The following is a 72,089-nucleotide window of genomic DNA, read 5'->3' on the forward strand; positions in this document are numbered from 1 at the left end:
GCGGGGGGGAGGGGGCAATATGTGGGAGGAGGGGGAGGGAAATGGGAAACGGGGAGAAGTTGGAAATTAATTAAAAAAGAATAAAAATAAATAAAAAAAAAAGCTCTTTGCCTTTGCATATGAACTCAGACTCCTGGTGGTCTCTGTGGGACTCATGATGTGGGCATAACAGGTGTAGCACTGAGAGAGGACATTCACTGTGCAGACAAGCACAGATGGATGTTAGAGAATGTGTGTCGGGGGGAGAAGCAGATGAAGGGGTAGACTCTGAAATCAAATTTGGAGAGCGGAGAAAGCAAGCAGACACATGTTGGGAGTTCCAGCAGCCTGTGGTACTCCATCACCATGCCAACTATGCAGATTCGGCTGTTGTCTTTGGGCATTTCTAGAAAGCAAGCATGGGCCAACAGGAACAACGCAAAAAAGCTGATGTTGGAATGGAGATGGTAGGGGGTTCTGTTGTGCCCTGGTTACAGAGACCCCAAGAAGACCACCAGAGACACAGACTCACCGAAAAGCAAAAGCAAGGTTTAATCACGCAGCACAAACCGCGGTAGGGACCTCGTCTCACATACCGATGCTGTGGGGGCCAGAGGAGGTACCCCACCATTTTAGGCAGGGTTTATAAAGGCAAAACCCCACAAATCTACAGTTATGGGCATAAGGGGTATGGGTGACTCTCTGATTGGCTGCAGTCTAGGGAACTTCCTGCTCTGCTGATATCCACCTTGGGGCCTAGCACAGAATGGAGTTGGCTTTGTCCCTTCATTTCCTCCTGTGAATCCCATGTCAGCTGTGGTCCCAGAGCCAGTGTCTTTGTGGATGGCTTTTGGAGAGCCAGGTTAAGTACTGTTAAGGAGGATTAAAGTGATGGGCTTGGTCGCTGCCTCAGCCTATCTAGGACTTGCAGTCCAGCACATGAAGACCCAAGGTTGATCTCTGAAACCCGAGTGAAAGCTGCCTGTTCTCTTCCCCATTCCTTCCATATGTGAGCAATGCTCACATACGTGCTAACTGTATGCTCTCCTCTGCTCCCATGCCTTCCCCCTGCATCCCATCAAACCAGGAACTACGATGAACCTTCCGATGCCTAAGCCACATTTTGACAGGCAGCAGAGCGACTAATTCACTGAGGGACCCTGAGGACTGGGCCCGCTGCTTCTGTGCCCCTAGGTTCACTCTTCTTCCCACTTCCCCCTGGTGTGGATGTCAGATCTATGGGAACTGCCTTATTTGGCCTGCGTGCAGGGTCCCAGGAGGACCATGACACTGGAAAAAAGTCTCCACTCTGTAGCATGAGGGCTAGCTTGTTGGGGTTTCTGTCCCACTTGGTACCCCACAGTCGGCAAGGTCCCAAAGAAAATCACATAGAGGTCTCCATAAGATTATGAACTGATTGGCCCATTAGCTCAGGCTTCATATTAGCTCTTATATCTTATATTAACCCATTGTTCTTATCTATGTTAGCCACATGGCTCTGTACCTTTTTCAGTTGGGCAGATCACATCCTGCTTCTTCGGTGGTCTGTGCAGGACTCTGGAAAGAGCTTCCTTCTTCCCAGAATACTCCTGTTCTCATCGCCCCGCCTCTACTTCCTGTCTGGTTGACCCACCTATACTTCCTGCCTGGCCAATCAGAGTTTATTTAAAACATGATTGACAGAAGACAGACAATTCTCCCGCAATACCACTCCTCTCTCACAGAGCCTGAAACTCTGAAATGTGAGTTTCAGTCTGGCATGAAAATGTAACACCTGTGTTTGAGTGACTGCGTGTGTGTTGTATGGATGTGGTGTGTATGGTGGATGTGGTGTGGGTGGATGTGTGAATGTTGTGTGTGTGTGTACATTGTGTGTGTATGTTGTATGGATGTGTGTGTAGTTGTGTCAATGTGGTATGTTGTATGTCTGTATGTTGCATGTATGCGGTATGTGCGTGTGGTGTATGTATGGTGCATGTGATGTGTCTGTGTTGTGTGGATGTGGTGTATATGTGTATGGTATGTCTGTGTATGGTGTGTGTAGATGTTGTGTGGATATGGTGTGTGTGTGGTGTGTGTATGGTGTGTGTGTTCCCTGATCCTTACCCTTTCAAGCCTACAATAGCAGCAATTACCTGGTAATGGCCCTAAGAAACTGTATCAAGCCTTATTCTCTCCTCCCGTGTCAATAACCCCAACTTGTATCACTCAGAGCCTCTTACCGAGCTACTCAGGAGAGGTGAAAGCCCTTTGCTGTGCTCCTGGCCCCTCCCAGGTCACAGTGAGGCCCAGCATTTTAGGTGGCAGCACCCTGAGGGCTCTGTGGGCAGACACAGGAAGGCTGGCCTTGGCAGCAGGTCTCTCATGATCCCACTGCCTGCCGTCATCTGCTCGCATAAAGAGAAACCCAGTATTTGGAGAAACAACAGCAACTTTATTATTCCACATGTATGGCCAATATGTGGGTGTCCACTGGCACAGGGTGAGATCAGTGGCTCCCATATATCAGTATCAGTGATGAGAGGTGAGGGATCGGGACAGCATGGGCAGAAGGTTCCAAGTGTAAGGTCTTAGGTTATGATGTCAGAGGAGGGCTGGGTATGGGTGGCCAACAGGGATTAAGGATTGCAGGGAAATGGGTTCAGCAGAGAGGACAAAGCCCTACAAACAAAGGGCTAAGAAGAGCCCCAGCCCTAACACCCAAGCCAGGGAAGAGGCCGAGACACCTCCATCCAGAGGCTTTTGATCATTTTCATCCTCAGAGAGTTCTTTTGTGGAGAAGATCCCGATTGTTTTAGAGCCACCCAGTAAGGTTTTGGCAGGTGAGGACATGCATCCCTGAAGGCTCAGTGTGGAAGACACTCCACCTGGAGGGTGAGGATCAGTCAGGGGTGCCACAGTCCAGCAATGCTGGGAAACTCTGACCCAGGAATCCCAGACCCATCCTTCTCCCCCAAACCTTGAATCTAACACCTGCCTCCCTTCCCCCACCCAGGGCTCCAGGTCCCAGTTCCAGTTCCACTCCCTGACAGGGCTAAAGGGCCAACCTTTAGCATAGTGAGTCCAGGCCTGTAGTAGGAGCTGCGGGCCTGCTTTTCGTCCTGCCTGGCTCCCACACGGATAGCTTTACACCAGAAATAATTACACAAAAACTGTATTCTTTTAAACACTGCTTGGCCCATTAGCTCTAGCCCTTACTGGCTAATTCTCATATCCTGATCAACCCATCTCTAATAATCTGTGTAGCATCAGTCTGACCAAAAAAGATTTAGCATGTCTGACCTGGCGGCTTGCTTCATCGCTTCTGGCTCTGAGAGGAGCTGCCCTACATCTGAGCTCACTTCCTCTTCCTCCCAGTATTCTGTTCCGTTTACTCCGCCTATCTAAATTCTGCCCTATCAGATGGGCCAAGGCAGTTTCTTTATTAGCCAATGACCTTTCTCCATCACAGGCCCAGCTCTTCTCCCTCAGACCCAGGGGTCCAGGCCCAGCCTCCTTCCATCTGAGGTAGCCTCATCTTGATACAACCCTCCATCCTCAAACCCTGGAGCCCTGGCTCTTTCCTTCCCACACTCACCTCCCTGGAGCACAAGGTCCCCTTTATAACAGCGAGTGGTCCCCTGAGGGCAGGTGACAAAGTTGGTGTTCTGAAAGCAGGATCCAGACAACTCTACACACACCGGACACTGCAGGTCTCCAGGGGGAGGGACATCTGAGGACAGAGAGAAAGGTTGGGGCACACTGCATGCTCTCAACGCCAGCCACCAGCTTAACCCCCAAATGTCTGGGTCCCATACTTGGACGAGGGAGGGAGCTCAGTAGGACACTGCTGCTGCTGGCTTCATTGCACAGGTTGGAGGAACAGAAGCGTGTGTAGGAAGCTACCAGCATTCCAGGGGGGCTGGAGTATATGGAGATACCACTGTTGTCCTCTGCCCCACGCCCAGAGCAACCTTTGCTCCCTAGTAGGAGTGTCCTTGGTCCTGTGAGTATAAGAGAGTGAAAGCTGGGCTGGGAAGAGGAGGGTGACAAGGTCTGGGAGCCCAGTTCTTGGGTCCCTTGAAGCTCCCAGTCACAGGAAGGACACAATTCAGCATGTTCTGTGTCAGTCAAAGCCTGAAGCTCAAGCCTGGATCCTTCTGCACCGCCCTCTTGCAGACCTTGCTGCACACTGTCTCCACAGTCTCCCTGAGCCCCTCCCACAGGCTGCAGCCTCACTGTGCTCACCATCTCTTCTACCCCCTTCCTTCCCCCTCTCTCCCCCTCCCTTCCTCTCTCAGTTTCTCTAGCTCTTTGCTTCACTCTCTCTCTTGCTCTCTCTTGGAGAGTCTCAGCCCACCCTGGTCTTGAATTCACTATATAGGTGTGGATGGCACTAAATCTCAATTTCACTGACTCCTCTTTCCCAGCACTGGGATTACAGGTGTGCCCAGTTTACCTAGTGCTATGGATCAAACTCAGGGCTTTTGGCATGGTAAACAGACATTGAACCAACTGAGCCACACCCAGCCCGAGAATGCTTCAAATGATGGAGGTCATCAGGGCCCCTTCTGTTGTTCCAACACTGCTCTCATCTCTGGCCTTGGGGCTACCGTACACCACCACCCAGCAAGGCAAGCCCAGAAAGAGGAGGAAGTGGGCAGGAACTGCAGGACACAGAACCCAGGGTAGGGCTGTGCTGGCCTGGTGCAGGAGTGTGGTCCTCGTCTCATCCCACATACCTACGTCTATGAGGAGGAGCGTCTCCTGACATAACTCCTTAGGTTCACACACTTTGGTCGACAGAGCAGACCACTCGACAGCTTCCTTAGCAAAGCCAGTGCCAAGCTTCAACATGACCCCCTTGTAACATGTCAGAGCACCTGTGGAGAGGAAAACCGTCAGGATTAGTGAGAGTCAGGGAGTCACCACGTCTGCCCCTCAGCTTCCGGGCTAAGAGCGGCCATCATGCTCCAAGTCATACTTCCCATGCCCTGGCTGTGACATCCCCGTCTGGATTAAGGGACTCAGAAGTCACAGTCCCCAAGCCTGTATCTCTGTTCACCCTGTTCCTCCCTGAGCACCTGCTCCTCTCAAAGCCTCCTGAGGAAGACTTGCTCCTCCATTCTATACTCCCCATGGGGTTTCATGGAAGGTGGTCTCAAGCTACCTTTACCTTTTGTGTGTGTTTGTGTGTGCACACATGTGTGTATTCCTGTTCATGTGTGTATGCGTGCATGTGGAAGCCAGAGGAAACCCCAGCTGCCATCTTGAGTGAGTTACACATCTTGCTTCCTGCAGCATGTACTTTCAGTCACTGATTTCATCTCTCCAGTCAAGCTTCTCCTTTCTTATTTATATATTTTTATTACATATGTGCGCGCGTGCGTGTGTGTGTGTGCACGTACGTGTGTGTGTGTGTGTGTGTTTGCGTGTGTGCATATGTGGGTTTCTGTATGTGCCACAACTTCGGGAGTTAGTTCTCTCCCTCCACCACATGGGACCAGGCAGTGAATTCAGGTGCTTTAACCTAATGAGCCACCTCAGCTACCCTTGACTTGTTTTTCCAGACAGGGTGGCTCAGTGGTCTGAAGCTCTTGAAGTAAAGCCAAGTAGGCTAGCAGGACTGGGCAGCAAGTTGTGGGGTCTGCCCATCGCTGCTTTGCCAGGGCTGGGATTACAAGCATGTTCCACCATAGCTCTCTTTGTCTGTCTGTCTGTCTGTTTGTCTGTCTGTCTGTCTGTCTCCGTGTGTGTGTGTGTGTGTGTGTGTGTGTCTTTCTCCAAGGGTGCTAGGAATTGGACTTAGGTTTTTATGTTTGCATAGCAAGCACCTATTTCCTGAGCCACCTCACCAGCTAATAGATCTCTTTGGACTGAGAAGCCCTAGATTCCAGAGAGATCACTAGGTTGACCTCTAGTGAGCACTGGGCCTGCTCGGTGCCTGGATACAGAAATGACTGCACAGATGAGCCCACTGCATCCACTGTGTGTGTGTGCATGTGCCTGTGCCTGTGCGTGTGTGTGTGTGTGTGTCTGAGACAGGCTCTAGCTGCGTGGTCCAGGCTGGCCTCCCTCTGTCAGTCCTCCAGCCTCTACCTCTGGGGCACTGGGACTGCAGAGCCAGCTCCTGTCTTCACTGTTGACAGGACTGCCTCACTTCCTCACCACAGCTCCACAGCAGGTGGCAGCATTCTCAAGGGAGGGAAGCAGAGGCAGGAAGTGTTGGGGGTTTGTCCAGTGTCATCCAGGCAGGAGGTAGCAGAGCTGGCCTCGGAATTTTGTTCAGTTTCTTTAGGGTCAGGGTTGAACACAGCAGTCCAGTTAGAGGACCTTGAGCTTGACCTTCCCTGACTACCTCACATGATCATCACATGACCTCATGTGCCCCAGGATGCAGAAATTCTGGGATCTGGGACTGGGTGTTCACAAGCGCATCCTCTTGATGGCCCCCAGTGCGGCGCTGGCCATCTCCTCATTTCCCAGGGGAGAATGTGCAGCTCAGCTGCCCCGCTCCTGCAACCAGATCTGCACTCTCTGCTCCATCCCACCACATCCTCCCCATCCTGCTCAAAGGTGGCTCCTTCCCCTGGGGCACAAGAGGCAGAGCTGCCCAAATTCTCATCCATGTTTTCCCTCCAGCCCCTGCTGCTTTCTCCAGGAAACCCTGTGGCTTCTGCTGCACAGCAACTGCAGCACCTGAGCACTGTGGCTGCCTCTAATGCTGCCCCCCAGCTGCAAGATGACAGGGCCTGCCTTTGCCTGCCTGTCCTGGTCTCTCTGATCCCCTCTTTACTTCTCCCCCACTTTCTTTACCACCCAGCTCTTACAGGGGTCCTCTTAAAGGATAAGGTAATCCTGTCAGGCCTGAGAAACTCTTGAGAAGCCCTGAGAAGACAGAAACTTCTGTTAGGTCCCCATCTTCTCCAGAATAAGATCTGACTTCTTAAAATGGCTGATGGGGCCCTTATTCCTGAACCTTTGCAAGAGCTTCTCCCCCCACCACACACATTCTGTGCTCTTAGCCTCTGCCAGTGGGTTTTGCTGAACCCCAATAAGCATTTGCTAAATGCCCAACTGAACCCAATCAGGGACAGCGATGCTCCTCCAAGGGTTGTGTTTCATGCAGCATGCATGGGTTTTCTATGTACGCTATGTGGAGATGTGAGGGGTGCACACGTGCTGTGTACAGATGTATGATGTGTGTGGTATAACCTAGTATGTGTGTTGGGCAGGTGGGTGTTCTGTATTATTTGTATTTAGTTTGGGTGTGGCCTGTAGCATGTGCTGTGAGTACCTTGAACTATGGGTTCTGTTGTAGGGAGGGCTCATGAGGTTTCTGGGGTTCCTCATGTAAATGAGGAACACAGGATCCAAAATGTGTGGGATGCGATATATGAAGCACAGTGTGACGATGCATGTTTGCATGTTTGTGGCTGTTGTGTGGCATGCACAGTATATGTGGAATGTGCTTTCTCTTTTTAAGGAACGATTACTCTTATGTGTACGAGATTCTGCCCATGTGTGCCTGTGCATCACATGTATGCAGTCCTTGCAGAGGCCAGAAGGGGGCATCAGATCCCTAGAACTGGAGTTACAAACATGTTGATTACCCTGTGGGTGCTGGGGGTTGAAGCTAGGTCCTCAAGAAGAGCAGTCAGTGCTCTTAACAGCTGAACCATCTCTCTAGCCCTTGGGATACATTTTAAAACCATACTGTAGACTGTCAGTGTTTCATAATCTTAGAAACAAAAAACAGACTTAATTAATGAGCACTAATCAAAAGGAAGAAGAACGGTCTGGCCTCTGCCTCCCCGACTATCTTTTGCAGCCTTCCATGGTTCCTCAGGGAGAAAGTTCATCCTCAGCTGGGTCTTGCAAGGGGTTCTGGCCACCAGGATTCTGCCTAGCTCTGCACCCCATCACATTAGGTGTCATCCTGCCTCCCTGGCTTTGGTGATTTCTCTGCTTGGAGTAGTTCTGCCTTCATCCTAGAATCATCTTGTCTTCTTGGAAAGTGAAATCACAGCTCAACACCACCAGCACTCCATCCTCTTGTTGAGTCTGTCTGTCTGTCTGTCTTATGTCAGGGCCTCTGCAGTCATAGTTTTCTGGTGACAAATCTTTTCTATTTTAATGTATGTATACATGCATGTGTCAAAGCCAGATGAGAATGACAAATGTGCTTTTCTATTGCTTTCCTCCTCAACCCTCCCTCGAGACAGTGTCCATCATTGGCCTGAAGACTGGCAATCAACAAGAGCCTCCTGTCTCTGCCTCCCACAGCACTGGGTTACAGTTTGCACCTGCCTTACGGGAGGTGGTCGCCTTGCATTTACAGACAGGCTGTCGCCAGGCTCAGGATATGCTAATTGTTGTTCTGCTCCTTCTTTGTAATTTGGAGGACACCTGGGATAGGGATGCTAATTCAGCCTACATGACAGAGCTGGCACACAGAGCAGGAAGATAGGAAGATGTGACAGAGAGGGCAGAGAAAGATGTAAAAGTGACTAAAGTCATTCACCTGGTTACCTGGGAAACAGAATGCTAATGAATTTACCCTCAGTTTACGTTTTGGTATAAAGGCTGTTTAGAGAATAAACGCTAGGAATTTTCAGGTTGTGAATTCAGGATTTCATGAGGGATCCCTGAGAATCTCCCTCCAGATAAAGCCATGTGAGTTGTGTCTTTAATCCCATGCCTCCCCTCTGGTCCCGAGAAATAATTTATGGTCGGGGCTGGTCCCAGACCATGACACTTTTGGAATCCCATATCCCATAAGGATCATCTTGCCTTGAGGTCGTAGCACAAGGTGTCACTTACTTTTGTTCATTTGCTGCCTGTCTAGCTGAGGACCGCAGTCCTCACGTACAACCATGGGTCCAATTGTCTGGGTGCCATTGAGCAGGTTGCAGTCTGGCTGGGATATGCAGCCCTGCACCCTCAGATTGGAAATGATCTTCCCTAGGATAGGAGGAGAGGGGAGAGAGAGACTGCTCACATATGCAGGTCATGGGTGCCTTGCAGGCGAGGCAAGCCCTGCTCTGCTCTGGGAGGCTGGCTCCTTACTCATTCCCTGGCTCAGTTTACCTTTCTTCCCCAGACACCCAGCACCCCCCCTCCCAGCCTACCATGTTCAGACTCCCAGGGTCTCTACGTCCAGACTTACCTCCCCTGAGCCTGACATCTCCATTGTAGCAGTGTGTGCTGCCTGCGGGGCAGACCTGCATGGGTGCGTTCTCACAACCATCTTCGGAAAGGCAGAGTGGGCAGCGCAGTCTGCCTGGGGCTGGGAAGTCACAGACACAGTGAGGAGCAGTGGGAGTCTCTGGGTTTGGATCAGTTACCCCTTCTTCGTTCCCCAACATGCCTCAGTCTCCCTAGCAAGCCCTCCTGGGCTCCTCTCATGCAGGTCCGACCACAGGGAACTGAGGCTGTGGTTAGGAGGGCAGGAAGAGCCTGCAGAGACCCTAGGGCTGCGCATAGGGAGAGCTGTGAGGACCCTTGGGGCTAGAGGCAGACTTTGCCGAGTAAGGGGAGGGGGCATCAGGGAAGCAACCAGTAGCTTTACTCACAGTTTTTACTAAATAGTTGAGAAAAATCCCCTCATCACAACATAGTCCAGAACACAGAAACACGAAGCCTGCCAGTTTAGCACCACACAGGGGTAGTGGGCAGCACGAACCCAGTGTCCAGTAGGAGGAAGAAATACAAAACCCCAGACGAGAGGCGAGTGAACCAAAGCCAGCCATATGGAAAGAGGGAAAATACGGAGGGAAAGCAGGGCTGCTGGGACCAGAGTGTGAGGCTGGGGGTCTGTCAGAAGCCCACCCAGGGGGTCAGTGGGCAGGTTCAGCAGGTGAAGCACCGGTCACCAAGGCAGACCTTCTGAGTTCAACCCCTGGGACCCACAAGTTGGAGGACAAAACAGCTTTGCCCGGCTCTGCTCCACAGACTCCCTGGTGCCTCTGGGCAACCCCCACTCATAATTGAACAAAATGAATGAAAAGAAAAAGCAAAAAGATCCGGAGCTGGAGAGGTGACTCAGCAGTTAAGGATGGATAATGCCAATGGGAACAGGGGCTGTCTCTGATTCTGCTGGTTTTCGGAACCCTACTCCTCATACTGGGTTCCCTTGCCCAGTCTGAATACATGGGGAGGTGCTTAGTCTTACTGCAACTTGATATGCCATGTTTTATTGATATCTATGGGAGGCCAGCCCCTTTCAGAACAGAAGTGGAGAGTGGGGGTGGGGACAGGCGTGGGGGGACTGGAGGAGAGGAGGAAGGGGGAAACATTGGTTTGCATGTTTAAGGAAAAAAAGGCCCCGGCAGTTGCACCAGGACCTATCCCAGGTGCATGAACTGGCTTTTTGGAGCCCATTCCCTATGGTGGGATGCCTTGCTATGGGGGAGGGGCTTGGTCCTGCCTCAAGTTGGTATCCCAGACCTTGTTGACTCCCCAAGGAAGGCCTTACCCTCTCTGAGGAGTGGATGGGAGGTGGGAAGTGGGAGGTGAAGGGGGCCGGAAAGGGGGAGGAAGGGGAAACTAGGGTTGGTAGGTAAAATGAAAAGAAAAAATTTTAATAAAAAATATGAAAAAAAGAGAATTGATAACACCCATGTAGAGGACCTAAGTGTGGCTCCTAGCACCCATGTTGCCAGGCTCACAACTTATAACTCGACCTCTAGGGAATCCAATGTCCTCCTCTGGTCTCCACAGGAACCTGTGCACATGTGTGCACACACAACTAAAACTAAGGTCATTAATAATAATAATAATAATAATAATAATAATAATAATGAGGAGGAGGAGGAGGAGGAGGAGGAGGAGGAGAAGGAGAAGGAGAAGAAGAAGAAGAAGAAGAAGAAGAAGAAGAAGAAGAAGAAGAAGAAGAAGAAGAAGAAGAAGAAGAAGAAGAAGAAAAATCTGCTTAATTCAGGATTGCGAGAAGAGGTCAGCTGGGGGAGTTTGAAGTGCAAGTGAGAGAAGGCAGAGGAGGGACTGGGGCCCTGGAGAGGAGGGACTAGGGCCCTGGAGAGGAGGGACTGGGGGCCCTGGAGAGGAGGGACTGGGGCCCTGCTGTGGAAAAAACAAGGGCACCATGACTCCTTCTCCCCAGCAGCTGGCTTCCCCAAGGCCCTCCCTCACCTGTCACAGAGGGTGGAGCCCAAAGAGGGACTGTGTTAGACAGGTAATTGCAGAGGTCTCCTAGGCGGCATACTCGGGTGTAGGAGGTGACAGACAGCCCTGGGCCCTTCCTGTGCTCTGTGACTTTGGCCTCTTGGTCCTCAGCTGTTGTGCAGCCTTTTGTGAGAATCCACCTCACCATCTCTCCTGGACAGACAGAAATGGGCAGGCTGGGGTGGAGGTCGCCTTTTGTTGCCCAACAGATCTAAGGGAGCAGGGCCAAGTAAAAGGGTGTCTGTCCCCAGAGGGCCCGTCTCACCATTCTCTATCATCATCAACGTGTCTTGGCAGCCTTCACCCACACCACAGGTTGTCTGGCCAGCTGTCCACTGGAGAGGCAGCTGTGATACATTCCTTGTGATCTCCAATGTTCCATGCTGGCATTTCAGAGCCTCTTCAGCTAGAAAGAGGAGAGAGAGCAAATCCCTCTCAGTATCGAACTGACTCTGGCGGGACTTCATTCACAGACATCAACAAGAGCCTTCTCTCCTGCAGTTCAGGGCAGGAAGCCTTGGTGCCTGTGCCGTCTAGTCCATGCCCTCAGGTCCCCAGATCTAGCCGTGAGAAAAGTAGCCCATATAAAGGTTAATGCTGGTAGAACTCACTCAGTCCCCTCTTGAAGGTCTAACGTTAGAGAGAGGCAGAAGAGGAAACAGAGGCTGGGTCAGAGAAGGTCATACTTCCAGGTGTGCCGGATTCCTACTGGATCCTCTTTCCCTACCATGGCTCCCTATTGCCTTGCTCTCATTATTGAGGCTGCCCATGGCTCTCCGTCCTGTGTGTTACAGGCAATATACTTAAGTACATCATGGGGACGCATTAGAGTCCCCACTTAAATGTTGCCTTCTGCACCATATCTAAAGGCCCCTTGATTCTCTATGATTTTATTTTCCTTTATTTATTTATTTGGGTTTTCAGGACTGGGTTTCTCTGTGTTACAGCCATAGCTATCTTGGAACTAGCTCTTGCAGACCAGACTGACCTCAAACTCACAGAGATATGCTTTCCTCTTTCTCCCGAGGGCACGGATTAAAGGTGCGCACCACCATCACCCGGCATGATTTTTATTTCTATGAAGCAAGGTCACGGGGGTCCCTAGAACTACATACAGGTGTGGATGGCCGAAGATGGAGGAGAAAATGGGAGTCTGTCAAGTAGAAGTTGGAGACCCAAGGCTGCCCCGAATCAGGCTTGTGGACATGCACGGCATACGCACACTGTGGAGTATGCTGTTTTCCTTTTAGACGGGGTCTCGTGTAGCTAAGGTTGGACTCAAACTTGCTGTTTGGGATGATGACCTTGAACATCGAATCCCCCTGCCTCTACCTCTCAAGTGCCTGGATGACAAGCATGTGCTATCATTGCTGGCTTAGTTTCTACTGGGGGTGGAGCCCAAAGCTTCATGCATGAGAGCTCACTGTGAAAGCAAGAGGCCCCAAGTTCAGATCTCTAGTATCCCACGAAATCCCAGCATTAGGAAGTGAGACAGGTGAACGTTGGGAGTCTGGGCTAGCCAGCCTAGTGGGCACATACCATACACACACCACACTCACAAATACGTACGTCACCATTGGCCATGCCAGAGGATCAGGGAGCTGCAATTGAAGTTCCACCAGGAGGGAATCCCCTGATGGGTCAGCCTCATATAGGCAAGGCCACGGGACTACAGACCAAAGAATGTTTTCTGCTTCTGCTGTGCCTTTACATGTTTGCTGCAGCTCCCTTTCTCTGGTATCTAGCATGGTGTGAGTAGACGCGGGGAGATCTCCACTGCCTGTAATGTAGTGTGTTTATCTCCTGGGAACATCCCGTTCTAATGGGCATTTTTACCTGTGGACTACCAAGAAGATGACCCCTCCCTAAGCTGCACTGTCTAATTGATAATAATGACAGCTTGCACAGAGTTTTGATGAATAGAAATAAATACAAGGATATGTATTGTGTCCCTTTAGCCAGGGTCTGTGAGTCTCACCTAGGGAGCTGCATGGATTGTAGCTCGAGTTAATGACTAACAGTGGAGTCCCAGTAGCCCAGCTAGTTTAAATTCTTTTAACCTTAGTCTTGGGAGATGTGTTCACAGATCTCCGAGTGCATCACAGCTGAAGAAAAGCTTTGAAAATCACAAAGTTAGATTAAGATGTTTTTGTTAAATAGCTTTGAGGTGGAAAACCCAAGACAATAATCTAAAGTCTTAGAAAGGCACAGAGTTGAGTGAGGAACTCTTTGAGGTCAGGGAACGAGAACAAAGCAGCCAGTTATTATTACTGGCTGACTACTCTCCTTGCTAGGTTTGGTTGATGATCAAAGGTGATGATTAATTCCTTATACCCATTTCTGTCTCACTCTCTTGATATATATTAAAAAACTATTAATGAATGGATATGCACCCTTAAAGATTTAAAGTAGAGCTGATTCCTTTTCATACATAAAAGCTTGGGTTTATGATTCCTTTAAGATTCCTTATCAGATTATCTTTCAAGATAAGGAGTAAAATAATTGGCCCTTTCTTTGTAACTGCAAATGCAGCCTGCCAGTAAAAGACCTGAGGAGAACACCTTGCTTGCCACATGGTTAATCTGTAACAAGTTACTTGGGTATGGATGTATGTGGGCTCCTGGGGTAATTTGTTTTTCCCCTGTATTATATAAAATGTTTAATCCTGTGAGGGAGGTGGAAAACATGTCTTTCCCTATAATCATTCACTTGGGAAATGGAACGCAACTGTTTGACTCTTGTGCTGCCTGGAAGAGTCTGTTGGGGCATAAAAGCTGCGAAACAACATGAGAGGAAAGAGAGAGACAATAAAAAAGAGAATAAAGAAGGAAAGCATCAAGAGAGTTTGTGAGTGTCTTTTCCTTTCACTCCCCACTCCCTCACCCCCACTCTAGACAGCAAATTCTAGCCTTGTCACTATGTGGATCCTGCCAAGGCCCTGTATTGCTGGAAGCTGACCCCCAAGACAGTGGTAAAAAGTGCATTATATTAATAGTAATGAAATATATGTTAATACATTTAAAAGAACAAGAAAGAAATGTCATTTAAAAAAAAAAAACAAGCCAGGTAGTGGTGGAAGCAGTGGTGCACGCCTTTAATCCCAGCACTGGGGAGGCAGAGGCAGGTGGATCTCTGTGAGTTCGAGGCCAGCCTGGGCTACAAGAGCTAGTTCCAGGACAGGCTCTAAAACTGGGAAGGAACTGCGGATCATTACATGAAATGAAATAAAACGGATTCCGAAAGAAACATTTCACGTGTTCTCTCATGCTAAAACACATGCACACACACATGCATTCATGCACACACATGCACACACACACATGCACACCCATAAATTTGTATATCTATGATGCGAAAGAAGAAAGGAGACTATTGGGGAAAAGAGGGGGCTAGCAAAAGAGGGACGAGAGAGAAGGAGGTAGTTGGGGGTCAAAGTACACAACACAGCTGAATGAAAATGCCAGTATGAAACTCACCACTCTGCACAATGAAGACATGATAATAAACTAAAAGGAAGCAATGAGAAAGCTCTTCTTGCTCTCAGGACCCCTGCTGGGTGTCACAGCACTGACAACAGCATGGAATCCCATGCAGAGTGACCACCTTGCACCTGGACTTTCCTTCCACTCAGCCCTCATCTCCAACACCCACAGGCTCACCTGGGCCAGCACACAAGTGGGGTCCAGAGGACAACTTAGGATGGGTTCTCTCCTTCCACTATGTGGGTCTCAGGGGCAGAGCTCAGGTCAGTAAGGATGATACTCACTAAGCCACCTCACCAATCACTGGCCACAGTCTCTCCTTGGTCCAACACCTCCCAACCTCCAGCAGTCTCTCTGGAGAATCTCCTCCCAGGCAAACACTGGAGAGTGATCTCATGGAAATGGCTACTTTGGGTTGCCTCTGTTGGTGGTTTGGGGTACCCCACAAGTATCCTGTTGCTTGGGGGCTGCAGCATACAACTCACCTAGCTGAGGACCGCAGTCCTCACGCACATCTATGGGTCCAATTGTCTGGGTGCCGTTGAGCAGGTCACAGCCTGGCTGGGACATGCAGCCCTGCACCTTCAGATGGGAGATGAGCCCTCCTACGATAGGAGGAGGGGGAGAGACAGAGAAGGGCACACACAGAGCTCACAGGCAGATCATGTGAGCCTCAGAGGCAAGCCCAGCTCTGGAGGCTGGCCCCACACTCCTGGAAGCTCAGTTCCTTTACTCAGTTTACCCAGCTCTCTCCCTCCCAGCTTACTGGCTTACTGTATTCAGTCCCCCAGGGGCCCCGTGTCCAAGCTTACCTCCCCTGAGGCTGAGGACTCCATTGTAGCAGTGCAAGCTGCCTGCAGGGCAGACCTGTTCGGGGGCATTCTTTGGACAGCCATCTTTGGAAAGGCACAATGGGCAACGCAGGGACCCCGGACCTGAGAGACAAGTCACAGTGAGGGGCAGTGGGAGGCCCCAGTGGTCCTAAGAATGAAGTTAAGTTATTCGGTGCCCTCGGGTCTCATGGTGGCTCAAAGACAAAAACTCTGTGTCCTAAGAGGGCATCATGCCTGAAGACAGGAAAGACTGTGGAGACCCCAGGCCTGAGTGCCTGAGCCTGCCAACCAGCAGTGTCTTCTGTGACCAGACAGAGAGATGGACTTGGCCAAGGATGGGAGGGGGTGTCCTGGAAAGTACCAGTGACTTCAAAGTCTATTAAAAGCTCAAGGAGGACAGGTACCAACATTCCAGAGAAGACCATCGCATATTCTGTTTAACAAACATCAGGGAAGGCCAGTGGGAAGTTACAAGCCAGGATCCTTCCTGGAGAAGAAACATGGCAGACCCCCGTTAGTGACTAACCCCAGCAGAGAGAAAAGGACTATTCGGGATGGCAAGGTCAGACTGTGGCAGACCCCCGTTAGTGATTAACCCCAGCAGAGAGAAAAGGACTTTTCGGGATGGCAAGGTCAGACTGTGGCAGAATCTGCCGTGATTTAGCATCAGAAAAGTCATCATCAGATGGCTCTGTAGGTAAAGTGCTTGCTGCAGAGTCCCGAATCCCAAAGCCACATGGAATGGCATAGTCTCAGAATGCCAGAGCTGAGGAGGTGGCAATGAGCTGGTCCCTGGGCTCAATGGCCAGCCAGTCTACCCTAATGAGTGAGCTCCAGGCCAATAAAAGACCCTAGTCTCAAAATATAAGGCGTATGGCTTCTGCGAAATGTCATCTGTGCCTTTTGGCCTCCACTCTTGTGCGCGCGCGCGCGCGCGCGCGCGCGCGCACACACACACACACACACACACACACACACACACACACACACACACACAAAAGAAAAACCACCAGTTCGCTGTTCTGTGACTATGAGAAGTGCTCCTGGGAGTTCAGAGGTGCAGATTTCAGGGCACGTGGGAGAAGAAGGGAATAGGTGGAGCCAGAGAGAGGGGTGAGGGAGTAAGGGAGAGAGCCAAAAGTCCAGGTGGGACGGGGTGGTGGGACGGGGCGGGGCGGGGCGGGGCACAGCAAGGGACAGCCTGAAATGAACACCTTTAGTGATCTCTTTAGAACCACAGTTCGGTCCTTCATTCTGTCATCCCTTCCCCTGCTCCTGTGACCCCCACTTCCCTCTAGCACCTGTGACAGGTGGTGGGATCCAGAGAGGATGGGTGGAGGACAGGTCATTGCAGAAGTCCCAGTGGCGGCACACGTGGGTATAAGAGATAATGGAGACGCTGGGGCCTGTTCTGTGCCGGGTGATTCGGGGCTTGTGGTCTTCGTCTGCTGTGCAGCCTTTGGTGAACACCAAGTTCACATTGGGTCCTGGAAGGAGAGAGGGAGACCGGGAGGGTCAGGATGACGGGGCTCGTGGTGGAATGTTGTGCCTCGGGGAGGTGGGCGGCCTGCTGGTGGTGAGATGGTGGGTGGGGACTGGGCGCTGGGGCGTGGCCTCGAGAATTCCAGGCAAAACTCCGGGGGCAGGGCTGAGCCAGAAGGGGCGGGTCGCACACCGAGGCTCCGGTCTCACCATTCACTATGAGTAAGACTGTTTCCTGGCACCCCTCGCCGATTTTACAGGTCTCCCAGCTGGTTGTCCAGTCCAGGGGCAGCGACGACACTTTCCTTAGGGCTTCTACTTGCCCACTCCTGCATTCTAGGGCCTGAGCACCTGGGATAGGAGGAGAAAACCTATAAAGGAGGTCTCTCAGCTTGACTTCCGGGATTACCGGCTAGCCACCCTAAACCGCCTCTGTACTTGCTACATGAAGCAGTGACACACAACTCAAGTCGTTAAGTCAACCAACATTGTGAGACAGATTAAAACTCAAACAAGGCCAACATGGCACTGGGGATTAAGCTACTTGTCGACAAGTTTGACGACCTGAGTCCTGAGTTTGGTCCCCAGAACTCAGACAATGGAAAGAGAAAACCAGTTCCCTGAAGTTCCTCTTACCCACCCCCCCCCCCCCGCCACTCACACAGCATAGCCATGTGTGTGCACATGAACACACACACATAAATAGGTAAATGTACTAAAAAAATAAATAAAATGCAAACAGGAACATTTGAGGAACCCACTCAATTCTCTAAAATGTTTGTGTGTGCATGCATGTGTATGTACAGTTGTGTGAGCATACAGGTGTGTGAGCATGTATATGTGTGTGTGGATATGTGTGTGCGGGTGTGTGAGCATGCATGCCTACATACAAGTGTGCCAACATGCATGTGTGTATGCATGTGTGTGTGCAGATGTGTGTGTATGCAAGTGTGTGAGCATGCATGCTTATATACAGGTGTGTGAGCATGCATGCCTACATACAAGTGTGCCAGCATGCATGTGTGTGTGTGTGTGCAGATGTGTGTGTATGCAAGTGTGTGAGCATGAATGCTTATATACAGGTGTGTGAGCATGCATGTGTGTATGTGCGTGTGTGTGCAGATGTGTGAACATGAATGTGTGTGTGCTTTGTGTGTGCACATGAATGTGGAGGGCAGAGGTTGATTCTGGGTATCTTTCACCTTATCTTTTGAGACACAGACTCCCACTGAACCCAGACCTTATTGACTGGCATAGCAGGGGCTCTGGGAATTCATGTTTCTTCCCTCCCCTCTCTCAACCCCAGTGCTGGGGTTTGGATGTGTGCTGCTCTGCTCAGTTTTACACTGTGCTGGGGTTTCAAACTCTGGACTTCGTGCTGTGTGGAAAGTGTTTTCCCTGCTGAGCCGTCTCCCCAGGCCCCTCTGCATTCTCTCTTTGAGGCTCTGAGGGTTAAGACGACACAGGCACATTAGGAAACTGAGGCTGGGACAGACAAGACCAGGCACTTAGGCAAGATAATACTCCTAATCCATTTTCTGTCTCTACGATAGCTACTCTTTCCCTTGCATCCCTTCTGAGAAACTCCACCGCCACCCACACCTGCCAGGTGAGTGCCACTGTGGCTGCACAAGTAGGGACACTCCCTGAGCCCCCACTTGAGTCCTGCATTCTCCGCTCTCCGATTTTCTTTCCAATGGAGTGAGGCTGCTGGGTATCATAGATGAGGATGGGAGAAGGGGATGGAGAGACTGGAGGTGGTTAAAAGGAGCCCTGAGACCCAGGCTGACGCCAGGACTGGGTGTATAGAATGGGGACAAACAAGCAGGTGCACCTGGCCCTTTCCCACTGAGCCTGTCCTTCCGTAAGGAGGGCCACATGAGCTCACTAGTTCCAGAATTATCCAACACTCCCCTCAATGCTTTTGTGTCCTGGGTCACACTCCCAGTCTCTTTTACCTGGATACCTTTCGATGCTGCTGGCACAGCCTCCCTGAAGAAACCCCCTCCCCCAGTTGCTTGTGCACATCTGAGCAAGTGATGCTCTGGGCTGGCTAGCCGTGGTGAGTGGCTCTGGGTGTCCCACACTCCACAGAGATCATCCTGTCAGGGCTGCAGTGCAGGGAATGCGCTCCTTTCCTGTATGAAACTCACCTGACTGGGGCCCGCATTTCTCACTCACTCTTATGGGTCCGATGGCCTTGGTGCCCTCAAACAGGTTGCAGCCTGACTCTGGCATGCAGCCCTGCACCCTCAGATTGGTGGCTATGCCCCCTAGGAAAGGAGGAGATGGGGAGTGACAGAGACACGGACATAAGGATCATGCAAACCTCAGAGGCAAGCCCAGCTCCAGGAGGCCTGCCTTGCCCCGCTCTGGGTCTTATGCCATGTCTGTCTGTTCTCACTTCCCAGATACTGAATCTCAACCTCCAGTCCTTCTCATCCACTTGGTAGGGTCGCCATGTCCAGGCTTACCTCCCCTGAGTCTGAGGACTCCACTGTAGCAGTGTGTGCTGCCTGCAGGGCAGACCTGCTCAGGTGCGTGTTCACAGCCACGTGTCGACAGGCAGTGTGGGCAGCTCAGGGTTCCTGGGACTGGAAGCAGTAGATGCAGTGAGGGACAGTAGGGATTCTGGATTGGGTTCAAAGGACTCCCAACTCATTCCCCCAGCATGCCCCACTCTCTCTTGTACAGGCCCAGCTGCAGGAGTAAAGGGGTAGAGAGTGCAGAAGAGGCCTCTGGCCAAGAACATAAGAGGTGCTATTTTCTTAGAAGGGGTCTGGGGGAGTTTCTGAGGCTGGACAAGAGACATGAACTTAAATAAGAAAGAATGAGAGTACCTCAAAGGAACCACTGACTTTACTCCAAACTTATTTTTTGAAAATATTTATTTTTATTATTTATAATAATGTGTATTTTTGTGTAGGTGGAGGGTGAGGGGTGGGTTTGCATATGTGTGTTTAGGTGCCTCAACTTCAGGACTTTGGAATTAGAGTTACAGGCTATTGTGAGCCATCCAAGGTGAGGGCTGAGAACTATACTTGGGTCCTATGGAGAGCAACAGTTTTCTTAACACCGAGCCCTCCCCACCCCAGTTTGCTCCCAGCTTCTGCTAAATAACCAAGGGAAAGAGCGCTGTCCTGTTTCAAAATAGGAAGATGCAAAGCGTTGTCTCAATCTATTTTTGACACCAGGCAACAAGAAGGGAATGTTCTAGACTAATGTTCAACAGGAAGAGGAAGTGCAGAAGACACTAAATGTGACATTAGGGTCCCAAATCAGCCTTAGAGAAAGCAGGATGAGCCAGGCAGGAGCAAGGCCTCTCTGAGGTTGGTGGTTCAGCATCAGAAAACAAACATGGGAGAGTTAGTGAGGTGCATGCAAACAAGGCCAGCACAGGGATACAGGAAGGACCATAGAAGAGATGCACAGCCGGAACCTGGAAGTCATTTGAGGTCAAGGTGGAGGGAGCTAACAGGCTGCCAGTCAGTAGAGTTGGTGGTGATTTTAAACAGCCCCAAGGGTGGGATGTCACTCACTGGTCGAGCCCCTGCCTAGAATCCTCCAGTGAGGGGTTAGAGATGTGGCTCAGTGGTAGAGCCCCTGCCTAGGTGATGTGGGAAGTCCTTCTGTATATGTGTTGCTTTTATTGGTTAATGAATAAAGAAGCTACTTTGGCCTGTGATAGGGCAGAATAGAGCTAGGCTGGGAAAACTAAGCTGAATGCTGGGAGAAAGTAGGCAGAGTCAGTGAGATGCCATACAGCCACCACAGGAGACAGACACACTGGAACCTTGCCCGTAAGCCACAACCACATGGTGACACACAGATTAATAGAAATAGGTTAACTTAAGATGTAAGAGGTAGCCAATAAGACACTAGAGCTAATAGGCCAAGCAGTTATTTAATTACTACAGTTTCTGTGTGGTTATTTTGAGTCTGGGCGTCCAGGAACAAAGGAGCAGCCTCCCCCAACACCTAGAATCCCCCATTGAGGGGCTGGGGGTGTACCTGCTTAGCTTGTGCAAGGTCCTGGATTCCATCCCCAGTACCACCAAAAATTTAGAAATTTGCAATAAAATAAATAGCCCCTGTGTGCTTACTTCTATCCCATAGCCCTGTCTTTCCTCGAGACAACCCCTTCCCCTCTCTAGGGATTCTTCCTACTCTGGTACCTGTGTCAGGGGGTGGAGTCCAAAGATTTTCAGTTGTAGACAGGTCATTACAGAAGTCCTTGTGGCGGCACACATGGACATATGTGATGATAGAGATTCCAGGGCCTGTTCTGTGCCTGGTGATTTGTGCCTCTCTGTTTGCAGCACTAGTACATCCCTTAGTGAGAACCATGTGAAATTCTTGTCCTGGAAAGAGAGGGAGGCTGCTGGGAGCACAGACCTCCAGGTCCTAGTGAGAGGTAGTACAGCTGCTAGCGAGGAAGGGCCCAGGCACAGGAGGGGTTCACCTGTTCGTGAAGGAGTCCTAGATTTCAGTGCCAGGGAGGTGGGTTATGGAGTCACTCCCAGGATGTGGTGGGAGGGGCATGCAGTGGGAGTGACTAGTGATAGGGCGGGGCCTCTTCTTACCATTCTGTATTAGCATCAATGTTTCAAGGCACCCCTGGCCCGCCTCACAGATTTTCCAGCCAGTTGTCCAGCTCAGGTGCAGCTCTGATACATTCCGTACAGTGTCTAAGGCCACACTGTTGCAGTCCAGAGCCTGTGGACCTGGATCGGGAGATGGAACTCACCTCAGGGGCTTCCCCAGGCCCCAAGAGATCCCTTTCTGATGGGACACATGTCATAAACACTAACAGGTTGGCCCCTGTTTTATAAACCTCTCCTGTGCTACTAGAGGCAGCAGTTTTCGGTGTCAGTGATATCCCGCCAAATCCTCAGGCCTTTCCATCTGCTTGGGTAAAAAGGTCAACACCGAGCTGGGGAGATGAGACTCAGTCAGTGTAGTGTTCGCTATGCAAGCATGAAGGCCTGAATCTGGGATCCGGAACACTCAGGGAAAAGCTGGGTGTGTGTTAGGGCTGGAGTGGTGGCTCTTCCTGCAGAGGATCCGAGTTCAGATACCAGCACCTGCCTCAGACAGCTTGTGATCAACTATAACACCAGGGACACCCTTTTCTGGCCTGTCTGGGAGCCTTCACACATAAACACACACACTAAAAAAATACTCTTCAAAACTCTGGGTGTAGGGCACATGCGTGCAATCCCAGTCCTAAGGAAGCAGAGGCAGGTGGATTCTTGGGGCTCACTGACCACCAAGTCTGGCCTAATTGACAAACTTCAGACCCTTGACATCACACACACACACACACACATACACACACACACACACACTCCATCTCAAAGGAGGTGGGTGAAGTTCTTGAGGGTGATGTCTAAGGTTGGTTTCTGACCTTCACACGCATGTACACAAGGGGGCACACACGTCCACCCATTGACACATGAACACACTCACACCCACTAAAACAAAAGCTGCCAAGAGACCTCGACTTTTCCAGGCCCATGCAAAGAAGGCTGGTATCATTTCCCGCAGAGCCCCAGCACATGGTCTTGAGCTGACTGCTGCAGAACACCACAGAGGAACCCCCTCTCAGCAGCCTTCCTCCTCGCCCCTCTGTTCCACCCAGAACACCTGCATTTAGTTCAACATTAGCTGTGGCTGTGTCTCCCGTGTTCTGCCCGTGACCACACCCCTTTCTTGTCTCCTGCAGCTGGCACACCTTCTCTAGCCCTCCAGTCACCCTCTGGAAGGGTCCTCGTGCTCCCACAGTGAGTGGTAAGCCTCTGGACTTCTTGGGAATGGCTGGCCTTGGTTAGTGGCTCTAGGGTGTTCCACACTTTATAAGGATGATCTCGTGCTGAGGCTCAGCCTCGTTTTCTTACTCACCCAACTGAGGACCACACTTTTCACTCATATCCAAGGTCCCGATGGCCTTGGTGCCGTTGAGCAGATTGCAGTCTGGCTGGGGCATGCAGCCCTGAACCTTCAGATTGGTAATTATGTTGTCTAGGCAAGGGGAAGAGGATGAGAGGAAGAGGTTTGGGCAGGGAGAGAAAGCTGACAAACTTTCCAAATCTCAGGCAAACCCAGCTCCAGGAGGCCAGTTGCACTTTCTTGCAGGTTCAGTGCCCAAACTTACCTCCCCTGAGCCTGAGGACTCCGCTGTAGCAGTGTGTGCTGCCTGTGGGGCAGACCTGCAGGGGTGCGTTCTCACAACCATCTTCAGAAAGGCACAGTGGGCAGCGCAGGGTCCCTGGGGCTGCAGGCGACAGATAAGGTGAGGGGCAGTGGGGAGGACCTGGCTGTGGTTCAGACACCTCCTCCCTACTTTGTTACCCAACATTTCTTCCTGAGGTTCTCCTCATATAGGCCCAGTTTCAGGGATTTCAGGCTATGATCTAGCTGGGGAATCAAGGACAGAAAGGGTATGGAGGTGATGAGAGACCCTGGGACTGAGGTCAGAACGGGGCTGTGGTTTCATCCACAGCTTCTGCTAAACAGTGAAGGAAAGTGAGGATTTGCTCAGCAAATCCTCCAGTGCACCACTGCCCAGATGTCACGTGACAGCAGCAAGGCAGGACTAAGTCCCAGGCCAGGGCTGGGGAGACATGCCTTGGCAACATGAGGATCTGCTTTCAGTTCCCAGCACCCATGTATAAAGCTAGGTGCACTTGTCTACTGATGATCCTGATACTTAGGTGGCAGAGCCAAGTGGATCCCTGAGGCTGGCTGGTCGGCCAGCCAAGAATAATCCCTGAGCTAGTTCCAGGTTCCAAGGAGAGACCTCACTGCAAAGACACTAACTAGATGGTTTATAAGGAAGAACACCCCAAGTCAGACTCTGGCTTCTTTACATACGCATGAGCATGCCCCTAGGTAAAGGAAACACAGAAGCCTATATGAGAGCCACCCAGAAAGAGGCGCCATGCTGGAAGAGTGTGGGGGGGATGAAGCTCCAGAGTTGAAGGCTGGTGGTTCAACATCAGAAAATATAGCTAGCTCATAACTCCAACCCTGTTGTAGAATGTTGGCAGGAGTGTTCTGAGGCAGGATGGAGGGAAGAGAGGGTGGGAAGAGACAGAGGGTGAGTGAATTGGAAGAGGGAGAAGGACAGATGTGCAGTAAAGGGTGGGATGGAGCCAGTGAGCTGGCCAAACTTTCGTTGGCAAGTGAGTGTTTGTAAAAGAATAATCCTGTGTGCTGATTTCTCTCCCATAGCTCCACCCCTTCCTTATAGGACTCCCCCCCCCCCCCGCCGTCCCCTCCTGTCATTCTTCCTCCCTGTGGCACCTGTGGGTGTGGGTAGGTCTCCAAGAACTTCAGTGCTGGACACATCATTGCAGAAGTCACTATGGCGACACACACGGATGTAGGAGACGATAGAGAGTCCAGGACCGGTCCTGAGCCAGGTAACCTGGGGCTCTTGGTTCTCAATCTTAACACAGCCCTTGCTGATCAACAAGTTTATTTGGGGTCCTGGATGGAGAAGGGAAAGCAGGTGGAGGTGGGGATTGGGATTCCTGGATCCTGGAGTGAGTGTGGGCATCCCGGAGTAGGTGAGATGCTAAGAAAGAAGGGAGCGGACATGGATGGGTTGCACCTGCCGCCGAGGGAGAGTCCCTCCCAGGGATGCGGGATGCCCAAGGGCAGTGGGACCGGGCTCTTCAGGGGGTTTCTTACCATCCTCCAGCAGCATCACCAGGTCTTGGCAACCATCCCCAACCTCGCAAGTTTCCTCGCCGGTTTCCCACATAAGGGGCAGCTCTGAGGCATTGCGCACAGCCTCTATTTTGCCGCTTTGGCATCTCAGAGCTGGTACACCTGGAATGGGAAGATCAGCTTCATCTCAGTCAGTTACCTTGTTTCACCTCCTGGGACAGATGTCCCCTTCCAGGTGGGATTTCTCACGTACCGGGTAGCACAGTCGTGACACCGAGGAGGGTCAGCACTGGCATAAGGTTCATGACTCCTGTCCCTGGCTAGAAATGCCTCCAGTGCTCTTAAAACAGGAAATGCAACCCTTTTATACCCAGGATTACCCAGGGCAGCTCAGGAAACGGGGGGAGTTGCCATGCAATAAACACCAGGCCAGAGCCCCACCCTGAATCTACTGCTAGACTGTTTGGATAGTCCCTACCCTTGGACTGAAGAGTACAGACCCAGCCTTCAACCCTTAGAACCAGGAGGGATCCAGCTCCCAAACCCTCCTCCCTTGGGCTCAAAGATCTTGGTCTAAGCCTTGCCACTAACCCAGGGGTCCACATCCCAACAGCTTCCCGAGAGCTAGGAGTCTAGGACCCAGCCATCCTTTCCTCAGCCCTAGGGATTCAGACCCCAAGCCCTCTCCCTTGGACTTAGGAGTCCAGTCCTCATCTTTCTTCAGGCTGACAGTTTGAGAACCTAACTATCCTCCCTCAGATCCAGGGCTCCAGGCCCAGCCCTCCTTCCTCAGACCCAGGACTCCAGGCCCAGCCCTCCTTCCTCAGACCCAGTTTTCCAGGCTCCAGGTCCACTTCCTCAGACCCTGCTCCTTCCACGGTAAGAACTGGAGTTACCCTGCTCCCCATTGACCCAATGGCACTTCCCTTTGAGCCACCCATGGGGCCCCTACCATGTTTCCCATTTCTTCATCTCAGGGCTACTCGGCTACCTTCCAATCAGGTGGGGAAATGGGTCAACTCTCTGTGAGGATATTGCAAAATGTCCCTCAGGCCTTCTTGTTTCTGGTTTCTGTCCCCCACTGGTAATCTCTGTATCCCCTGTTTTTTTTTTTTTTTTTTTTGCATTGCCTTTTTATCTGTTCCTCCACCTTTAGAGATGTTCCTCTGTTTTTTTTTTTCCTCACAGAACAATTTATGTCCTGGAGCCTCACTTCCCTCCCATCTGGGAAGCAGCTGAACAGGTGTTGGCGGAGGGTGAACATCTATGGAGATGTAACATATTTCTTGTAGGGTTGGAGTACTGGTGGGTCAGTGGTAAAGAGAACTGGCCGCTCTTGCAGAAACCCCAGGTCCAGTACTGAGCACCCACTCGCACACGGCGGCTCCCAAGCACCTATAACTGCAGTCCCCGGGCATCTGACAAACTCTTCAGCCTCTTTTGGTCCCAGGTATGCACGTGATACACATACACACCTGAAGGCAAAACACTTAAGCACATAAAATGAAAATAAATAAAAAAGGTATTTCTTGGCAATGCAAAATTTCCTTGTCGCAAAAGGACTGGAAAAAAAAATGATTTCCTAGAAATGTTTTTTTCCAGAAAAATGGCCTCCATAGATGTTGGCCTGGTTTGGGAGTTAGCACGCATTCTCTTGCAACACTCAGCTTGTGCGCTGCTGGGCCCGGAACCAGGCAAGCACTTTTGAACTGACCCACAGTCCTAACCCCCTTCTTTCTTCTTTTCATTAGATGCCATTGCTAAGACTCATTCCCTAGAGGAGACATAACATCTACCCCTCCTGCAAAGGTCCCAACGACAATCCAAGGTACGATTCTACCAAGTTCCTCCTTGGGAACCAACACCTTTACTAGGCTTACTGGCAGAGCAATGGAGGTCGTGGGCAGGAGCATAGGTGGCCTTAAAGCAGTCATACTGGGAGGTGACTGAGGACTCACAAAGGCCACACAGATGAGCCCCCTCCCTAGTCTTTCCTAGCCTGTGTACTTCTGGCTTGTCCCTGAGGTCACATGTAATTAGGGCAGAATTGCATACACCTATTGCATACACCCAGCTGACTGGGCCGGCTACTCGGGTGAAGGTCCCGTGACTCTCCCCTCGCCTCCCTCTGACCACAGGTGGCCCTGGCAGGGAATGATCAATAGTCACCAGCTATGGTGGTCTTTTGCAAGTGGGCACAGCTAGTCTCATGAAGACAGCAGGAATATGACGCGGAGATCAGGACTGCCCAGCAGGTGCAAAGACCGCGAAACCACCAGTCCTGGAACTGACTGCAGGGTTGGGGACAGGGCTTGCTCACGGCTTCGGAGGCCAGTTGTATCTTCATTCTAGACCCAGCTCTGGGTCCTCAGCCCACAGTCTGGCTGAATCATGTGCTTGGTTTCTCCTCTGCTGGCAGAGCAGCTCATCCGCCATGAGGGGGCTGGGGCATGTTAGAATTTGCACCAGATGTTTGCCCATAGTTTTGAGCCAGACTCCTGAGCACTTAAGTGGCGATTTCTCCATGGAGACGGAGATGATTCTACATGGTATCCTATGAACATTTCTTCCTGAGAGATAACGGTGCCAGAAAACACCTTCCCACACTTTCTTACTGACATGAGAAGGAAGCGCTTCCCTCTGGGTTTTCCCCAGCTCCAACCTTGGCACCTACCACAGCCCTAATCTTCCTGGGGTGTGACTGTCTTTTCCTCCTAATTCTGAGCAGGGCCCTGCATGAAGCCTCTCTGCACAAGGCCAGTGGACTGAGAAGAATCCCCCACCCCATTCTTCTGCAGAGCTGCCCAAGGCGTGCTTCTCTTTTCTATTTTTATTATTACCGAGTGCTATAAGTTGGACCTAACACCGCACAGGTGAAATGCTCTACTGCTGAGCTACAGCCAGAGCCCCAATTCTGTTGGTTTTCAGCAACAGTCTTTGCCTCCTAGCTGTTGAATTCTTGACTAACTAAAGCACACTGGGGGCTTTGGGTTGGTGGACAAGGAATTCTTTAGGGTGAACAAAACCCTGGGTCTGATCCTCAGCTCCAGCTCAACTGGGCCTGGTGGTTCACCCCGGTAATCCCAGCACTCTGGGGGCTGAAGCTGGAGGACCTCAAGTTTAAGGCCAGCCTAGGCTACCTTGGGAGGTTTGTGTCTCAACAAGACAAGAAGAGAAAAGAAAAGTAGAAAAGGGCTGGAGAGATGGCTCAGCATTAAGAGGGCATGCTGCACGAACTGGAATTCATTCTCAGCACCATGTTGCACAGTCACAGCTCTGGAGGGGCTATTCAAGCCCCCCTTTTGACCCCCGAGGACATGTGCACATACATGTACATACCCACACAGACACGAATGTACGTATGATTCTAAAAAGCTAAAAAACAAAGAAAAAGAGAAGTGAAGGCTTGGCTCACAAAGCCAGGAAATGGTGGCCAGGAGCAGGACTTTTAACACCGTTTTCCGCGGCTCAGATGCCCAAGTCACTTGAGTGATCCATTTCGAATTTCTTCCCCTGCCAGTGCCCTGGGTTCTCTGGAAAAGGAAAGGTATGCGCTGGGCACAGTGACTTGCATTTGGGTTGAAGCGCATACGATAAAGGAGGGAGGTAGCTCTGTAGGTACAGCGCTTGGTGTGTAAGCATGAGGACTTGAGTTCGATCCCCAGAACCCAAGCAAAAAAAGCCAGGCACAGTAGCGTGTGCTTCTAAGTCCAGTACTGAGGACTCTGGAGTCCTTTAGACAGACAGCCCAACCTAATCAGCAAACCCCAGGTCCCAGTGAGAGAGTTTGTCCTAAAGCACAAACCATGTCAGGGGAGAGAATGGGAGATTCCTCGGAGGCTAAAGTGTTTGTTTTGGGAGCAAGAGGACCAGAGTTCAGATCCCCAATCTCCATTTTTGGGTCCAGAGTGGGGTGCACAAAGATGGGAACAGACCACCAAAGTCTAATAAACCAGAAGTAAACTTTATTCCAGAAACTAGAATCCAGGAAAAAAATAAAAAAATAAAGTAAAAAAATCTCCATGGGAGACAAAAACCTTATCAGCTAGCTGAGCCCACAGCCAGAGACGGATTTTGTTAGGCTGTGGCAAAGGCCGGTTTCTGAGCCCACCTTTTTATAGTAGGGGCACCAAGCATTAGGTCTGAACAAGGGAATTTTTACAATCTCCAGGTAAAACTCAGATACAGAGTGCCTTACTTCACAATCTCCATTAACAGAGTTTTTCCAGTTAAACTAGTGTTTGTACTTAATCTATTGTCTTCCTTATACTTCCAGGTAGTGTTTACTGAAGCCCTGTGCTCTCCCCTTTGATGCTTCCAGTTTCATATAGCAGGGAAAATGTGTAACCCAGACGTCATATATCTATCTCCTAACTCAGCTCATATCTGTGTTAATCAAGGATGGCTGGGGGTGTTAGTCTCTCAGTGTGCAGAGAGACGCTTCAGCCTTGTAAACAGAGCCATGGGTTGTAAAGCAAAATAACCCACTGTTAATAGTTAATCCTCAAGCTGCTGTTCTCATTCTCCTAGGCTTACAACTTTATATTTCTTTATTTCTACATTATTATTTTTGAAATCTACATTTTTATATTCTTATTCTTGGACTCTTCACCCATGTTAATGTCATGTTGTAGCTGCTACTGGAGAAATCCTCAGGGAAGAAAATGGATAGAACTAGAACATCTTTAAATGATTTTTCAGTACCAGCCCTGTCTTCCTTCCTTCCTCCCTCCCTCCTTCCTTCCTTTCTTTCTTTCTTTCTTTCTTTCTTTCTTTCTTTCTTTCTTTCTTTCTTTCTTTTCTTCTCCTCCCTCCCTTCCTTCCTTCCTCCCTCCCTCCCTTCTTCCTTTCTTTCTTTCTTCCTTCCTTTCTTTCTTTCTTCTCCTTCCTTCCTTCCTCCCTCCCTCCCTCCCTCCCTTCTTCCTTTCTTTCTTCCTTTCTTTCTCTCTTTCTTTCTTTCTTTCTTTCTTCTCCTCCCTTCCTCCCTCCCTCCCTCCCTCCCTTCTTCCTTCCTTTCTTTCTTTCTTTCTTTCTTTCTTTCTTTCTTTCTTCCTTTCTTTCTTCTCCTCCCTTCCTTCCTCCCTCCCTCCCTCCCTCCCTCCCTCCCTCCCTCCCTCCTTTCTTTCTTTCTTTCTTTCTTTCTTTCTTTCTTTCTTTCTTTCTTCTCCTTCCTTCCTCCCTCCCTCCCTCCCCTCCCCTCCTTCCTTCCTTCCTTCCTTCTTTTTGTATTTATTTGTTTTTACATCCCAACCCCGGTTTCTTCCCCCTCCGCACACCTCCCTTCTCCCACCTACTCTTCCTCCATTTCTCTTCAGAAAAGGGCATCCCCCCCCCCCCCGATATCAACCAGCCATGGCATATCAAGCTGCAATGAGACTAGGCACTTCCTCTTCTATTAATGCTGGATAAGGTAAGTGAAAAGGGTCCCAAAATCAGGCTACAGAGTCAGAGACAGTCCCTGCTCTCACCTTTAGGAGTTCCACAAGAGGACCAAACTACACAATTGTAACATATGTGCAAAGGACCTAGGTCAGTCCTATGCAGACTCCCTGGTTGGTGGCTCAGCCTCTGTGAGCCCCTATGAGCCCAGGTTAGTTGATTCTGTGGGAGTATTTGCTGTTTCTAAGTATCTGGATTCTCAGGACTTAGGAGACTGAGGCAGGAGGATTGCTGTCAGTTTGAAGCTAGCCTTGACTGCATAAGTACTGGACCAGTTAGGGTTACACAGACAGACCCTATCTCAAAACAAACAAACAAACAAACAAAATCTTGTCCAATAAATAGTTGGAGACTAGTAAATAATAATAATGTTCATTAGGCTGGGTTCCTCAGTACCTGATCCACAGTAGAATCTTATGACATAGTATTGCAATCAAAATATAATCAGGAAATGACCTGGGCTGGGGAGGTGGCACAGGGGATAAGAATGATTTCTGAGCAAGCTCATTGACTTGATTTTAATACCAAGAACCCATGTAAAAAGCCGGGAGTAGTGACATACACTTGTCACCCCAGTGCTGTGATAGACAGAGGCAGGAGGATGGATAGGACTGCTAAGTATTTTCCCTTAAATGACCAACTTCTCTGCAGACACAAATAATCCCAATCATACCAAATCAGACGGAATTAAAAGATACCTAGGTTTAATGGGTGCCAGCACTCCCGGGTGGCTCCCTGGAAAACACGGAGAGGGAAAGAGAGAAAGGGGGAGATCATGTGTTCATTCTCTGGAGGGCAGTTTAAGTAGCCTGTGGGGGTGGTCTTGACCTTCTCTAGGGAGGGGTTACCTTTGGCGGGCTTTCTTGGAGGTGCAGTTTGGACTGAGGCAACTCCCAGGGGAGGAAGCTTGGAATGGAGTTTTCCACCCAACATTCCAAAAATGGATGCCATGAGGCTGGGGTGAACCCCCCCCAACTAAACAATCCAGACTTTTTGTATAAAGGGGTGTTAGGGAGCTGAGGTGATGCTTTCGACCAAACAAGGACTTCTTGGCCACCAGTCTAGCTCCAGGTTCAGGGAGAGACCTGTCTCCATGGAAGCTGGCATTGCCCTCTGACCTCTGTACATTGGCACACAGGTGCATGTCACCCCAACAGAAGTGTGCCACACACACACACACACACACACACACACACATGAAGGGAAGAAAAGGAACAGTTGGCACACTTCCTGGATACCCCCATGATAGCACTTTCTGTTGTGCTATCTGTAAATCAGAGCCTCCATGGGATACGTGTGCTGTGCGCATTTATAGAGACAAGGGAATTTAAGATCCCAGTGTCTTCCTGGTATGTGATATACAAAATCTTTCTTTCTTTCTCAGATCCTTATATTTGAATAAAAAGAGTCAAGGCAAGATTACATTTTGAACAGAACCCAGTGGCACAGGCCTGAAACCTCAACCATTCGGGAAGCTGATGCAGGTAGATTTTAAATTCGAGGCTAACCAGGGAAATGTCATAAGGCCTTGTCTCAAAGTAAAATGTTTTTGTTTGCTTGTTTTTGTTTTTTATGGTTTTTGTTTTTTAAAAAGAACTTGAGGTATAATCTGGGAATAGAACACTTGCCTGGAATCTACTCACGAAGGGCTGGAAGTGTGACTCATTGATAGAATGTTTGCCTTGCATGCAAGAAGATGTTGGGGGCCAATCCCTTGGTTAAGACAGAAACAAAAGAATGGGGGGCGGCACTCATTGGGTAAAGGCATTTATCACCAAGTCTGGAGCCCTGAGTTCAATCCCTGGGACCTACATGGTGGAAGGTGACAACAGAGTCCTGTGAGTTGTCCCCCACAGGTGTGCCACAGCACAGGGTGGGGCACATGTGCACCAAGGACACAGAGAGCAGCAGGCAGTCTGAGACTTCCAATCCCGGGAGTGTGAGAGAATGTTTTGTTTTCTAAGCTGCCCAGTCTGTGACATTTTGTTATAGCAGCTGGAGGAAGCTATACAAGGACCCTGGAGGTGTATCTTGGAAGTCGGTATCACCTATCCCCACTCTTCTCCTAGGTCAGAGTTCCTAAGACAATGACACAGCCTCTGACCTATAAGATAGGACATCAAACCCAAGTCAGTCTGGCTAGGGAAAAAAAATTCCCACCATTTCCAAAGAAGATATTGAAGCTCTCGGGGCCCGAGGGAATCGTTTTGGGAAGGCTAAGAAACACAGTTTCTAGACCTCAGCCCAACTCGCAACAGCCAGACCAGCCTTGAGAGTCAGCCTTGCGGTCCTTTCCTCCTTACCACTCATGGAAACCTCTTTAAGGATCGCCAGCAAAGTAGCCCTTCCTGGGGATCAGTGTGTTGTGACTAGACTGGCCCCTTTTCTGGTGGCACGCCTTTCCCATAGATTTAGGGAGCTGCTGACTGACACTGTCCACCCAACCCCGAGAGCCTCCTCCTTGGTGGCGCCTGTACTCTCATGGGCATGTGCGTGGGGCACGCTGTCTCTCTGTACCGGTCTCCGGAGGACCGTGGGGCACGCTGGCTCTCTGTCTCTCTGTACCAGTCTCTGGAGGACCGTGGGGCACACTGGCTCTCTGTACCAGTTTCCAGAGGACCATGGGGGCACGCTGGCTCTCTGTACCAGTCTCCGGAGGACCGTGGGGCACACTGGCTCTCTGTACCAGTCTCCAGAGGACCGTGGGGCACGCTGTCTCTCTGTACCAGTCTCTGGAGGACCGTGGGGCACACTGGCTCTCTGTACCAGTTTTCAGAGGACCATGGGGCACGCTGGCTCTCTGTACCAGTCTCCGGAGGACCGTGAGGGCACACTGGCTCTCTGTACCAGTCTCCAGAGGACCGTGGGGGCACGCTGGCTCTCTGTACCAGTCTCCGGAGGACCGTGGGGCACACTGGCTCTCTGTGCCAGTCTCCAGAGGACCGTGGGGCACGCTGGCTCTCTGTACCAGTCTCCAGAAGGCCGTCCGCATCCTCTCCATTCCTATTTAATTAATTAATTTATTTATTTATTTATTTATTTATTTATTTATTTATTTTCAAGTCCTTAGCTGTAGCGAGAGTTCCTGCAGAGCTCCGCCGCTGGCTTGATTCTGGAGCATTAGTACCTGGCCTTTTGCATCGTTCCATACCTTCTGTCTGAAGTACGTAAATCTCATCTGGGAGTTTCCTAAAGGTTCAAAGCCTATGCAAAAACTTGGCTGTGAGAGGACTCAGAAAACAGGTGTCCTGCGACTTTGGCATTTGCCTCTTTGGGGAACTTCAGATAAGAGGTTTTGGTATGGGGAAATTGACTTGCTAAGGTGTAAATTGTATAACAATAATAATTTTAAAAAGCCTTTTGCAAAGCTACAGTCAGTCAGTTCGCCAGAGGTTGATTCCCCTGTATCTAAAATTCATGCTGGAGTGACCCTGTTTCTCCCAAAAACCTGAAGCAACACTTTGCCCTATGGCTCAGCATAGGTCCACACAAAGGTAGACAGAAGGCCATGCTTGGAAGGATTTCCCTACATCTCTCATTTCTGCCTCCTCTGAGTGAGAGCCTAACACAATCACCATCCACGTGGGCCTGGTGTCCCCACGCAGAAACCCAGCCTGCCTTTTCCTTCCTCTGGAAGGAGTCACAGGCTGTTCGCAGGAGCTGTAGATGGGTTGGTGGGAGAAGCAGGAGGAGCAAGTGCCTTAGGAGTCTGAAACACAGGCTAGGCACTCACCTGAGTCCTCCAGGTCGCTAGAATCTGATCCCCTAGCATCTTTCCCCTGGGGGATGGGGTCTGCTGCATGTCCACAATGTCAGGGCTTTGTGCTCAGACTGCTCCTGGCACAGACAGTACATGCAGGTCAAGTCATGATGCCCTGGTGTCTTGAGGTTCAGGACACTGATTCCCCTGGGCCCAACCACAACCAGGAATGATCTTCCAGAAAAGAAACTGGTTTTCCAGCAGACATAGATTTTTCTCTCAGACCCATAGTTCAGCAAGTTCATAGTTTTATAGCAAGAAGCAACAAGTATTAGGCATGAACAAAGGAATTTTAACAATCTCGAGGGGAAACCTGGGCACCAATTGCCCTTCTTTGCAATTTCCAGTAACAGGTTTTTAGTTAGACTAGTGTTTGTATCTTAGGTCTTTGTTTCTGCCTGGCACTCCCTGGTGGTGTTACCCAAGCTCTGCACTCTCCTAAGGATGCCAGTTTCATGTAGCAGGGACAATGCATAACCCAGAAGTCACTCACATCCCACCCACTAAAATCTAACTCTGTTTGTATCATTTGTTGATCATGGGTGGCCGAGTGTTATCTTAGGGCTAACTCTCAATTTTCAGCGCTGACCTTCAGTTTGCAGAGGGATGCTTCTGTCTTGTAAATAGAGCAGCCAGTTGTAAAGCAAAGCAACCCACTGTCAATCCTTAAATTGCCAAGAAAGCTGCTGACAGCCTGCTCTCATTCTCCTAGGCTTGCAACTTTGCATTTCTTTATTTCTACATTCTTATTTCTGGAATCTAAACTTGTATATTCTTATTCTGGGACACTTCAACCACACCATACACTTCGGCCATTCTTTGGTTTCCTTATTTTGTTTTCCTTTTACCATGTGGGTCCCAGGGATTGAACTCAGGCTTGCTGGCAACACCTTTAATCCATGTGCCTTCTTATCAGCCCTTGTTGTTCTGAACTGGATGGGAACATCTTCTCATGACTGGTTCCTAACCCTGTCTTGACCTCAACCTAAAGTCCTGATTCTTCTGTGCATTTCACACTTGAACATTAAGCAGCCTAACATCATGATTCCCAGAGACTGTTCAGTTCGAAAGACCACTTCCCATGCTAACATCCTGAGCCTTAACTAACATCATGATTCCCAGAGGCTGTTCAGTTTGAAAGACCACTTTCCATGCTAACATCCTGAGCTCTAACTAACATCATGATTCCCAGAGACTGTTCAGTTCGAAAGACCACTTTCCATGCTAACATCCTAAGCCCTAACTAATATCATGATTCCCAGAGACTGTTCAGTTAGAAAGACCACTTCCCATGCTAACATCCTGAGCCATGTCAGTCTTTAGTGCCACATCTCCAGGAGCTTTCTCCACTCACACCTCGTGGCCTCACATAGGCTAGGCAAGTCATCCTGCTGAAGACACAGGAAGTCCATCATTCTGTACAGAGTCTATGGAGTGAAGTCAACATACAAAAGAGATGCCTGAAGTGTTTATCTAATTATTCCTTATCAATAAAAATTCAGGAGTCAGATATCAGGGTAAGAACCTCAATGATCAGAGACGCTGTGGAAAAGCCACAAGTGACCTCCTATCTCTTCTGTTCCTCCATCCAAAAAGGCTGAGATCCTCTCTCAACCCTACCTTACTACTTCCTGTTTCCTATCTGTCCCCAGTCCTCCAAAACCTCTATGGTTAATTTTGGTCAACTGATGGCTAGCTCTGTTCTCTCACTAAAAGTAAAATTCCCCTTCTTTCTCTTTCCTTCTCCATGTTTTCCTGGGGGCCACCCGGGAGTACTGTGATCAATTAGACTTGGTCATCTTTTAATTCGGTCAGATTTAGTCTGATTGGGATTATTTGCATTGGCGGAGAGGTTTGTTGGCCTGAAGAAAATACTTAACACAACTCTCTTCCTGCCTCAGTCTCCCCAGTGCTAGGATTACAGGTGTGTGCTCTGATGCCTTGTGAAAGATCCAAATTGTTCTGTAAATTACATATTTTCATTTTATGTATATGGGTGCTTTGTTCAGACGTCTGTGAGTTCCCTGTCTGCATGCCTGGTGCTTGTGGGAGCTAGAAGAGGGCATCAGCTCTGCTAGAACTAGAGTTAAGGACTCTGAAGGAGCAGCAAGGGCTCCTAACCAGACAGCGGTCCCTCCTTCCCAGCAGCATCCGTTTTCAGTGCTAAAACTTTCTCAGCTATGGTTGCTTATTCGCTTTGTTTTTGTACCATTTAGTACCACAAACTGCCTTTCTCCCCAGGAATAATTGTTATTATTTTGCTGACCTTCCCTGTCACCTGGGTATTCTGTCCCTTTAAGAGACAAACTCTGCCCACTCCCAACACCCCCTTCTGCCTCCTCTCCAGCCTGCTCTCTCTCTCCCTGTCCATCTTCTGAAGAGGTAGCTACTTCCCCTCTCCCTTCTCCCCCTCCCCCTTTTCCCTTCCTTTTCCCTTCCATAACCCATTAAATAAACTCTATACCCAAACTCTCTTTCTGCATGATGTGTCTGTCTCACACTTCGCCGTTGACTCCCACCCACAAAGGGGACTGCTGAGGCCTCTGGTTACCCATCACTGCCCTGTAGAGGCCTCAGATGGCCTGCTGCTGCCCTTCATGGGACCACTGCCCCTCATGGAACCAGCCTTCCCTCTCACTATATGGGTATAAACAATAACAACCTCTCTAGTGACAAATAGAAAACTGTAAAAAGTTTTCCTCCTGGTGGAAAAGGAATAAAGAAGCTCCTTTCATTTTGGAGCATTTTCATGGAAAAAGCTATTCAGCTGCTCTTGCTAGGAGACACTGAATCCAGACAGTTTCCTGTGGTGAATTTTGGTTTTGCTCTAACAAATGAAGCTCGCCTGGAGATCAGAGTATGGAGCTAGCCACTAGTTAACCATAGAGACCACACTTTAATTCCAGCACCCAGGAGGAGGAAGTGGGAAGATCAGGAGATTAAAGTCATCCCAGGCTACCTAAGATTGATCCAGTCTAAAAGAGAAACAGAGCCAGGTAATAGAAGCTCATGCCTTTAATCCCAGCACTTGGGATCTCACACCTTTGATCCCAGTACTGGGAAGACACATGCCTTTAATCTCAGCACTAGGGAGGCAGAGACAGAAAGAGATATGGCTGGGAGAAGAGAGGAATATAAGGCAGGAGGAGACAGGAGCTTATCCTTTTGGTCTGAGGATTTGGTAGAGGTAAGAAGTCTCTCCAGCAATTGGCTCCTTTACTTCTCAGATCTTTCAGCATTTACCCTGATATCTGACTCGGGGTTTTTATCGTTAAGACCAATTAGAATTTGTTCTACATCTGGCATCCAACTTGTGGGGCACAAATTTATTCCCCTTGCCTGTGGCTTTGTAGTCACTGGTACAGGCTGGAGCTACATGTGGCCAGAGTCCTCTCACCACATAATAATCAAAATACTAAACATATAGAACAAAGAAAATTAAAATTTGAAAGGGAAAAAGACCAAGTAACATATAAAGGCAGACCTATTAAGGTCCTGGACGGATGTGCTGCAGACTCTAAGAGAACAGAGATGATAACCCAGACAACCATACCCAGGAAAACTTTCAATCACCATAGATGGAGAAAGACAATTTACAGCAAGCCAACAGCCAATATCAAACTAAATGGAGAGAAACTCAAAGCAATTCCATTAAAATCAGGGACAAGAGGCTGTCCACTCTCTCCACATCTATTCAATATAGAACTTGAAGTTTTAGCTAGAGCAATAAGACAACTAAAGGAAATCAAGGAGATGCAAATTGAAAGGCAATGTGGGCGTATCCAGCTTTTAAAGGCTGCCTAGCATATGTGCATATGCATGCATGCAAGGGCTTGCATAGCTGCAGCATGCGTAGGTGATGTGACCATGCTGCACATAGGTCATGTAGGGCCTGAGGACCTTGGATGACTGTGTAAACCACCTGAGCGCTTGATAGCACACACGCAGCCCTGGAACCATGAAGTGCCAGCAAAGTGTTGGGTGATGGAAACCTTAACATTCCACCCTTTGTTTATTATAAAAATTTGGTGGGGCTAGAGGGTCACCAATGGGTGGGAATGGGGTGTTGGGTCTCTTGAGGCTACTTCCTGCTGGCTTGTGTGTGTCAGAGAGTTGGGGTACTTGACCATGTTTTGTGGTAGCTGGTTACTTCTGTATTTTCCAGGCTCCATGAAACTGGCTAGCTGGCAGCCTGACTCTGACAAGATGCTGGCAAGGCAAAAGATTATATTTAAATGAATTTTATATCCTGGTGATTGAGGGAGGAGGTTCTACAGATGGAGGGGGATTTCCAAGGGCTCCTGAGATGGAGGAGGGAGTTTCTCAGGGGTCCCGAGACCAGGGAGAAATTAAACGATAGTTATCCTGGGTGAGTCTCGTCTGTTCAGGTGGGTCCAATTTGGCTCCCTGGAGCTTATGAGAATGTTTAAATTTGTAAAAAGAGATAAATTTTAGACATACTAAAAGCTTATGGTTACGATAATATAGTGCTGGAATAGAAGATTATGAATAGTTGTATAATGAGAGAGGAGGGAAGGGAAGAAAGGGGAATTATTAGATCTTTTAATGTTTTACCTGAAGCAAACCTTAAGGCACTTGTTTCTTTTAGCATCATGGTATTACCGTAACATCCAGGAGACACTGTTGCAGTCAGTGATAAATCTGTTACATTAAAATCTGTTTTGTGAGCATCCCTTTAGAGACTGGGGGTGTGAATGTCCCCAGACTGCTATTGTTTCTTACCATCTGGGCATCTGACAGTCTTTGCACCTCGGGCTCTGTGTTTAATTATGGCCTCTGTAACCACAGATGAATGGTAAACTGGAAATTTGTGTGTGACATTGGAGATACAGAGAAATTGGTAAAGCAGATATGAGAAAGAGGGAAAATATGGAGAACCAGAAAGAAGAGCATATGGAGTATTTGGCACAGGAGAATTGAGTACGGTGGTGAGACTTTTATTCTTCTGTAACTGGAGAAAAAATAGCTGATCTTGGTGTCCTCTGGAACTTAAGGGAGCAGGGCCCTGTTTGACTTACCATATACAAGGAGGGGGTGTCCTGAGCTGGAAGAGGAAAAGGTTTGAGATGAGACAGGTGAATCCACTGAGGGAAGCCTTCGCGCTTAGCAGCTGTGGAAGTTACAAGGGACCCTGCCATTTAGGGGAGAAGGGTGAGGGGTATTGGTTGGGGGAGAAAAGGGGACCTGGTCCCTGATTTTAATTGGAGATGGGCAGGGGTTGACACATGGTTGAGGTAGTGAGTGGTTAGTAAAATCCCATATGAGGGCACAGATGTGGTATAGCAAAGGCATGAGCAGGTGATCAGGGAGGGGTGAGGGTTTAGGTGAGAGGTCAGGAAATAAAAACAGTTGCCCATACATGAGTTCAAATGGTAAGATGGAAAGGGGGCTTTTGGGGAGAGCCCAGAGCCTGAAAAGAGCCAGAGGCAAAAGCATTACCCCATCAAGGTGAAGTTCCTGTGACATTTTAACATGAACATTTTTAAAGGAATGGTTAGTTTGTTCTACCTTCCCTGAAGACTGATGATGGTATGGAATATGAAAATGCCATGGAATGTTAAGAGCCTTAAATAAAGTTTGAGAGATCTGGGAGGTAAACTCTGGGACATTATCTGACTGAAGAGAGGTTGGGATTCCAAACCAGGGGATAATTTCTCAGAGAAGAACATCAGAAACTGTCTAGGCCCTCTTGTTAGTTGTGGGGAATGCTTCAATCCACCTAGACATGGTATCTACCCAAACCAGGAGATATTTAACCTGTCTGACTGTGGGCATATGAATAAAATCAAGCTGCCAGTAAGTTCCTGGAAGGAAGTCCCTGGCCTGGTGAGTGGGGAAAAAGAAACTATGATGTTTGGACTTGGGATCTGACTTTTGACAGATTTTACAAGAGGTAGTGATAGATTTTAAGAACTCTAAGTCCTCAGGGGTGGGTTGGAGGAGAGCCATGACAAACTGAAAGAGAGCCTTGCTGTTAGGATGGAAGAGATGATGTAGGTAGGACAGAATTTGCCAGCTGTCAGGGGGTGTCTGTGAAAATGTGGGCTGTACTGTATAAAACCCTTAGGTGATAGAGGTGGGCTTGGGCCCTGGAGTGCTGCTGTCCTGGCTTCTTGGTCAGCTCAGTTATTTCTCTTGGAAACAATGGAGCTATTGGTCTGATGAGACTGACAGTGAATAATTCCTATAACTCTGGGGAGATGGGAGGCCTTTAACAAGTCCATAATGTAACCTGAGTTAGTTATGATCCTCCTTATGTCATAAGAAGCTCTTTCCAAATAGCTGCATGGGACAGGAGGATATGAAAGGCATATTTGAAGTCTGTGTAAACATTTAAAGATTGTCCCTGTGCCAACTGGAAGGCAGGGGTGAAAGCCTGCTGATCAGTGGTATGGGCGGATAGTGCCTGTGCCTCCACTACCCCAGTATCTGACACTATGAAATAGCCTGCTCTATGGGTACCCTCGCATAAAAAGGAACTGCCATATGTGTACCAGGTATAAGTGGCCTGGGGCATTTTGCCCTCCTATATATGAGGAGTGGAGCAGTAGATCCTCTAAAGTTAAGTTGGGAAATAATTAATATTAGGCTGAGGTAGGAGATTTGCGATATTAAGGGGTGGACAGGATTGGAAAGTGAGAGGGGCATCTTCCACTAGTGCCACCTGAAGGGAAAGAACTCAAGAAGGAGATGAGGTTTGTAAGCCTTTGTAAGTTAAGAGATGGGGCAGATTGTGGTGGCATAGAGAAGACAGAAGACAGTGGTAGGTGACCCAAAGGTTAGTTTCTTTGATTTACAAATAAGGAGTTCAGCAGCCGCTAAAGCGCATATGCAGGGTGCCCAGCCCTGAGTGGTGAGGTCCAGCTTCTTTGACAGGTATGCTACAGGTGCAAAGGAAGGTCCCAGCTAATACCCTAGAACCTCAAGAGCACATCCCTCCTTCTCTTTACATAGAGGGAGAAAGGACGAGTTAGGTCTGGGAGATGGAGAGCTGGAGCCTGGATAAGGGCCTGTTGGAGCCTCTGGAAGGGCTTAGTAATGGAATAGGGGAGGGGCTCATGTGGAGAGCCTAGAGCAGCCTTGTATAAGGGGCAGGCAAGGAGAGAAAAAGAGGGGATCCAGGAACACAGGAAGCCAGTTATTCCCAGGAATGATAAAATCTTCTCTTTTGTAGAAGGGACTGTAAGGAACTAGATTAGGTTTATTTTTGTTTGTTTTTGGGTGGGGGTAATAGTTAATCCCAAGTAAATGACCTGAGAGGTAGACAGTTGGACCTTAGAATGTGAGACTCTATAGCTGTTTTTAGACATGAAATTTAAAAGAGCAGAGATATCAGTTTGACTTATCTCTAAGAATGAACTCCAAAGAAAAACATCATGCTGTGTGAGTTTAGACTTAGGGAGAGACAGTGAGAGTAGATCAGAAGCTAAAGTATGACCAAATAGATGTGGGCTGTCCCAGAATTCCTGGGGAAGAACAGTCCAGTTGAGCTGTGTGGAGAGGTGAGTGAGTATCAGGGTCAGTCCAGGTGAAGACAAAGATATTTTGAGATTGAGAGCTGAGAGGAATAGAGAAAAGACCATCCTTGAGATCTAGAACTGAGACATGGAAAGTTCCTGAAGGGATAGTGAAAAGAAGTGTGTAAGGGTTAGGCACTACAGGATGAAGAGGGACCACTGTAGAATCAATGAGCCAGAGGTCTTGAACCAGGTGATAAATTCTGTTAGTTTTTTCTTAAAAGGAAAAGAGGTGGGGTGAAGTTGCTTTTTCTTAGAAGGTCAGAGATGATAGGCTTAAGACCCCTAAGGCTCTGGAGTGAGAGAGGGTAATGAGCTTGGGAAGCGAGAATTTTAGAGCAACAAGAAAAAGAAAAGGGACTTGAGATTTCCCTAGATTAAATTCTAGGTGAAGGACTTTACTCTGATCCTTAGGATAAAGCTCTCTATGATGATCACACCTTGTCTCTATGTACTACAGCAGCTTTAAAGGCTTGGGACAGGATTCAGGAACTAGGAAAGAGAGTCAAATAATATCTTAGGGTTAAACAGGGACAGAGAGAGCCTTTTAGTGACTTTTTGCAAAGACTAACTAGGGCTGTACAAATAGAAGCTAGATGTATGATAATTGAATCTTTGGCTTATGCAAATGCCAACATTGAGTGCAAATGGATCCTTGGAACTTTAAAGATCAGATCAACACCCATGGATAAATGGATCGTGCATACAATGAATGTTGAGACATTTGACTATGGTACTGAAGTGTGGGTAGGAGAAGCAATTTCCAATGGTAAGAGATGACATCAGAATACCAGATGTTTTAATTATGGTAGACTGGGACATCTGAAAATGGATTTTAGACAATGGATTCCTAGGAATAATGTCTTCTCTGGGAATGGCAGAAATAGGAGGACTCAGCCTCCAGGTATATGTAGGAGGTGTGGCAAAGGTCAACATTGGACCAATGAATGTAGGTCAATGACAGATAGACAAGGCAACCTGATGCCATTGGGAAACACTGTGGGGGGCCTTTCTCAGGCCTCCATGATGTCTTGCCAGGAAAATTAAAAAATCCAATGTCTGCTCTAAAAAGCAATATTTGTCTGAATGAAGGGTTAAATGTGGAGGATGAGTCAAAAACTCCAGTAGGACAGAGGAAAGGTATATTGTGGCAGACTTCCGTAAATGATCAAAGACCAGAGCTAAGAGTGTGTATAAATGACATTTTTATTGAACGCTTATTAGACACAGGTGCAGATGTAAGTATCATTACTCCAGAATCTTGGCATCCAAATTGGCCTCTTCAAGAGGTAGATGTTCAGTTCCTGGGAATTGAAACCCTATCTCGGGTAAAACAAAGCATGAGATGGGTTGAATGTAGAGGGCCAGAAGGGCAAATAGGAAGACTAAGGCCATATATAGCCAATATTGCAATGAATTTGTGGGGTTGTGACCTATTGCAGCAATGGAATACCCAAATTAACATTCCTGCAGCCCCAAAAACTTATGTTCCTGGGGGAAATATTAGAAGATATTACAGACAACAGACACCAGCCATTTGGGCTGTACAAGAACACAAAGCAATTGACAAACCCTCAGAGGTACCAACAGCCCTGCCTTTAAAATGGTTGATTGGGAAACCAATATGGGTTAAGCAGTAGCCTCTAGCTGAGGAAAAGTTACAGACTTTAGAACTGTACAAGAGCAATTAGATGCTCAACATATAGAAGAATCTACCAGCCCTTGGAATTCTCCTGTATTTGTTGTTAAAAAGACATTTGGAAAATGGAGAATGGTGACAGATCTAAGGGCTATCAACAAGGTTATTCAACCTATGGGCCCTCTGCAATCTGAAATTCCTCTGCCTTCTCTGTTACCAAAGGTATGGCCTCTCATAGTTATTTATTTAAAGAATTGTTTATTCACTATACCTTTACAAGTAAAGGCTAGAGAAAAGTTTGCCTTCACAGTGCCTACTTATAATAATTCTCAGCCTACTAGAAGATATCAATGGACTATTTTCCCACAGGGAATACTCAATAGCCCCACCCTGTGCCAATACTTTGTCAGCCAGCCATTGGAAATAATATGTAAGCAATTTCCTAGGTCTATAATCTACCATTCATGGATGACATTTTGTTATCTGATTCAAATGCAGATACTTTAGAAAGGATGTTTGAAGAAGTAAAGAAAGTCTTGCCTAAATGGGGATTACAAATTTCTCCTGAAAAGATTCAAAGAAGAGATTCTGTTAATTACCTAGGTTACATAATAGGCTTATAGAAAATTAGAACACAAAAGGCACAAATTAGGAGAGACTGGTTGCAAACTCTTAATGACTTTCAAAGATTATTGGGAGACATTTCCGGTCTATGACCAGCTGTTGGGATAACACCTGATCTTATAATTCATTTAAATAAAACCTTAGATGGTGATAAAGACTTGAATAGTCCCAGAGAATTAACACCTGAAGTGGAAAAGGAATTGATGATTGTTGAGGAGAAATTACAGGAGGCACATGTGAATAGGGTGAATCCAAATCTTAATTGTATTCTAGTAATATTGCCTTCCAGAATTTCTCCCACAGGAATTTTAATGCAGAGGAACAATTTTATCTTAGAATGGATCTTTTTACCATATAAACCAAGTAAAAAATTAAAAACTTATGTGGAAAAAGTCTCTGAATTGATTATAAAAGGTAAATTGAGACTTTGTCAATTAGCAGGTATAGAAGCAGCAGAGATTATAGTGCCTTTTACTACTGATAAAATAAAATGTTATGGAAAGATAATGAACCATGTATGGCAAAGGGCTTGTGCTAATTTTTTTTTGGAGAAATTAATAGCAATTATCCCAAAAGCAATAGACTTAACCTTATAAAGATTCTTCCCCGAATTGTACATGATGCACCAATAACTGGAGCACGTACATTTTATACTGATGCAAATAAAACAGGGAAGGCAGATTACAAATTAGAAGAATTAAGTAAAGTGAAACAAAGCCCTTATAATTCTGTCCAGAAGGCAGAATTATGTGCTATTCTTATGGTGCTAAGGGATATTAAAGAACCTCTCAATATAATTACTGATTCACAATATGCAGAAAGAGTTGCCTTATATATTGAAATTGCTGAATTTGTTGTAATATGAGCGGCGGGCTACGTTCCTGGCACCTGGCCACCCGCACGACTGGCTTTATACGAAATAATTACATGGAAACTGTATTCTTTTAAACACTGCCTGGCCCATTAGTTCCAGCCTCTTATTGGCTAGTTCTTACATTTTGATCTAACCCATTTTTAATATTCTGTGTAGCACCACGAGCTGGCTTACCAGGAAAGATCTTAACCTGCGTCTGTCTGGAGTGGGAGAATCATGGTGACTGCCTGACTCAGCTTCTTTCTCGCAGCATTCTGTTCTGTTTACTCCACCCACCTAAGGGCTGGCCTATCAAATGGGCCTAGGCAGTTTCTTTATTAATTAACCAATGAAATCAACACAAAACAGAAGACTCTTCCTCATCATTTCCCCTTTTTCTGTTTAAATTAGGGGTATTTTCAAAAAAAAAAGTGGGGGGATTAACTGGTTTTATGGGATGATTGGTATTTGTAAATTACTGTTTTTAGAGAATTGTATTGGTACTGTTTCTTGTATATTGATATATTAAATATTAAATGTGAGTGTTCCTACCTCTATTTTTGTATAAGGGTATGCTTATAACTTCGTCTATATTGTATTGATACATCTACTATATTACAATGTACATTTCTACCTCTAATACTATTTATATAATGACATTGTTTACAGTTAAAGATCATTGTCTTCATATATTACACAGTTGTTTATTCTTTTAGTCTTCAAGTTAGATAGGTATTGAAAATTATATGTTTGTCATATTTATTTTTAGGTTAATCAGGTCTTTTAGATACATAGAGATTATATTTAGTATAGATAGTATAATCTTCAGCCTCTTCGAAGAGCTGTAAAAAATGACGTTTAATCTAACCTAAAATTCTGTGCCAACGAGACACAATTACTCCTGGCAACGCCACTCTACTCCCGAGAGAACGTTGAGCACCAAAGACACTCCACTGGGAGCTTGTCTTCTTGACAGAACTGGCCTTTGGGTTAAGAAAAGCCCATACCTCAACTTCTGACAAAGATACAGAATATCCCTAAGTGGATGAAATAAGGATTGTCTTATCCTGCCAAGACAGGGTAGGATAGTTCTAAGAATGGTATGTCAGTTATGTTAGGCCTTAGCCAAAGTTGGTTGACTCAACATTGCAAACGAGACTTTGGGTGATTGCCCAGGTAGTCAGTTGTCTCTGTCAATTGTTGCACATTTTGGATATCTCTCATTTGTTAAGTAATATTTATTCCCTTCTCAGACCTTTGACGGAGTTGAAGATTATATAATTGTAGTTACTCTCTATGTTATTTAGATTCCTTGAGATAGAATGTTTAGCAAAACTTTTGTTCTCAATATTGTTTGTTATATTTATTATATGTTATTATTGTATATAGTTGTATTTGGTTTGCTGAGGTTGGGAAGGTGGTGGTTTGTTAGCAGGGTCCAGAGCTGAATCAGAGTGTTCCTCCAGCTTAGATGGCATAGCCAGGAACATGTGAGCAGGTGAAGAGCTTGTGAGGACAGAGGGCTTAGAACTTAGATTGAAAAGGGCTTGGATATAGAGAAAGTCTTTCCATCTGCCTATGTGCTGACAATAGTTAGAAAGCTCGCACAGAATATCTGGATCTAAGGTGTCATTAGGCTGTCACTTTGGATTGTTATCTAAAGGGTACTGAGGCCATTTTTTAGAACAAAGATGGACAAATGTGGGAATCTGTAAGTAAGGCATTAAGCATTGGAGTTTTAGGGTCTCTAAAAGACATCGGGGGGGGGGGTGGAGGTTGGACTGATAGTTTTTGAGGATTTGTTTCCCATGGCTAAAAATGTGAGAAAGATGAAAACCAACTAATCAGATGTTTCCAGAATAGTGCATGAGTTGAGAATTAGGCCAGGCCAATTTCAAGACCCATCTGCACAGAAATTCGGAGCCAAATAGAACCGCTTCAAGTTGCCCAAATGGCAGCACAGTCATAGGACCACTTCCAAGTGGTCCAAATCTCAGTTTTTAGCCATGTGGAACAACCAGAGGTGAATATCAGTGAAGGGCTTAATTGTAGTCTTAAAGGCCATGGTTGGGGGCTGTTCCCCCATTTCTAGGAATACCAGAGGGTTGCTGGGAGCTCAATGGGTCAAGTCCTCGAGTTCAGAAAAATGGTTAAGTTGACCAGAAGGAAGAAACTCACCAATTGAAGCTGCTGATGTGTGTAGGAGTTGGCGACTTGGCAGATGGAATATAGGTTGCTGTGGAGAAACCTGGTTTGGGGTCCAAGGGAGTAGGAGAGCCTACAGAGTCTTGGCACCAATGAAATTACCAGGTGTGAGTGCAGATCACAAAACACACCACAAAACCTACTTTAAGAATTTACTAAGAAAGAGAAAGACACATGTGCAGGCCTAAAGAAGTTGGTGCAGGAAGAGCATGTGATGCGGACATGTCCAGCTTTGAAAGACTGCCTAGGGCATGCACACAGGGTCTTATGTATGCGTGCAAGGGCTTACATAGCTGCATCATGTGTAGGTGACATGAGCATGCTGCATGTGTGTAGGTGACGTGACCATGCTGTATGTATGTCATGTGGGGCCTGAGGACCTTGGGTGGCTATGTAAATTGCCTGAGCATTTGATGGTGCATGTGTAGCCCTGGAACCCAGAAGTGCCAGCCAAAGTGATGGATGATGGAAATCATAACAGAAGGGAAGAAGTCAAAGTATCCCTATTTGCAGATGATAAAATAGTATACATAAGCAATCACAAAAAAATCTACCAGAGAACTCCTATAGCTGATAAACAGTTTCAGAGAAGTGGCTGGATACAAATTAACTCCAAAATGTCAGTAGTCTTCCTATATACAAAGGATAAATGGCCTAAGAAAGAAAATAGGGAAAGAACACCTTTTACAATAGCCACAAATAATATAAAATGCCTTGTGGCAACTCTAACCAAGCAAGTGAATGACCTGTATGACAAGACTTTCAAGTCTTTGATGAAATAAATTTGAGAAGATATAAGATGGAAAGATCTCCAATGCTCATGGATCAGTAGGATTAACATAGTAAAAAATGACCACCCTATTCTTGTTCCTATTGCACGTAATGGCTTTGTGGGAGCCTAGGTAGTTTGGATGCTCACCTTAATAGACCTGGATGGAGGTGGGTGGTCCTTGGACCTCCCACAGGGCAGGGAAACCTGCTTGCTCTTTGGGCTGAGGAGGGAGGAAGACTTGATTGGGGGGGGTAATGGGAGGTGGTGGCGGGGAAGAGGCAGAAATCTTTAATAATTAAATAAATTAATTAATAAAAAAACAAAAAAAACCAAACAAACAGCTACAAAAAAAAATGACCACCCTATTAAAAACAACCTACAGATTCAATGCAATCCCCTCAAAATCCCAAGACAATTCTTTCCAGACCTTGAAAGAAAAATACTCAACTTTATATGTAAAAACAAAAACCCAGGATATCCAAAACAATCCTGTACAATCCTGATCTAGAGGCATCACCATCCCTGATTTCAAGCTATACTACAGAGCTGTAGTAATAAAAACCACATGGTATTAGCATAAAAACAGACAGATAAATTAATGGAATTGAAGACCCAGATGTAAATCCATACACTTATGGACACCTGATTTTTAAGAAAGAAGCCAAAACAATGCATAAACAATGGAAAAAAGAAATCATCTTCAACAAATGGAGCTGGTATAACTGGGTATCTGGATGTAGAAGAATGCAAATAGATCTTTATCTATAACACTGAGAAAAACCTCAAGTCCAAATGTATCAAATACTTCAACATAAACCAGATCCACTAAACCTGACAGAAGAGAAAGTGGGGAAGAGCCTTGAATGGATTGGCATAGGAGATGACTTCCTGAGCAGAACAGTGCTAGCACAGACCCTAAGATCAACAATAAATAAAAGGGAGCTCATGAAACTAAAAAGTTCTATAAGGCAAAGGGCATTGTCTAAAGGACAAAAAGGGGCAGCCTAAAGAATGGTAAAAGATCTTCATCAACTGTTGTGGAATGGAATATTTGTTTAATTATGTAAAGATGTTCTGCATTTGTTTATGTTGCAGAACAATTATTTAACTATGCAAAGATGTGTTTCTTTTGTTTATGGTGCATTGGTTTAACTATGTAAAGATGTGTTGCTGTCTCACCTTGCCTGTCTAAAGTACCTGATTGGTCTAATAAAAAGCTGAACAGTCAATACCTAGGTAGAGGAGGGATTGGAGGGACTGGTGGGCGGGGAGAAAAAGTGAGCATCTCAGTAAGCTAGAGGCCAGACAGCCTGGAAAGGCAGAAAACAACCAGATGTGGGAGAAGTAGGGAAGCAGGATGGTTAGTACAAAGATGAGGTAAATAAGCCTCAGGTCATCACATAGATAAACACAAACAGGCTAATTTAAGTTAAAAAACTAACTAGAAACAAGAGTAAGCTAATGCCAAGCATTAATAATTAGTAATACATCTCCATGTCATCATTTGGGGCCTGGCACTCCAAGAAAGCCTGTTGCCAACTGACCCCACTTGGAAAGAGGGATTGTGATGACTTGAAAGAAAATGGCCTCCAAAGGGAGTAGCACTATTAGGAGGTGTGGTATTTTGGAGGATGTGCCACTGTGGGGGTGGGCTTTGAGGCCTCTTTTGTTCAAGTTTCCCTTAGTGTGACAGCCAGTTGACTTCCTACTACCTATGAGATATAGGACTCAGCTATTTCTCCAGCACCACGTCTGCCTGCATGCCACCATATACTCTGTCATGACGATAATGGACTGAACCTCTGCAACTGTAAGTGAGCCATCTCAATTAAATGTTTTCTTTGTAAGTGTTGCCATGAACATACTGTCTCTTCACAGAATGAAACCCCTAAGACAGGCTGATAGCTAAAATATGTAATGAACTCAAGAAATTAGACATCAACAAACCTAACAATTGAATTTAAAACTGGAGTATAGATCTAAACAGAGAATTATCAACAAAGGAATCTCAAATGGCTAAGAATCACTAAAGAACTGTTCAACATCCTTAGCTTTCAGGGAAATGAAAATCAAAACAACTTTGAGATTCCATTTTATACCAGCCAGAATGGCTAAGCTCAATACCACAAGTGACAGCTCATGCTGGTGAGGATGTAGAGCAAGAGAAACACTCCTCCATTCTGTACAGCTACTTGTACAGCCATTATCAATCAATATGGCAGTTATGGTTATATTTTGTTTATGTTCTAACAAATAAAGCTTGCCTGAATATAAGAGTGCAAAACTAACCACAGTAGTCAGCCATACAGGCCAGGCAGTGGTGGGACACATCTTTAATCCCAACAGCAACATTAGTTAGCTATAGAGGCTGGGCAGTGGTAGTTCATGCCTTTAGTACCAGCACTAGAGAGGAAAACAGGATGAGACAGAACTCACTCACTTTTCAGTCTGAAGATTTCATAGAGGTGAGAGTGTTCTAGTTGTTGGTTCTTTTGCTTCTATGATCTTTCAGCTTGAACCCCGATATCTGTCTCTGGGTTTTTATTATTTGTGCTACATCTTTTGGAGTATGAATTCACAAAAAAAGCCATAAATGAAAAGGAACTACAGATGCAAGCATAATCTACAGATTGCAAGAAATGGAAGAGAGAATCTCAGGAGTTGAAGCTATGATAGAGGAAATAGATTCATTGGTCAAAAAATGTTAAATCCAATAAATTCTTAACACAAAACATCTAGGAAATCTGGGACACCATGAAAAGACCAAACCTAACAACAATAGGGACAGAAGAAGGAGAACTCCAAATCAAATGCACAGAAAATATATTCAACAAAAAGTTATAGAAGAAAACTTTCCAAACCTAAAGAAAGATATGCCTATGAAGGTACAAGGTGCTTACAGAACACCAAATAGACTGTACCAGAAGAAAAGACCCCTTGTCATATAATAATCAAAACACTAGACATGAAGAATAAAGAAGGAATGTTAAAAAGCTGCAAAGGAAAAAAACCAAGTAATATTTAAAGGCAGACCCATCAGAATTACATCTGACTTCTCAATGGAAACCATGAAAGCCAGAAGGTCCTGGATGGATGTGTTGCAGACACTAAGAGACCATGGATGCAAGCCCAGCAAAGCTTTCAATCACCATAGACAGGGAAAACAAGAAATGTCACGACAAAACCAGATTTAAACAATACCTATCCACAAACCCAGCCTTACAGAAAATACTAAGAGAAAAACTCCACAAGGAAATTAGCTGTACCCATGAAAACACAGGCAACAGGAAACCTCACACCTCACACCAGCAAATCCCAAAGAAGGGAAACACACAAGTACTACCACTGAAAAATAATAAGAATAAACAATCACTGGTCATTAATATCTCTTAATATCAATGGATTTGATTTACATATAAAAAGACACAGGTTAACAGAATGGATACAAATATAGGATCCACCTTCCAGCCACATACAAGCAGCACACCTCAACCTCAAAGACAGACATTACTCAGAGTAAAGGATTAGGAAAAGATTTTCCAATCAAATGAACCTAAGAAGCAAGCGTGTGTAGCTATCCTAATATCTAAGAAAAATAGACTTCAAACTAAAATCAATTAAGAGGGAGAGAAGGACACTTCATACTCATCACAGGAAAAGTCCATCAAGATAAAGTCTTAATTCTGAACATCTATGCCCCCAATACAAGAGCACCCACATCTGTAAAAGGAACATTACTAAAGCTTAAATTGCATATTAAACCTTACACACTACTAGTGGGAGAGTTCAACACCCTACTCACACCAATAGACAGGTCTGTCAGACAGAAACTTAACAGAGAAATAAGGGAACTAATAGATATCATGACTCAAATTGACTTAATAGACATCTACAGAACATTTCACCCAAACACAAAATAATATATCTTCTTCTCAGCACCTCATGGAGCCTTCCCTAAAATTGACCACATACTCAATAAAGCAAACCTCAACAGATACAAAATATTGGAATAACCCCTGTATCTTATCAGATCACCAAGGCTTAAACTTAGAATTCAACAACAACATTATTGCAGAAAGCCTACAAACTCATGGAAATTGAAAAATACTCAACTGAATCGCACCTGGGTCAAGAAGAAATAAAGAAAGAAATTAAAGGCTTCCTACAATTCTATGAAAATAAATGCACAACAAATCCAAACCTAGAGGATACTATGAAAACATTCTAAGAGGAAAGTTCATAGGACTAAGTGCCTACATAAAGAAAATGGAGAAACCTCACACTAGCAACTTAACATCACACCTGAAAGCTCTAGAAGAAATAAAGGCAGACTCATCCAGGAAAAAAAATGAGAGGAAATAATCAAATTAAGGTGATGGAGGAAGGTCATTGGTTAAATAATAAAGAAACTGCCTAGGTCCATTGGATAGGCCAACCCTTAGGTGGGTGGAGTAAACAGAACAGAATGTTGGGAGAAAGAAGCCGAGTCAGGAGTCGCCATGATTCTCCCATTCCAGACAGACGCAGGTTAAGATCTTCCCTGGTAAGCCAGCTCGTGGGGCTACACAGAATATTAGAAATGGGTTAGATCAATATGTAAGAGCTAGCCAATAAGAGGCTGGAACCAATGGGCCAGGCAGTGATCAAAAGAATACAGTTTCTGTGTAATTATTTCGGGTAAAGCTAGCCGGGTGGCGGCGGGGACGCAGCCCCGCCACTCTTATTACAACAGAGTGGCACCCAACGTGCTAATGAACTCCACGTAAAACCTGAGAGGGCTTAAAAAGGAGAGAGAGAGAATTTAACACAGCTTTTTGCTGTTTGTGGGTTGCGTGCAGCAAAGAAATTGTCCTGACTCAGCAACAGGAAAAAACTGGCTGTTTTAAAATGCCGGCTTTCTGGGCTGTGCCGCCCTTGTGATCTCTGTTTGGCTCCTGCTGGAGACAGAGTCTTTGAATGGATCATTTGGAGTAAAGTGCTACGGCTTGCTTGATGGCAATGTGGACTGCTGTGTGCCTGGAACTGTGTGTGGCTCAGGGGCACCAAATGGCTCTGAGGCAGGAGCGGCTCAACTCCGCCATGCTGAACTGTGCTGGTCTCAGGCAGGAACTACCGTAATCACCATAATAACAGCGCAGTTAAGGTTTCAGCTGGGCAGGACACAGGCAGTACCATATTACCCCTACATGGTGCAACTTAAGTTTTTGAGAAATGCTTAACATTTTAAGAAATGCTCCTGGATAGTAAAAAAATTACAGATTCACAATAGAACTGATTCAGACACTGTTGGATAAATGTACGTAGGCTTGAGAGAGAAAAATATATATATATAAAGAATAAAGTTAATGTCTTAAAAAAAAGGATAAAGTCTTTAAAGAGACAGAGTACAGATAGTTATAGATTAAAAGAAATAAAGAAAAATAAGCCACGTAAAAATGGAAAATTCACAGAAAGTCTGGATTCTTTGTATTATTGTGTTTTCTTTAAAATTTTTGATTGTGAAGGAGCTAAGTACAGAGAGACATTTCATTATATGGGCTGCCAAGCTAAACCAGAATGGATATAAGGGTATTATGATTTCAGAATATGGGTCTAAGGATATGATGCTTTGGAGAGGGTCTTCTTTTGTTTTCACAGAGGATGAGACTCTGTGGATTGCGTCTATCCCGATATGGTATGATAGACCACGCCCTCCTGAAAGGTTACTGTGAACACCCTCAAAAAATTACTTCACACAACTGCCGACTGAGATGACCCTGGCACACAGGTTATACCATGAAAGACCTAATTAACGACGCCCCCATTCAGCAGGAAGCAGTTTGGAGAGAAATAACTGCGCCCATGTTCCCAAATATGGTTTATAAATGTTCTTTTACATTTAAAGGGGGATATGATATAGATATAAATAATTTGCATTGGTGTGGATTTTAAGGTCAATTTTGTTATATGTATATGTATTTCTGATCTTGATTAAGGTATTGTGATTGTATAGTTCATTTAAAAATGTAATGTATATATGTTGTTAATAGATAATCATCGATAATAGTCAAGTTTGTAGTCATGTTAGTTAGATTTTCTGGATATATAGAGACATATTTCAATTACATAGGTATTTTTCATATCTTTCAAAGACTGCAGAATATGGCATTTAATGTTTTAATAACTTAGGGCTTTTCATGACAATGAGACACGTCTGCTCCTGGCAGCACCAATCTACTTCAAGAGGAAGATGGGCACCGAAGAGGCTCCTTAAGGAGTTTGATAGCCATTTGGGCAAGAAACTGCTCTTGCCTGGACTGTTGCATAAACTGGACACAGAGAACCTGCAGAAAGAGGACTGCTAAACTTGCCTAAAGGTGAGATGGTCTTTCGGGGTTCCTGACCTATGAAAGAGTCTGCGAGACATTCTGCAGGACACAGCAAAATGTGACTGAACTGTCTTTGGAATTTCCTGCTTGATGAAAATGTCTGCTAAAAACTATGGGCCTGAAGGCTGAAGATGGATGCCCCAATGGTACAAAAGAACTTTGGGTGACTGTCCAGGCAGCGAGATGTCTCTGTCATTTCTAGAGTTTGAAGTATCTTACTTCTTGTTTGCTTAGGTAATATTATATCCTTCTGGAGTCTTTGATGGAGTTGAAGAATGGTTAGTTATAGTTTTCCTTACTTATGATAAAAGATAAAATAGATATAAATATTGTAACTGTAATTCTTGCTTGATAACTGTTTTGCTATATGTAATCTTACTATGTTAAAATAAAAGCCTTTCTTTTTTGTTTAAACAGAAAAAGGGGAAATGATGGAGGAAGGTCATTGGTTAAATAATAAAGAAACTGCCTAGGTCCATTGGATAGACCAACCCTTAGGTGGGTGGAGTAAACAGAACAGAATGTTGGGAGAAAGAAGCCGAGTCAGGAGTCGCCATGATTCTCCCACTCCAGACAGACGCAGGTTAAGATCTTCCCTGGTAAGCCAGCTCATGGGGCTACACAGAATATTAGAAATGGGTTAGATCAATATGTAAGAGCTAGCCAATAAGAGGCTGGAACCAATGGGCCAGGCAGTGATCAAAAGAATACAGTTTCTGTGTAATTATTTCGGGTAAAGCTAGCCGGGTGGCGGCGGGGACGCAGCCCAGTCGCTCTCATTACAACATTAAGGGTTGAAATCAATAAAGTAGAAACAAAGAAAACAATGCAAAGAAACAATGAAAGAAAGAGTTGATTCTTTGAGAAAATTAACAAAATAGACAAACCCTTATCCAAAATAATCAAAAGGCAAAGAGACAACATCTAAATCAACAAAATCAGATTGAAAAGGGGGACATACCAACAGATACTAAGGACGTCCAAAGAATCATTAGGTCATTCTTTAAAAACATGTACTCCACACAATTGGAAAATCTAAAACAAATGGACAATTTCCTAGATAGGTACCACCTATCAAAACTAAATCAAGACTAGATAAACAATTTAAATAGACCTATAACCTCTAAGGAAATAGATGCAGTCATCAAAAGTCTTCCAATCAAGAAAGGGCCAGGGTCAGATGGTTTCAGTGCAGAATTCTACCAGAATGTCAAAAGAAGAGCTAATACCTATACTCCTCAAATTGTTCCACACAATAGGAACAGAAGGAACATTGTCAAACTCTTTTTACAAGGCTACAGTTACCCTGATACCCAAACCACCCAAAGATTCAACTAAGAAAGAGTATTACAGACCAATTTCCCTCATGAACATTGATGTAAAAATACTCAATAAAATACTGGCAAACTGAATACAAGAACACAACAAAAAAATCATCCACCATGATCAAGTTGACTTCATATCAGAGATTCAGGGATGGTTCAACATACAAAAATTTGTCAATGTAATCTGCCATACAAATAAACTGAAATAAAAAAACCATATGATCATCTCACTACATGCTGAGAAAAACCTTTAACAAAATCCAACACCCCTTTGTGATAAAAGTCTTAGAGAGATTAGGGATACAATGAATGTATCTAAACATAATAAAAGCAATACACAGCAAGCCGACAGTCAACATCAAATTAAATGGAGAGAAACTTAAAGAGCTTTCACTTAAATCAGGAACAAGACAAGGTTGTCCACTCTCTCCATATCTATTCAATATAGTACTTCAGGTTTTAGCTAGAGCAGTAAGACAACAAAAGGGAATCATGGGATACAAATTGGAAAGGAAGAAGTCAAACTTTTTTTATTATTCTTTTTTAATTAATATTTCCACCTGCTCCCCGTTTCCCATTTCCCTCCCCTCCTCCCAAATATTGCCCCCTCCCCCCACTCACCTCCCCCTATCCCCACTCCTCTTCTCCACCCCCCACACCATTCCCCCTCCCTTTCCATACTGAAGAGCAGTCCAAATTCTCTGCCCTGCGGGAAGACGAAAGTCTTCTATCTACTTCCAGGAAGGTGAGCGTCTAAACAGGCTAAGCTCCCACAAAGCCAGTTCATGTATTAGGATCGAAACTTAGTACCATTGTCCTTGGCTTCTCATTAGCCTTCATTGTCCGCCATGCTCAGAGAGTCCAGTTTCAACCCATGCTTATTCAGTCCCAGACCAGCTGGCCTTGGTGGGCTCCCAATAAATCAGATCCACTGTCACAGTGGGTGGGTGCATCCCTCCTCGTGGTCCTGATTTCCTTGCTCATGTTCTCCCTCCTTCTGCTCCTCATTTGGACCTTAAGAGCTCAGACCGTTGCTCCAAATTGAGTCTCTGTCTCTACCTCGATCCATCGCCAGATGAAGGTTCTAAGGTGATATGTAAGACATTCATCAGTATAGGATAGGGTCATTTCAGGTTCCCTCTCCTCAGTTGCCCAAGGTACCAGCTGGGGACATCTCCCTGGACACCTGTGAACCCCTCTAGAGTCAAGTCTCTTGCCAACCCTAAGATGGCTCCCTTAGTTAGGATATATACTTCGCTGCTCCCGTATCCACCCTTCCTATATCCCAACCATCCCAATCCCCTGAGCTCCTCCCATCCTCCCCTTTGTTGTTTGCAGATTAACATGGACCAGCCATGACAAAAATACTTCTTGCCAGGGTAGGGGTATGGGAATTTATTAGTAAATATTAGTAAAGAATACGAAGACACATAAAAATAATAAGACAGAAACTATAGAATAATACTGGGAGGTCATTCCAGGGAATACTGAAAATCACCCGTGTTTATTTTACCATAGCTTTTATACCCAATGTAAACGGGGAGGGGGAGAATGTAACAATATACTATTAACATGATACAAAGGACGACTCAAACAGTCAATTTCTTTAACACTTTGAGACATCAAATCATGAGCATTCTGTTTTTTAGGCACTGATGCTGCTCTAGATCACTTATCCTGAATGCAGCCACTCCTCGGGTGACCTCATAGTTACAGAAGAATGAGCAGAAGTATATTTGCATATCCTGACCACCTGTCAGGATGGCTTGGACCTTCTTGTATGAGCTATTTTAATGTTAAAAGAATGAAGCAATCACATCCTGAGTTGTGACATGCAATTACAATACACAACCATTTGAACAACCTCCAACCCTCTGACTGTCAGACAAGGCAGAAATGGGCCCAAATTTTTGGGCCTCTACAATTTCTCCCTTTTAATAAAGTCTGTGCTTCTGCAACAGGACAGATGATAGTGTCTGTCTTAGCTGAAAATTTTCCCGTTTCCCAGACTTACCCATCTTTGGTACATGTATTCTGATCATACATGTCCATGCCTTAGGTGCCTGGGAGGAAAAGGATCAAACCCATCTATAACTGCTGACCTTTGTAAACAAAGGGTAAAGGGAGAAAGTCCCTCTGGGCTGTGTGTCTGTGAGCCAATTTTTGTCAAGAGAGTTCATCTGCAATTAGATAATGCTTTGTGAATAAGCATGTTCCTAATGGCTACAGTCTCCTAATTAAAGGAGAGGAGGACCACCAGGGTTGGGAATGCCCCCTTCAGTTTGCCTAGAGTATTTCTTTTTTTTTTTTTTTATTCTTTTTTAATTAAAATTTCCACCTGCTCCCCGTTTCCCATTTCCCTCCCCTCCTCCCAAGTATTGCCCCCTCCCCCCACTTCCCTCCCCCTATCCCCTCTCCTTTTCTCCTCCCCCCACACCATTCCCCCTCCCTCTCGATACTGAAGAGCAGTCCAAATTCTCTGCCCTGCGGGAAGACGAAGGTCTTCTATCTACTTCCAGGAAGGTGAGCGTCTAAACAGGCTAAGCTCCCACAAAGCCAGTTCATGTATTAGGATCAAAACCTAGTGCGATTGTCCTTGGCTTCTCATCTGCCTTCATTGTCCGCCATGCTCAGAGAGTCCGGAATCAACCCATGCTTATTCAGTCCCAGACCAGCTGGCCTTGGTGGGCTCCCAATAAATCAGTTCCACTGTCACAGTGGGTGGGTGCATCCCTCGTGGTCCTGAAGTTTTGCTCATGTTCTCCCTCCTTCTGCTCCTCATTTGGACCTTAAGAGCTCAGACCGTTGCTCCAAATTGAGACTCTGTCTCTACCTCGATCCATCGCCAGATGAAGGTTCTAAGGTGATATGCAAGATATTCATCAGTATAGGATAGGGTCATTTCAGGTTCCCTCTCCTTAGTTGCCCAAGGTACCAGCTGGGGACATATTCCTGGACACCTGCGAACCCCTCAAGAGTCAAGTCTCTTGCCAACCCTAAGATGGCTCCCTTAGATAGGATATATACTTCGCTGCTCCCGTATCAATCCTTAAGGAAGCAGAGATGGAAATCAGAGAAGCATCACCCTTCACGATAGCCACAAATAGCATAAAATATCTTGGGGTAACCCTAACCAAGGAAGTAAAGGATCTATTTGACAAGAACTTTAAGTCAATGAAGAAAGAAATTGAGGAGGATACCAGAAAATGGAAGGATCTCCCTTGCTCTTGGATAGGGAGGATCAACATAGTAAAAATGGCAATTCTACCAAGGGCAATTTATAGATTCAATGCAATCCCCATTAAAATCCCATCAAAATTCTTCACAGATCTTGAGAGGACAATAATCAACTTTATATGGAGAAACAAAAAACCCAGGATAGCCAAAACAATCTTATATAATAAAGGATCGTCTGGAGGCATTACCATCCCTGACCTCAAACTCTATTACAGAGCCGCAGTATTGAAAACAGCTTGGTATTGGCATAAAAACAGAGAAGTCGATCAATGGAACCGAGTAGAAGACCCTGATTTTAACCCACAAACTTATGAACACCTAATTTTTGATAAAGGAGCTAAAAGTATTCAATAGAGTATTTCTTAACACTTTTTAGCTGTATCAAAATCTAAATTTCTAATCAAATATGTCAAATCCAAGCACTCATAGGAAATGTCAAACTTTTCTTAACATCCTATGAAGAACTAAAGCAGTTACACATTAACTAGTCAATACCATAATTCTAGAGTGGAAATTAACAATAAGCACACAATTTGTCAAATCACAATTCTCTTAAATCCATTCTAATCAAACAACAACAAAATGTTTCTCTGGTGGGTGAGAATCCAACTGCATTGCTGCTTTTAAGTAATTGTCCCAGTTTCTGAGCAGCATCAAAAAACCCTTAGATACCCTCCTCATATTTGAAGAGGGGCTTCAGTCACTCCTTGTAGCAAGTCCTTTTTTCCCTGAGGGGAAAATAGAGGCCTCAGTTCTCAGGTCCAATGTTTCAACAGCAGATTAAATACCACACTGGCAAAATGAGTTCTGTGTCCCAAAGAGAAAACAGTCAAAGGTTCAGTTTGCATTTCTGGTCTGGCTCTAAGGTAAACAGGACTCACTAGGTCTGGAAGTCTGCGTAGCAAGTCCACCAAGAGTCTGGAAATCACCGGTCATCACTACAATCTTCTTTCCCTTGTCAGACTGTAGCAAGTTTTTGCCAGGATCATTGGTTCAGGTACCCTTCTTTAGCCTGCAGTATGGTGGTACAAGGAAGTCAGGATCACAGGTTCAGAAACATCTTTCCACTCCTCCAATAGAGTCATCAGGGCTGGTACTCCTTGATTCAATATGCAGTCATCTCATCCAGCTTTATTTTCTTCCTGTGGAAAAAGCACAAACATATCCTTGACCCCAAATTAATACAGGGTCGGGTCCTTTTCTTAATCTAGTGCAAGGGTTTTTTCACCTTGTCTTAACAAAAGTCACTTTGGTGCCATATTGCCAAAATCTGCCCACAGCATATTGCTCAGTTACATCCATAAAAGGTGCATGACTTAAGACATTATATGACGATTCTTAATTCTCCTATTTTTATCCTTTTAAGTTGTTTTCAAGGAGCCATGGGCACATTCCACAGTTCTTCTTCACCATTAAGAAGCTCTTCCATTGGAAGAACCATCTATAAAATTTAGCATAACATCCTTTAAGGGATCTTTTGCAAAAACTTTAGGAAAAATAAAGAAATATAGTTGTATGAATTGTGCCAATGATCAGATGGGAAAAAATTATTAATCTGATCTTCAAATTGAGCAAACACAATTGCCCAAGAACCATTATTTTGAAATAACCAATCAATTTGTTGCTTAGTAAAAGGAACATTGATCACAATTGGTTCTCTGACAAAATATCTCCTAGATTCATCTGTGCTAAACAAGCTATTGTTTCAAAATAAGCGTTTAATAATTAATTGGCGAACTGTGAAGGTGTAATGAACCATTTTGTCATAACACTGCTGTAGGACTAAGGTAGGTAATATACATGCTTGTCAAGGCTGATCATAATTAATATAATGAACTTGCTGTTTCTTTAGAGCATACTCTACCTGGGTAAGCACCTGTCTGGTAGCTTTTGTAACCTGTCTACTGGAGTTTGGATCACTGTTCCCTTTAAGAATTATACATAGTAGCTCCTGGTTTCCTGCAGGATATTTTAAATAAGGTTTTCACTATTGGATATTTTATTAAAATTTTGTAAGCTATCTTTCTAATCCAGGTTGCAAGTCTACCTACCTGACAGGAAAAAAGAAAAAAGTAGGCATATTCAACAAATGGTGCTGACATAACTGGATATCAATATGTAGAAGAATGAAAATAGATCCATATCTATTGCTACGCATAAAACTTTAGTCCAAATGGATCAAAGACCTCAACATAAAACCAACCACACTGAACCTCATAAAAGAGAAAGTGGGAAGTACACTTGAATGCATTGGTACAGGAGACCACTTCCTAAATATAATCCCAGTAGCATAGACACTGAGAGAAACAATTAATAAATGGGACCTCCTGAAACCAAAAGTGGTGTGGGAAGTCCTTCTGTCTATGTGTTGCTTTTATTGGTTAGTGAATAAATCTGTTTTGGCCAGTGGCTTAGCAGAATAAGGTAAGGTGGAGTTCCAAGCAGATAGAGGAAGAAAGAGTAGGCAGAGTGAGGAAGAGCCATGTAGCCTCTGCAGGGGACAGACGCCAAGGAGCCACCAGAGGAGAAAGATGCAAGCTGCCAGTTGGAACCTTGCCGGTAGACCACGAACTTCGTGGTAAAATATAAAATAATAGAAATGTGTTAATTTAAGATATAAGAATAAGCCAGAAATACACTTAAGCTATTGGTCAAACAGTATTGCAAATAATATAGTTTCTGTGTGTTTATTGTGGGATCCAGCAGACAGAAACCTCCAACTACAGAGAAGCTTCTATAAAGCAAAGGACACAGTCAACAAGACAAAAGCAGCTTACAGAATGGGAAAATATCTTCACCAGTCCCATATCAGACAGAGGGCTTATCTCCAAAATATACAAAGAACTCAAGAAATTGGTCATCAAAAGAACAAATAATCCAATAAAAATGGGATACAGACCTAAACAGAGAACTCTCAACAGAAGAATTTTAAATGGCTGAAAGACACTTAAGGAAATGCTCAACATCCTTAGCCATCAGAGAAATACAAATCAAAACAACTTTGAGATTCCATCTTACATCTCAAGAATGGCCAAGATCATAAACACTGATGACAACTTATGCTGGAGAGGATATGGGGTAAAGGGAATACTTCTCCATTTCTTCTGGGAGTGCAAAGTGGTACAGCCACATTTGGATACATAATACAGCATGGCAGTTTCTCAGAAAACTAGGTAACAACCTACCTCAAGACCCAATAGTACCACTTTTGGGTATATATCCGAAGAATACTAATCATACCAGAAGGACATACACTCAGCTATGTTCATAGCAGCATTGCTTGTCATAGCCAGAATCTGGAAACAAACTAAATGCCCCTCTTTTACACAGATGATAAATGGGCTGAGAAAGAAATCAGAGAAAAATCACCCTTCACAATAGCCACAAATAGCATAAAATATCTTGGAGTAACTCTAACCAAACAAGTGGAAGATCTATATGACAAGAACTTTAAATCTTTGAAGAAAGAAATTGAAGAAGACACAGAAAAATTTAAAGATCTCCCATGCTCTTGAATAGGTAGAAATTACCATAGAAATAATGGCAGTCCCTACCAAAAGCAATCTACAGATTCAATGCAGTGCCCAGCAAAATCTTCACAGACCTCGGAAGAACAATACTCAACTTCATACGGAAAAACAAACAACCAAACAAAAACCAGGATAGCCAAAACAATCCCGTACAAATAAAGGAATTTCTGGAGGCATCACAATCCCTGACTTTAATCTCTACTACAAAGCTACGGTGCTGAAAACAGCCTGGTATTGGCATAAAAATAGATAGAAGGGTCAATGGAACTGAATCAAAGACCAAGATATCAATCCACACACCCACAAACACCTGATTTTTGACAAAGAACCAAAAAATGTAAAATAGAAAAAAGAAAGCCTATTTAACTTGCTTAATTACATTTTCACAGACACTTGACTGGCGGGAAGCTGCAGTTCTCTGAGGCTTCTTGCAACTTAACTTGGCTTTCAGGTCAGACTAGGCTCACAGCTGAAGCTGGGCTGTGCGGAGGGGCACAAGCCGTGTTCCCCCTGCCGTTTGGTTGTCCCGCCTTGGACTTGGGACCAGGAGGTGCTGGGCCCTCATTGCCGGCTGTGCCTGGGCACAGGCCATGCTTTTTACATTTAGCAGTCCCATCAGAGACCAGTATTTGCAGGCTCTCAGGTGTCCGCCATTATAGCGGCTCTGAGACTATAGTGTGAGACAAGTATAGGTGGGTATAGCTACGCCGACTCTTACTATCCTTGTATTTTTATTTTACATCGTGTAATCACAAAATTAGGAGAATTCAGGAATCCCCTCCTCTGTTAAAAGTCATAGATTTATCCATATAGGTTCCTTGGCTCATAGATCAATTAGCCTCCAGGCATTTCCATTGACTGCCCCTGGGCGCTGACTCTCCTATCCTGCCTGCCTTTCCTGGCAGCACTGCACAGCATGGGTCAGACTCAGATGGCTACAGCGTTTAGTGAACTCCCACATCTCAGCGGTAACACAGGCCATTGCTAGGCCAAACGCCGCTTTCCCTTCTCTCTTCCTACCCGTTCAGCAGCAACAGAGACTGCGGCTGGGTGACCACAGCAAGGCTGCACGGGTGAAGAGGCCTCACTTTGGCCTCCCAGAGACCCGGAGCAGCCTGAAGGCAGCAGAGGATACGCCACCATCGAAGGGTCGAAGGGGCAGGAATATAATATTTACAAACTCTAAAAACCTCTGCCTTTGTTTCTGTTCTACTTCAGCTCCTCTAGCTGAATACACCTAAGCAACTGTACGGACAGTTGAATCCTATTTCCTTGTCCCGTATTTACAGGGATTTACAGCTTTACTCGCGATTTTTGCCTCACCTTTCCTTTTTTTAATATCTACTATTCATTTCTGAGCACTCATTACTCACCTCTCCACCTGTGGTGCAATTTTCTTGTGGGGTCCCTCATGCACTCCCCATATACCTGGCCACACTTCTGTGCATTTTGGGGTTTACCGGTGAGCCCCATGTTGGTCCATATGTCGTGGACCAGCCTCGACAAAAATACCTCTTGCCAGAGTAGGAATATGAGAATTTAGAAATATTAGTAAAGTATATGGAAGACTCTCAAATGCCCCAAAGACACCCAAGGAACTGCTCAGTATTCTTAACCATCTCAGTATTCTTAACCATCAGAAAAATGCAAATCAAAACGACTCAGAGATACCATCTTATGTCTTGGATATTTCAGCGCGCATGTGTGGGTTCTCGCAGGTTCCTGAAATGTAGATTCAGAGACATCGAGAATGAACTTAACCTCTGCGGTTGCAGGGAGCTCAGTCTCGGTGAACTGAAGCCTTCCCTTCACCTCCCAGCATCTTTTTCTCCTGTATTTACACTTTAGCTAGTAGGTCTCCATATCTCAAAAGAAACTGATAGAAGCTTCCAACAATACAATGCCAGGTGTAAATACCTGGTTCATGAAATACCACAGTTTTCAGGGTTTGCTCTAAACCAAGTTTTGCATAGGCTTAGTATCCATGGGAAACTCTCAGTCAAGATTCACATAGGACAGCCGGGCGGTGGTGGCGCACGCCTTTAATCCCAGCACTTGGGAGGCAGAGGCAGGCGGATCTCTGTGAGTTCGAGACCAGCCTGGTCTACAGAGCTAGTTCCAGGACAGGCTCCAAAGCCACAGAGAAACCCTGTCTTGAAAAACAAAACAAAACAAGAAAAAAACAAAAACAAAAAAAGATTCACATAGGACAGCAAAAGGTACCTGTAACACAAAGGAAGGCCCAGGGGCTGTGTGAAAACTTTGGAACCAGGTCAGGTGTAACCCAGGCGGGACTCTTGGCTCGTGGAGGTTGCTTGTTATCCGTCTGGTGCCAGGTCAGTGGGACATTCTACCACAGATCCCCCTTTCTCTATACAAAATTTAATTTTTTTAAAGGTCATGCACCCTCACAGTATATACAACTTTTTTTCTATCTTACTTACAAGCTTATGTAAGTAGGCCAAAACAGATTTTAAAACAAGTAAGGCTATTATTGATAGAACAAGAGCAATACCTGCTTCAAGTAGGAATCCAATTAAAATGATTCATAGTGTTGAATGAAGCTATGGTATCTGCAAGACTTTCCATAATATCCGTCCCTGTCATAACAGGTAACTTTTTTGTAAAAGTCTCTCTGGTTTCCTTCTGTAAATTGTAGAGAAGAATTAGGGTGACCCATCATATGCATCTTAACCTTATCCCAATCACACCTGCTTTCACTAAGTCTTAAGGGGGTAAGACAATGAGAAGAAACATTCCAATCACATTTTAATCTCATCCGCTCCTTCAAAATTTCTACCTGATCTCCTAACAATATTAACTCAGCTAATTCATTCCCTATCTCATTACCAACTTTATTTTGTTCAGTCCACAGTTCTGAAGAATGTTTATACCAATCTCTAACGAATTCAGCAGTTTGGATTTCTTTAGGAAGTGTCACTCCAGCTGTTGCTGCTGTAGCTGTCAATGTGATGACCCCCCAAAACAATTGCGACAACCAGTTCAACTATTTGATGTGTTCTTTTCAATATTCTCTCAGCGAGCTTCTGCACCAGGGTCATCACAGGAGAGTCTTGCTATGGCCTCAGCAACTCCACAGGTATCCAGATTTCAGGTATTGCTCTATAAACTCTCAAAAGTAAAATTTAAAAACAATCTAGAATCAGTACAGATACGAAGGGTACAGTGCTCACAAGTGGTGCTGCAATTGTTAGGGGGTGCCATTGTGCAGGCCCTTTCAGTAGTAAGCTAGTGGGGCACATGCCAGGAAAGAATGACTCTGATTTAGTCTAAAAGACAAATTATATCTATCATCCTTAATGTTTTTCCTTCCCATGCCTAAAGAGGGTGGAAGGCACTTGTCAATTTCCACAAGTTAGTCTGAAGTGAAGTGCCAAATTGCAGGAGAGGACTTGCTATTCCAACTCTGTGCCATTGAATAGTTCATTAACAGAAGCGCTAATTTCCAAAGGTCCATTCAAATTATACCATTTCCATCTTAGCTCTGAGTAAGAATACTTTCCTTGAGCCGAGTCAAAAGGGCTCCAATGCATGACGTCTCCTTGGGAGACGTTAATGAACGCCCGAGGCTTCTCACTATGACACTGTTGCCAATGCACCCAGTCAGATTCCTTGTTGGCAACCCACATCTCACAGAGTGGTAGACATATGGAACTAGCAGCATTAATCTCCCACCTTTAAAACCAGATGCTTGAAACATATAAAACTTGTTAGGGTAGTGTTGGGTAACATAGACTATGGATAGCCATCATTTAGAAGCTATTATTAGACAAGTAAGACATCTGTTGTTTTTTAATCAATAATTCAAGTAAAATTTTTATCCTTCTCAAATGTCTCTGATGTAGTCTGGCAGCTGAGAGGTTTTGTCAGTTTAAAAGGACAACCTCACCAAACAAATGTCAGTAAAATACAAAATAAAAGTTGTTAAGGTGTGTACCTGCAAGTTATATAGATGTGAGGATGAAATTCTCATGCTGCCTTTCATAGCCTTAAAGATACTTTTCATTATGCAAAAATATCTGTCACAGTCATTCCGGTATAAATATGCTGCTGTTTAAAACTTATGTTTTCATAAACCAAAAAAATTCTTGGAAGTTCCAAGGAGCCAAATTGAAGGATCTACCTTAAACAGGTCAGATATATCCCTCTCAATTCCCTGGTTCTAAAACTTTTTTCTCCGACCTAAACTTATCTTTGTCCTCTGTTCTGCCAATATCTTAAAGAGGTCTAAGAGACGCTGGACAGTTCCATACCACAAACTCTGGACAGGAGTAAAGAGCCCAGCTACCCCAGGATATGACCAGCACCCAGCTCTTTCAAGCCCCCCTTCAAGATGATACCCACAAATAAGCAGAAAGCAGTCTTGAGAATCCACCGTCCCAATTCCTTTAACCTGCTGGGTCTAACTTCCCACTTTTTTATTATTATTATTATAAGAAAGAGATGAGAACATAATTGTCTGCCCTGTCACCTAGGTATCCTGTCCCTTTAAGATCTGCTTGCCCTGCCCACTTCCCCCCTTCTGCCAGGGCAAGCATATCTTCCTCCAGCCTGTGTGCTCTCCCCATCTCTCTCTAGGGGTTAGCTCTCTCTCTCCCTTTCCTCCTTCCCCTTCCCTTCTATAACCCACTAATAACTATACCAAACTCTCTCTGCATGGCATGTCTATCCATTTCTCACCCACCACCTCACATCTCCCCTTCTCTCTCCCTCTCCCCTTTCCCCTTCCATAACCCACCCACCATGACTGCTGTTGCTCTGCTTCAGGTCACCTGCTGTGACCCCTTGTGGGACTGGCCTTCCCCTTCAGTGGATCACCATGGTCTCCAGCCCACCACTGCCCCGTTTGGGACATCCGCCATTTTTTAAGATCCATAACAATCTCCTCTTTGTTTTTTGTTTTTTTTTTCAGGAAAAATTTGTAATCCCCAATAGATTAGATTTTTTTTTTTTGCATGTGAGGTTTAGTGGTAGAATTCTTGCCTGCCACATGGGAGGCTCAGCTAGCTTAGTCGGTAGAGCATGAGACTCTTAATCTTAGCGTTGTGGTTTCATGTCCCACATTGGGTGCCAAAATGTCACAAATATTTTGGCACAGATGAGTGTATTCACATGAGTTTGAGAAATGAAAACTCAGAGACACATGAGAATGAACTTAATCTATGCAGGTGCAGGGGGCTCAGTCTCAGTGGACTGGAGTACCTTACCTTCACCTCCCAGAATCCTTATTTTTTCCTATATTTACACTTTAGTTTGTAGATTTCCATATCTCAAAAGAAACTGATAAAAGCTTCTGACAATACAATGCCAGGTGCAAATACCTGAAACACGATGTGCCATGGTTTCCGGGTTCCTCTAAACCAAGTTTTGCATAGGCTTTGTATCCATGGGAAACTCTCAGTCAAGATTCACAGAGGGCAAAAAAGTTATTTGTAACTCAAAAGAAGGCCTAGGGGCTGTGTGAAAGCTCCAGAGCCAGGCCAGATATAACCCAGTGGGGTTTCATGGCTAGTGAAGCCTGATAGCTCTCCATCTGGTGCCAGGCCATCAGGACATTCTACCACAACTGTAAAAGGCGATCTTCCTGTGATGACCATATCTGGCTTTATTCCACATGTAGCTTTGAATGTGTGGGACAGAATTGAAGAAGTAGGAAAAAAATAAGTCATTTACTAAAGTTATACAGAGTCCAATGGGAGCCTTCATGGATTTCTTACAAAGATTGACTTTAGCAGTAAATAGAATGATACCAAATTCAGAAGCTGGACAAATAATAATTAAATCTCTGGCTTTTAAAAACACTAATTCTCAATGCCAACGGATAATTGGGCCTTTAAATGCAAGGTCAGCACTCTTGGAAGCATGGATCCAAGATAAATCAATATTGAATCTCGTGACCATAATGATACTTGGAAAGGAGAGGTGATTTCCAGAGGTTTGAGGAGAAATTGAAATGTCAAATGTTATAATTGTGACAAAGAAGGATACCTTAAAAGGAATTGTAAGCAGGTCATTCCTAGAAACAATGATTTTTCTAAACATAATCCAAACTCCCCTCTCTTCTAGATTATGCAGAAATTGTGGCAAAGGCATGCATTAGACTAACAAATGTAGATCAACAGCAGATATTCAAAGTAACCCTTGCCACCAGGAACCTCCTTGAAGGGCCTCTCACAGGTCCCTGTGCCAAATTTAGTTCAGTCATTTCCTGTCATCAAAGAGGAAACTCCTTCCAAGAGAAAATAAGAGCCTAATGCCTATTGTAAGAAACCATGCTACTCTGAATAATAAAACAGTTATAGAAGAGAGAACAAAAACTTCAAGAGAAACCATAAAGTGATTATTTTGGCAAACCTCTATAAATGAACAAAGACCAAAATTAACAATATGAATAAATGAGTTTGCCATTGAAGGTCTGGCAGACACAAGTGTGGATGTAACAATAATTTCACCAGAATTTTGACAACCAAATTGGCATTTTCAACAGGTAAATGTTCACCTTTTAGTGATTGGAACTTTGTCTCAGGTAAAACAGAGCACAAGATGGGTCAAAGGTAGTGGGCCAAAAGGACAAAGAGGAAAATTAAAGCCATATGTTCCTAACATAGTAATGAATAATATGTGGGGACAATTTGTTACAGCAATGGAATAATCAGATTAACACTCCCCCAATCTTAGAAACGAGCCATAAATAAATGTATGTTTCTGGGAAAAATATTAAAAGGTATTCTAAAGAACAGTCACTGACCATTCAGGTTGTATAAGAACAAGGCACAATAGCCTTGCCTTTAAAATGGTTTACAAACAAACCTGTATGTTAAGCAATGGTCTTTATCAACAGAGAAACTGCAGGCTTTAGAACAGCTGGTACAGGAGCAACTAGATGTTCAGCATATTGATGAATCAACCAGCCCTTGAAATAGTCCTATATTTGTTATTCAAAAAAAATTTAATTTCTGGAAAATGGAGAATGGTAACAGATTTAAGAGCTGTTAATAAGATGACTCAACCAATAGGCTCTCTACAGTCTGGCATTCCTTTGCCTTCTCTATTACCTAAAGGATGGCCTCTTATAGTTATTGATTTAAAAGATTGTTTCTTCATCATACCTTTACAAGAAAAAGACAGAGAAAAATTTGCCTTCGCAGTGCCTACCTATAATAATTCTCATTCTGCTAAGAGATTTCAATGGAAAATTCTCCCATAAGAAATGTTAAATAGCCTTACCCTTGTGCCAATATTTTGTATGCCAGCCATTGGAAATGATAGATAAGCAATTTCCTCAATCTATACTTTACCATTATGTGGATGATGTCTTATTAGCTGATTCATATGTTGATACTTTAGAGAGAATGTTTGAAGAAGTAAAGAAAATTTTGCCTTGTTGGGGATTACAAATTGCTCTGAAAAAAATACTAAAAGGAGATTCTATTAATTATTTAGGCTATAAAATAAGTTTACAAAAAAATAGACCCCAAAAGTTGCAGATTAGGAGAGAGAGATTACATACTCTTAACGACTTCCAAAGATAGCTAGAGGACATTTCCTATCTATGGCACATTATTGGGATAAAACCTGATGAACAGACTAAACAAAACCTTAGATGGTGACAAGGACTTAAAAGTCCCAGGAAATTATCAGCTAAAGCTGAGAGAGAATTGATTTGATGGAAGAGAAATTACAAGAAGACACAGGTAGATCGTGTAGACTCAAAGCTTAACTGCATTTTGGCCATATTACCCTCCAAAATTTCCCCTACAAGAATTTTAATACAGAGGGAAGATATTATGTTAGAATGGATCTTTATATTACATAAACCAAGTAAAAAAATAAAAACTTATGTGGACAAGTTCTCTGAATTAATTCTAAAAAGAAAATTGAGACTTCATCAATTAACAGGCATAGACCCAGCAGAAATTATAGTACCTTTTAAAAACAATGAAATTGACAAATTATGGGCAGACTGACAATGACCTTGTAGCAATTTTTTGAGAAAGATTAACAACAACTATCCCAAATTCAACTCATAAAGAGAACTTACTGGATCCTTCCTTGCATTGTATATCAAACACCAATAACTGGAGCCCCTACATTCTATACTGATGAAGATAATTCAGAAAAGTCATGTTACAAATCAGAAAATTTAAGTAAAGTAGATCAAAGCCCTTATGACTCTGTCCAAAAGTCAGGATTAAATGCTATTATCATGGTGCTAGGGGATTTTAAAGAACCTCTCAACGTAGTTACCAATTCACAATATACAGAAAGACTTCTTTTGCATTTTAAACCACTGAATTTATACCAGACAATACAGAATTGACTTTATTATTTATTCAGTTATAAGATAAAATCAGGAGTATAAATCATCATATATAATCATCATTTTATACTTTTTAAAAAATACCAATCCAAATTCCCACTCCCTTCCCTCCTCCCATTTCCTCCACACATCCTCCCACCCCATCCCCTCTAATCCTAAGAGAGGGTAAGGCACTTTGCTTTGTGGAAAGTCCAAGGCCCTCCCTACTACATCTGGGCTAAGCAAGGTATACATCCAAAGAGAATAGGATCCCAAAAAGCTAGTACATGCAGTAGAGATAAATTCCAGTGCCACTGCCAGTGACCCCTAAGTCTGCCCCAGCCAAACAACTGTCAAACACATACAGAGGGACTAGTTTGATCCTATGCTTGTTGTTTCCCAGTTCAGCTGGAGTTGGTGAGCTCCCATTAGCTCAGGTAAACTGTTTCAATGGATGAACCCTTCATGGTCTTGACCTCTTTGCTCATATTCTCATTCCTTTTACTCTTCACTGGACCTTGGGAGCTCATTACAGTGCTCTGATGTGGGACTCTGCCTCTGTTTCCATCTGTTGTTGGATGAAGGTTCTATGGTGATATTTAAGATAATCATCAGTCTGAATACATGGCAAGGCCAGTTCAGGCACCTTCTCCTCCATTGCTTAGGGTCTTAGCTGGGGTCATCCTTGTGGATTTCTGGGAATTTTCCCCCTTCTCCCCTTTCTCCTACCCCCAGCCCCATTCTCCCAATTTTATCAGGTGATCTTGTCTGTTTCCAATTTATAGGTGTGTCTATGTTTTTCTTTGGGTTCAACTTATTACTTAGCTTCTCTAGGATCATGAACATTGGCTCAATGTCCTTTGTTTATAGCTAGTATCCAATTATGAGTAAGTACATACCATATTCATTTTTTGGGTCTGGGTTACCTCACACTCAGGATAGTGTTTTCTAATTCCATCCATTTGCATGCAAAATTTAAGATGTCATTTTTTTTCCACTGAGTAGTACTCTAATGTGTAAATGTGCAATATTTTCTTTATCCATTCATCAGTTGAGGGGCATCTAAGTTGTTTCCAGGTTCTGGCTATTACAAATAATGTTGCTATGGACATAGTTGAACAAATGCTTTTGTAGTATGATTGAGCATCTTTTGGGTATATTCCCAAGAGTGTGGTATTTCTGGATGCTGAGGTAGGTTGATTCCCAATTTTCTGAGAAACTACCATACTGATTTCCAAAGTGGTTGTACATGTTTGCATTCCCACCAGCAATGGATGAGTGTCCCCCTTACTCCACATCCTCTGCAGCATAAGCTATCATTGGTGTTTTTGATCTTAGCCATTCTGACAGGTGTAAGATGGTACCTCAGAGTTGTTTTGATTTGCATTTCCCTGATAGCTAAGGAAGTTGAATATTGGTACTGAGGAGATCCATCCGGAGTGATGAGTGTGTGGCTGCCCAGAACGGAGTACAGGCCCCCTCCAATTCCCTAAACATTTCTGGCCATCCGGGGGGGGGCGGCGTCTCCCTGGATACTGGCTTTCTCTATTTACCCCATTCCATCTTGCTCCCAAGCACTCTTTTCCATCTGCAGGGTCCTTGGATCCCCCAACTCAGCCTGCTTCAGGGCTGAGGGTCTGGGGAGCCAGTGGTGAGTGCTCCTGCTGCAGGGGCTTCTTTGTTCCATATGACCCTGCCCTCCCAAGCCTGCCCTTTTGTCTGTGAGGACCTTGGCCCAGCAATAGGCCCTGCTCCTGCACTGAGGAGATCCATCTGGATTGGTGAGTGTGTGGCCACCTGGCCGGATGGTCCAGGGAATGGAGTACAGGCCCCCTCCAATTCCCTAAACGTTTCTGGCCATCCAGC

At 45.4% G+C, this 72,089-nt stretch overlaps 1 protein-coding gene across 1 annotated transcript; it reads right to left on the minus strand.

Moving 5' to 3' along the window:
• Positions 1 to 2,413: 2,413 nt before the first annotated feature.
• On the minus strand, positions 2,414 to 24,924 carry LOC130869825 (CD177 antigen-like). The gene is made up of 21 exons (XM_057762278.1): positions 24,867 to 24,924; positions 24,635 to 24,775; positions 24,245 to 24,430; positions 23,094 to 23,213; positions 22,841 to 22,960; positions 21,523 to 21,663; positions 21,115 to 21,300; positions 19,414 to 19,533; positions 19,093 to 19,212; positions 17,150 to 17,290; positions 16,759 to 16,944; positions 15,437 to 15,559; positions 15,110 to 15,229; positions 11,408 to 11,548; positions 11,110 to 11,295; positions 9,128 to 9,247; positions 8,782 to 8,922; positions 4,701 to 4,841; positions 3,777 to 3,962; positions 3,557 to 3,691; positions 2,414 to 2,846 (listed from the first exon to the last, which is right to left on the minus strand). Exons 1-21 carry the CDS (start codon positions 24,916 to 24,918, stop codon positions 2,641 to 2,643), a joined length of 3,012 nt encoding a protein of 1,003 aa, XP_057618261.1. The 5' UTR covers positions 24,919 to 24,924; the 3' UTR covers positions 2,414 to 2,640.
• Positions 24,925 to 72,089: the final 47,165 nt, after the last annotated feature.

Source organism: Chionomys nivalis, chromosome 2, assembly GCF_950005125.1.
Source record: "Chionomys nivalis chromosome 2, mChiNiv1.1, whole genome shotgun sequence".
Taxonomy (NCBI): domain Eukaryota; kingdom Metazoa; phylum Chordata; class Mammalia; order Rodentia; family Cricetidae; genus Chionomys; species Chionomys nivalis.

Bases quoted from the DNA above. Each gene is read 5' to 3' on its own strand.
- LOC130869825 (XM_057762278.1), bottom strand. From the start codon at position 24,918: ATGAACCTTATGCCAGTGCTGACCCTCCTCGGTGTCACGACTGTGCTA. The intron at 21,301-21,522 runs GTAAGAAGAGGC...CTCTCTTTCCAG, and splicing joins ATTGATGCTAATACAGAATG to GACAAGAATTTCACATGGTT. The intron at 17,291-19,092 runs GTGAGTTTCATA...CTCCTATCCCAG, and splicing joins GAAATGCGGGCCCCAGTCAG to GTGCTCAGGCCCTAGAATGC.